Genomic DNA, 72089 nt, shown 5'->3' on the forward strand with positions numbered 1-72089 from the left:
AAGCTTGACTGGTCCTGCTTGTAAGGAGATGGAATGAATAATCATGGACCTGATAAATAGAAGAGATAGGAAACCTCTAAACACTGGACCGGCCCAATTTCAGCTTTGTCAAGGACAGGTCATGCCTACTAAATCTGGTAAACTTCTTTGAGAAAGTCACTAAGGCCATGGATGAGGGCAAAACAATGCATATTGTCTATCTTGATCTGGCCAAGGCATTTGACACAATTCCCTACTTAAGTATTATAAGTAAACTCACAAAGTTGGGTATAAATCTCTACATCACCAGATGGATAGCCAACTGGATCAAAGACAGGACACATGGTTAAAGTGGATGATTCAAGTTCCAGCAAGAGGCCGATTACTAGTGCTGTGCCACAGGGCTCAGTGTTGGAACCATTTGCATTCAGAATATACTTCTCAGATGCCAAGGCCAATGTAGAAGGCTGCTGGATGACAAAGTCTGCAGATGACTGCAAGCTATGGGCAATCATTGAATTCCCCCTGTGATGTATCTGTCTTTCTGGAGATTCTAAATCAGACAAATGATTGGTGTTAGAACCATGACCTGAAATTAAATGAGAAGAAATGCATTATTGTACCCTTTGGGAAATCAAATACCCCTGCCAACTACAACATTAGCAGCACACCCCTAAGAGTAGACTCAGAGGTAGGGGATCTAGATACACAGGTAGATGGTAGCCAGAACTTTGACCACTACCTGCCCACAGCAGTGAGGAAGTCATTCTATATGGTATAACTTATACATAAAGGTATAGCATTCAGATCAAGGGAGATTATAGTCCCACTGTACACAGCCCTCATTGCACCAGTAACTGAGTACACTGCACTATTTGGAATGTACTTGACTAGGCATTTACAACAGCTGTAATGAACTCAGTGTTTCCTCACTAAGAAAATGCAGGGTGTTAACAACATGTCCTGTGTAGATAGACTGAAAGCCCTTTCCCTTTACTTTGTGTCCTATAAACTATTAATGGTAATGCCCGACCTACAAGGCACTCAAAAATCCAACCTTGATGAAGCTGCTACACATCTGCAAGACCAACAGTATGAGGTCATATATTATATGGACTGAAACTTAGTCAGTAAATCAAACAGAACATGCTGGAGAGACAAATATGTTTCACAGAGATTGTCCCTTCTTTGGAATAGGCTTCCCATTCACATAAAGCAGAGTCCTTCTTTGTCCCTGTTCAAGACCAATCTAGATCAATGGATGGGGAATCATAGCTTCACAACTGGGGTTGTGCCTATGTCCCTTATGGATAGGGGCAATCTGTAAAGTACTCAAGGCATAGGCACAAACACATGCCATCCTCCTGCCCCTAGGGGCCATTTATTGGGTAATATAGGGTTATATTGGCTAAGTTTGTAAAGACTCTTGAGTCGTTAGCCTTTTAATCTCTTATGAACCTATAGTAAGGGTTATACTAATTATTAACAAAAACACACACACACACACAAACTACATCATGTTCTTGAGACAGACTTGGTTGAATTCACTTCATGCAAAACCGAACTTCAAATGCTGTCAGTGTTGAACCCAGTTAATGCGGAAGTACAGATCTCTTCCCCACGGTGACCTGTGTTAGCGCTGGTCCCATGATCGCATTTGATTTGTATTTTGGCAATATCAGGTTTTGGCATTGTAAGTTTTTGTGGACATGAGTCGATTTTATGACCATTCGACTGAGTCCTTCTCAGACACATGATAGTAAACCCTTATATATATATATATATATATATATATATATATATATATATATATATATGGGCAATTATTTATTCTTTTAGACTTCCATTCCTGTAATGGTAAGTGATTGAAATAATACAGTCTTGTACAGCATTTGTTAAACAAGTATTTTAATGCAGTATGAGCGTAGTAGAAACTTTAAAGCTGAGGATTCCTCATATCAATGCTTTAATTTTTAGGCCCTATAAAATTAAAAACTGTTAGCGTTATCATTTTTTGTACATATGCTGTAAATTAATTGTGACAGGAAGTCACTGGTGTAACAACAGCTGTAGGGAGGATGTGGATACAGTATAGTAATCATAGCTGCAAAAAAGGTGAAAGCATCTTCTAAAGTAAATTATTTTCTTCTTTTTGTCTTTTTTAGATGTTTCTTGTTCAATGACAGGTTTCTTTATGGCAGGCAGCAACTGTAGAGAAAAATAAATAGTAGGTCACATATACATAGTTAAGAAAGGTGAGCAAAAATAACAAACATGTTAATCATTTAATCACACCACATCTACATTTATATCTTATCTACCGAGTTACATTATATTACTTTTAGATTAAGTGTTTTTTTTAGCTCCATGGATCCAAAACAGTTCATATCGTATCTTAGGATATGTCTTTAATAAAAGATATAGGTTTCTGGGGTCTATATTATAAACCCAAAAGCTGAATTAAGCGAATACATTTACATCGACACATAAAGGTCGATGTACGAAATGAGCAAATGATGTAAATGGCAAAAGGGAGAACGCCAAACATATTTCCTCGGCCAGCAGGGTGATCGTGGGGATGAGAAAATAAATCTTTTCCCCACTGTAGTGCGGTCTCAGAGTTGGTGTATTTAAGTAGAGGGAGGTGTGGGGGGTGCAGGGGGAGGGTTGCCCCCCTGAAAAAACATTTAGAAAAGTGTTTTAGTTTAGGTTTTTGGAGTTGGGCTTACCTTGCCTATATGGCACTGTTGCTTCCGGTATAACGTTTGGTGTTCTCCCTTTCACCATTTACGTTGTTCGCTCATTTCACACATCGACCTTTATTTGTCGATGAAGTCGTATTCACTCAATTTGGCTTTCAGGTTTATAATATAGACCCAGGTTCTGTTACTATCCCAAATTTAGAATGGTTGCTCAGTTTTACCTAACTTTGTTAACTTGGTCTGCTCTGTACCCCAAAAAATGCCATATCTAATGTACTATATAAAGGAATACAATGAACATTAACAAAGAAATACATAAAATAAAATAACTAATAAAATAACATTCTTGGAAAAGGAATTATCTGCTTTAGTGAAAAGTTGTTTTGAAGTGTTTTCCATAATGAAGGTATCTAGTGTGCTAGTACAACCACTTTTTCTACTACTATTACTATTTACTGTTTGTGTTACTGTTACTACTGCTGTTAATATACAAATGAGTATTCAATGAACATTGTGCATTTCTGTCAATAGATAAAGTATGTTTATCTGCATGTATTTCAGCTAAAAGGTATTAACTCATATTTTATACATTTCAAGTTTTAGTTGGCCTGGAGGTACAGACTCTGCTTTTAAGGATTGTAGGCCATATAATATTATCTCTGGACTTGACCACGCTGCTTATTTATTTTTGTCTGTCTGTTTGTCTGCCTATGCATCTATCTATTCATTCATTAGGATCGCTATCTAAGGTAGCAGACTAATCCAACAGGACCCAATTAGCCACATCCTAAAGGCACAAATAATTGCATGCACATGACCAAAAACAGTAACAATATGCCCAGTGTGAAAATTAAAAAAGTACTTTTGACTACAGGTAAGTACACACATAGGTGAGACTGTAATGAAACATTCAATACTTTGCATTGTTACTAATACACCATTGCATTATCAACTATTTACAATATTTATATCCCTTAAAGAAGATGATTACATATAAGGCTTATGCTAAAAGTAATAATATTGGAGAATAAAATTACAGTGAATTATGTAATATGAGGTTGTTGTTTATAATAATTGCTATTATACCATGACCCCCCCAAAACGTGCACGCTGATTGGCCAGCGTGCACATTGTAAATCGAGTTATACTAATGGAAAAATGTCCGGTCGCCCGGACTTTTTTCCATTAGTATAACTCTACTTTTAAAACACTGTCTCGCTATGTTAAATGGGTTTAACATAGCGAGACAGCTTTAAAATAAGCAACGGAGATCTCCGTTGCTTATTTTAAAGCTGTCTCGCTATGCTAAACCCATTTAACATAGCGAGACAGGTTTTAAAAACAACGGGGAAAGCAAGATCTCCATTGCTTTTTACTGTTTCGCTATGTTAAATGGGGTTAACATAGCGAGACAGTTTTAAAATAAGCAACGGACATCTTCGTTGCTTATTTTAAAACTGTATCGCTATGTTAAACCCATTTAACATAGCAAAACAGTAAAAAAAAAGCAATGGAGATCTTGCTTTCTCCGTTGCTTTTGCCCACAGCTCTGATGTACTGCGCGACATCAGAACTGCCGCGGATGCCAGACATCTGCGGAAGGGCAGTAAACAGGCATTATACTATGCCATTATTTAAGAAAAGTAATAGTTTCTTTCCTTAAATAATGTCATGGTATAATAGCAATAACCCACTTCTGGGTGTGGGTAATGCTGTATTTACCCACGGTTGGCTTTGTTTGGTCCCTCGGGACCAAACCACGCCAACCGTGGGTAAATCCAGCATTACCCACACCCAGGCATGGGTTATTGCTATAATAACTTTGTGTATTGATTACCATAAAATCACATTAAAAATCATCTACATGATAAATGTAATAAATTATATAATGATAATCATTCATTTTGCAGGATTTATGATGATAAATGTAATAAATTATATAGTGACAATCATTCATTTCACAGTATTTCTGCATGATGTCATCATAAAATAAAATTGCCTGATAGTCAATGTTTGTTTTGGTTTGTAGTTGAATGCACTTTTATATTTTTCCTGCTGTGTAATATAAGTCTTTGAGCAGTGGAAATATATATCCAGGCCTATATGTTTTATATATGTTTTACTGCATGTTTGTCTTTTGATATCTCTACCAGACAGTTATTTATCAAATATATTGTAATACTTACACTTCATTTACTGAGCAGCCTGCATATGGGCCTATATTATACTCCCCTTTAGGACAGCATCTTAGCCGGCAGGTACCTTTATGTTGTCGACAAGTGTAAGTGGCTGCTTCAACACCTTCCTGTTCACCTTAAAAGAGAAAAAAAGGAAAGTTCATACTTAGTTCTAAAATGTGACATACATCATAATGATAGCCTGTTATAACTGTAGTTGTGAACTTTGTGGACCAGATTTAGTTAGCTTTCTGAATATATACCATGACCTGCTTTAGACATGCTTATGTCTCAGCAGACAGAATTCAAGCAGATGTGAACATGGAGTAACACATTGTGCTAAGCAGTTACCAAAAGAAAGGGCTCCATCAGTCCTCGTTCAGTGTGTACATACACCTGTCCATTTGACTGGTGCAACTCTTGTGCTAGATGGCCTCATGGCTGTACAACTCCATCTATATGTCAGACTTGGCATTGTTAGCAGTTCTACTAACTATAGAGCTAGGTATGAAAAAAGGTAGAGCTGTTGCACTGCAGTACTTTAACTGGACTTGGGAACACTGCTGAGTCATTAGGGAAGTTTAAGCTACATTCAGAATAGGTAACGAGATTCATTAACATAGCATGTTGTAGATTCGTATTACCTGATCCTTGAGTAGCTGGATTCTGGTCAATTCAATACCTCAGCAATGTAAGGTATTGAAATGGACAATCCACCTTTGATGTCACCGTGGGGTATAGGATGGTTTTCTGTGTTGAATAGTGAGAACCAGATGGCATGGGCCCTCCACTCTGCTATTCCATTTGTTTTGTAAAGTGGATCAGTATGTCACAAGAAAGAATGTGCATGAAACAGTTAAAAATATGTGATGTAACTGCAGCTGCAAAATTATGATTGAGATTAGTTGTAGAACATTATTAGTATTCCCTTTACATTCACATTAAAGCACTCAGAATTAAAGGAACATCTGTCATAAATGGAAGAAAATGTTCTATGCATGCACTTTCTCTGTTTAAAACATCAAATAAACACATTTTTTGTAGTTATTCATAATGTAGATTTTATTTCCTTTTAAATCATGAACTTGTATTGTGGAGCCATGCATACTCATATATTAGCTAGTAAATGACAACTGTACAGACAACATATTTGAATGCATACATTTTCAAAGAAACATATGAGAAAATGTAAAAGTTAAGTACTAGAGACCTGGGTTCCTTATGAAGCATTGTTTTACAATGGGAAGTAGTTGGAGAGTAGTTACCTGGAAAATGTGTCTTAGATTTCCGGAAGGATGGTTTCACAAAAGAAACAAATGTTTCTGTCATCAAGCCAGACGAGAAATGATTCATCTACAGGTTAGATAGTAAGCTATGATGACAGCATTTATAGCAATTTATACTTGTACCAGATAGACTAAAAGAAGCAAGAAAAGCTGTAGATATACCACTTCAAGAAATCAGTAAAAAATACGGTAAAGGGAGATGCTTCGTGAAAGACAAATGTACTCACAAATGGCAAATAGGAAAACAAAACAGCCTTCACTGAGTAGAGAATAACAGATAATTCTGTGTCTGCAAATAAAAGGAAAAATATAAAACTATAAAATGTGAAATAAGGATAGAAAGACTGAAGTAAATGATGAAGGATGCCTGACCTGCTAATTGTTTTACTTGAACCAACGGTGGTGGACTAGGACATAAATTTCACGACAACAGGAGGTAGGTTACTGCTCAGTGGTAACCTTACTCTTTAGAACCATGGATTAGATAAATAACTAGATTATTTCTCCTGTGAACTATAGAACTCACTCACTAAAGTCAGATGGAGAATCTAAAAAACTCAACAAACATTTAATTTTAAGTATTATGACAAGAAATACCACAAGAGACTCTGGTTTTAGCATTTTGATAAAGTTAAGCAATGAAACAAATTTCATCTGACTTTCAGAACAAATGCTGTTTTGATCTCACTCTCATAATAATCATATTTTCACATTTTGCTTAGAAAAGATACTAAACCATCAGTCCCCTTTGATGTACACCTTCATGAGCATTGTCATTTTGGCTCAGAGTATCTACACTATAACCATTAATATCTTTGAAATTGTATGGTAACTTTTCTGAAAAAAGAAAGCCTGGATCCAAAAAAATGACCTGTATGTTATTGTAAATGGAATGGGACAGAAATCAAAGTCCAGTGTTTAATGTTCCTCATATAATAGGAAATTATGAATGGATTTATCACTTTTAACTTCTAACAGTAAGAAGCACCAAGTTGGATGTTACGAGAGAAGGATTTCAAGCATTCTGTTAGCATAATCATCATTTCCTTATTTAAAGAATACTTTTATTACTAGAAATCAAGGGGTATTTGAAAAAGGTACAAAACAGAACTGAAATTTGTGAGTTTGAATACTTTCATAAGATGATAGGAACTACAAGGCAATTAAGTCTGAAGATTTAGTGCATCTAGGCACATACCACTTTTAAGATGCACTACCACTATGGGGGAGGGTGGGTGGGGGGAAAAAATCTGTCAGTCTAGGGATGAACTTACAGGTAAACATATAATCTTCAAGGTTAACCATGAGAAAAGAAGGGTGTCACTTGCTTAACATGCATAAACAATTTGTTCCAGAGGTGGGGAAACCACTGGATGAGGAATCTATTTTTCCTGCATGTTTTAATTGTATGTGGTGAAGATTCAGATCCTTGAATCAGGTTTTGTGTAGCTGCTCACCCTGTGAAGGTTTAAGAGACCCATTATGGTGTGGTCTTTGATGACTTAGAATTTCAGGCATGGATCTCCACAAAGTAGTCTAGAAAAGACAAAGTATATGAACAGGACTTGTAGTCTGTCCAGGTAGATAAGAGTTTTTAGGCCAATAATGACCAGCAAACTGTTTCACCAAGAACCCTTCTAACTGAATGATACCTCTATGTACACATTGAAAGGGGCTCTGCACTCACTGACTCATCTAATTTGGGGAAAGGAGAGAGAGAGAGAGAGAGAGAGAGGAGAGGGATATATATATATATATATATATATATATAGAGAGAGAGAGAGAGAGAGAGAGAATGACATCCATGACGAGGATGGGCTGCATTTGGAAATCTGGATGAAAACATTGTTTTCAGATTGAACTCATTTAGAGTGACACTGGATCATTTGTTTTAATGTTTTACCATCATAAACAAATGTCTGATGAAACAGAAAGATGAAATTTACCAATAAGTCAACATCATCATTGACTTAAAGTCAGTAAACCTAATCTTTAACAAACAAATGAATCATATTCAGTAAGTTTATACAAGAATATACATGAACCCATTTTTTGAGAACAATTGCAAGATTTGGCAAAACTTTTTTTAATTTATAGTGGGTCTTATGAAATACAACAGTGTATTCAAGCTGTAACATTTCCATTTAGAAAACATAAAAGAAAAAAGGGTGGTTAACATTCTTATGATCCAGCCTAGATCTATGATCTCTAGATTGTCAGACGGGGAATATATGCCAAAAATCCAGAATTTTACATATGTAAGAGGAGACAATTCCATATGGATTGCCACTTTTAACTTTGCGACATAACTTTTGTGCACGTGAGCTGTATCAGAAAAGATATAGATAGTCTGCCCACACACTGACAATGCCATCTACCAAACACATGCAAACTCATCTACAGTCCTGAACAATACACAGTCCTATGCCACATTTTTCATCTTTACTCCCCAAACAGACTACTCTACTTTGCTGACATACACCATTGGTCTATAACCCCATGTCATAACTTAGCTGCTGACTATATATATTCCTCCTCTGTATATAGACAATGGAACTTTTTACCCCCCACTACTTAGACAAAATAATAATAACAAACTTTTCAAACTTAAACTCAAACAGCACTTACTGGATAGGTCTTATTCCATACCAGGTTAATCCTACACTGTCTTCACATTTATGGTCAGCTTTTCTTCCATCTTCTCTCCTCACTTACATGATATTTTATATAACTAAAAATATTTAGCACGTTGCAGGCCTTCCTCCATTCTTTTTCTCCTTTTTCTCTGTTTTCAGCTCGTACAGATATTCGACACTCAGAATGGTTCCTGCATATGTTATTCTGCTCTTCCTTTTCATTCCTCTCCATCTCTATTATCTTGCTGACTGCTCTTGCCCTAAACGTTCCCACTCAATGTCACCTCAGTTTTCATTCCCAAATCCACTTGCTCTGACTCCTTCAGACCTAGATTCTTCTCTTCGTACCTACTCTCATCTTGAATTTATCTGGCTGTTACCTCAAAACTCCTCTTTGCTACTACCCTTATTGATACTGCCCCTATTTATCATCATCTTCAGCATTGCAACTACTATCCCTGTTGTGCTCTGATACGACTATCCTACTGTCTATGAATGTGTATGATTTTTAAAACTGATCTAATATGAATCTGCTTTGCATATGAAATTGTATCTAATTATCAATACAATTTATTGGAAATCTGTTAGTATAGATCCTAAATCGATAATGTCTTCTCATAAACTTTCTTTGTATTATTATGTTATCCTACTGGGAAAATTATTTTAGTTTTTTCTCTTTTGTGTACTCTGCCTATTTTCATGTTGATGGATTGAGGTTTTCTCCACAGAACTCTCCTGAAAAGGTGTTACTTTACTGCTGCAGTCAAAATATCACAGTAAACAAATGTTAATAAGTAGATAATAAATAATATACAGGATTATTGATTAGTGGTTAAAGGCTGAGATCATCAAGAAGTCCAGTCATGCCATTGGACTGGGGTCCAAGGTGATTAAGATTAAAGTCTCTAAAAATGATAATGTTGCTATATTTAGATTTACAGAAGTGATTTTGAGAATGAGGGATTAGGAACACAGGAACATAGGAACAATACCATGAAAGCAATCAAGGGGACCATATGATGCCGTGCCATAAACACATTTAAAAAGACAAACTGAAAATTTCTTATCACCCTTGTCAAGCACAAGGCCTTGCATAATAAGCCTGGTGTAAACTTGAAAAGAATGGAGAGTAGGTAGTCAAAAGCTAACAGGATTGGATTGGTTTTAATTGTGGGGAACTTTATAAATATCTAGATGGTGTCAGACTCTGTGATGGCATTAGTTAGTAATTACAAGACCCCCACTTCCTGCTCTTTTGCAAGGTCTAGCATCATGAAAGCAATTGTAGGAGAGCTGAAGTTGCTTGAAGTTAGGAGAGCTGTTTTTCAGCAAGGACTCAGTGACTGATACAATATTTGAGTAGTAGTAGGAGAAGAAAGCTTGTATTTGATCACATTTATTCTTACACTTTATGCTCCTTCTGCATTCTGCTTTAGTGTATCCAGTACCTCCCATCCATCATTGGGTCAGTCAGCCTCTCGTTTCACTCCCAGGCTACCACTGATCAAGTTGATTCCTGATCCTGTGAGCCTTATAGCAAAGTACAAGTGCAGTAAGAGGTAGAGGCATAGTCAAGTGGGTTGTGGTTAAGTTTAATTTCCTTTTATATAACCATGAATATTATAGCTGTGAACTTGAAGAGCGATTTGAGGATGTTTTTCAGCAGTAGGCTGGAATTATTTTTTTAAACAAAAACATCTTTATTAAATTATGTATGACATAGCCCGTGTAACATTTATATAAATAAAAATAAACCATAGCGACACAATTTCAGTTCCAAACATTATACATTCCAAACTGTGCTGATACGACAGTAGCAGCAGCAATCATTATACATCACTTTTAACATATCTAGTCATTGTTATTCAGCCATTACATATGCCATTCAAATCCTGCCTTCTTTTAAACCTCGTTCCTCCTCCTCTGCATGTATTGATTCCACATTTCCCAATTTTTTCCTATTTAATTTGCTCTTAGCCTTTTCTAAAGATTCCAGTTCCAGTTATTTTATCTGTAACTATCTTTGCTACTTCTAGTAAAGTTGGTTTAGACTCTGAGTTCCATTTCTTAATAATTGTTTTTTTGGCAACTGTCATAATTAGACTTGGCAAGGCCTTACTATGTCTAGTCAATTCCTATTCTGTATCATACTTCAAAAAATAATTTCCCTAGTTACTCTAATTAGCTCACCCAGCATCAATGATAGAGCAGTCTGCAGGGAATCTTTAAAGTCTGCAACTCATTACACTCCCAGAAAATATGTTTCCAGTTACCTCTTTCTTCTCCATCACACCTCCAATATTTGCTGTCTACCTGAGGAAAATTTGTTTGAATTCTGCTTGGTGTATAAAATACCTATATAAAAACACTTCCAGGCAAAGATTCTAAATATTTTAGATTTTGTTGCATATTTGGGAGAAATACACATATCCCTCCATTGTTTCTTTGTGAATTGCTTATCTAAGCTCTCTTTTCAATGGGTTAGAGTTATTGTTGATAGCTATAATGGACTGTTGTGAGTCTCCAATAGGCCTAGTGAAGGATTTGTGTCAGGAGATGAGGTTGAAGAAATGGGAAAGACCTTTGTTAAATTGCATGGCTTGAAATGAAAAATCTTTAAATACATTTTCAAAAGCAGCTAAAAAGCAATTAAATATCATGTGACTCCTAATTATACAATTCACAATTAAACAACTGAAATTTAAAGAAACATTCACCTAACTCTATTCCTAAGATATCCTAAAAATTGATTTCATGGTGAATGCTTCATTTATGTCTCAGTAGGCTTGTGCCCTAAACTTTGCTATCCATTTATTTTCTTCCTTTCTGTGTTGTTCTTTAGGTCTGCTACTCTGATTTTTCCTAAAACAACCTGCAAAATCACATACTTAAAATTATGAGTGTCATTTGTTTCATTAATATGGTTATATAATGCATTCATGTCTACTTTTCTACATATCTCTGACAGATGATCACATATGTGCGCTTTCAATTTTCTGTTCGACTTGCCTACATAGAAGGCATTGCATTGCTGACATAATGCAATGTAAGCTATGTTTCAAGTGTCGCAAGTACCAGTGAGGTAAAATAAAAATCATTGTTCTTAGTCAGATGTATAAAAGATTTGTAAGCCCATTTTCTGTTACGATTTGTATGATACCTATTTGTATGATACCTGGTTTAAAAACTGCAGTGGTGGTGCTGCGGTAGTGTTGTCACCTCACAGTTAGACGTTGCCCATTTGATTCTCAGTTAGAGCATCTTCTATGTGGCGACATGCGTGAATGGGCGTTCCTTCATTAAAGGTTGTGCGTTAGGCCCGGCAAGCCAGCACGTAAAAAAATCTACTGCCAATCATTAGCGGACCGGAGTTCCGCTGTGGTGACCCCAACATTTGTATGATACCTGGTTTGTGTCTGTTCTTTATAACACAATTTATTCTTTAAATTGCTAAACCTTTTATAGACAAAAGCAAGCTGTTCATATTGCATGTCTTTAAATTGAGATATCTGTTGTACCATAAACCAATATTTATTAATAAACTGCTTCACAATAGATGTAATTCTGTTATAAGTTAATGTACATTTAAGTTCAAAATCACATTTTTTGCTTGTATTAGTATTGACAAAATCTTGTGATGTTTCTATTTTATCTAAATAAATAGGCTTAACCATCTCACTTCTATTACTTTTAATTTCCTGCTCTATAGCTGTCACTCTGTGTGTAGTAAATCCCTTTTGAGCTAAATCTGTAGCCAAGTTGTTAATTTATATGTCAATGACTTTGTCATTTGTATTTAACTTGGCTGTACATATCTGATTTTTCACTATGTTGTAAAATGTGTGTGTATGGGGGGCATACTACTCGTGTGTAAATACATATTTTTCTTTACATGTTTTTATATAATATAGTATCAGTTTGTCCTGTTTGACTTCTAATAAGCTTTATATCCAGAAAAATCTATTTCAGTGAAATGTATATTGCTCTTAAATTTTGAAAATCCTTTAGTTACATTTATATGCATAAAAAATAAATAAATAAAATAAAGAGAGTGAACCTTGCCATATTAAGAATAACTGGTCCACAAACCACCTGTAAAATAAAATATTGCTGTAATATTGGTTGCTTTGTGTTAATATATAATCAATTTCCCATTTATTCATAACAATATTAGCATAACTATTCGCAACTGGGGTGCCCATGGCTACCTCTGCTTGCTGTTTATAATGTTGTTCAAAAAATAGAAAAAAACATTGTTATTTAGAGCTATTTCCAACAATGCACAAATAGCATTAATTTATATTGAGTTATATAAAGAATTCCTGGCAATAAACTCTTTCACATGTTCTATCCCTATATCATTCAGTATGGAGGTAAAAAGAGAGCCTACATCTAAGGTCACAAAATAGCAATCTGTTATATTGTTATTGAAAGACCAATTAAATAACAGTTGTAAGAAATCTGTGGAATCTCTAATAATGGACATATCATCTGATTTTTCACTATGCTTTATTATTTTTCATGTAATACATATTTTTGGCTTAGCCATCTTTATCCGTGTAGCATAGCTTTTTGCTAACTCCTGGAAAACCACACTACTTGATCAAACTAGTGGCATGGATAATGTAAAGAAAGAGGGCACACATCTTACTTTATCCTTTTTCAGGAGTAACAAACACTGCATGGTAGAATTTAGGTATACAGTTCATAGGTTCATAGTTTAGTACTAAGCTAACTGCTCTTGCGAGCCATTTTAAGCCTAGCCAATTATCCCTTGTGAGACTCAAATGCTGCACCTTGTGTTTGTAAGGCAAACACCTTAGCCAATAGGCCACCCTCCCAACCTCTTAAGAAAAATGTAGAGATTACATACTCTCTTTGAAAATTTTCCATTATTTTTGTCACTGTTTTTAAACAGGTTCCTGGGTAGCATCCAACATTTCTACTAGAAGCCAGAAGAGTTATATGCTATTTGTCATTTAACTTTTATGCTACTTAGATGGCGAGATTCTCTATAATATGATGCTACTTTGTTTTTGTCTTCAGAGTAAGACATGACCTTTGTTTTAAAAACAGGCTTGTTACAAAATCTACAATTCTGAATGTTATTGATATTGGCTAACCTGTAATTAATTGAGGAGACACTAAACAATTAGGAATTGGTGCAGCACTGTTGCAAGGGGACAAACCAGTTGCATACAGAACTAGAGCTTCAGGAGAAGCAGAAATAAGCCCCCAGATTTACTAGTCTAGTCCTGCATGGAAGCGGCCGCCTAGGAGCAGGATGGCAGCATGCCATGCATAGTAATGAATGCACGCCGCCCGATCCCCCAGGCTTACATGGAGCGTGTATGAGTGCAGGGGGCATGCCTGAGAGCAGAGCCCACAGATTAAACATGCCCCACAATGTTGAACAGGATAAAGTGGAAATAAATGAGCAATACCACTCATCGGTGTCAACATATCCCCACTAACAGTCCCCCATGCGTACAACAACAACAAGACATAAAGATGAAAAGAAAAAGCCCCTGTATTGTTGTCTAAAGCTCCGAGTACAGCTAACCGTAGGTGTGCCCATTGCTCAGCCATGGTGAAAGCAGCCTAAAAGGCTGAAGAGGATAACAAGGATGATATATGCAAATGAAGCATGTCAGCAATAGTGTAGTGAGCAGAGCATTCGCCTAATAAGCAGGCATTCCCAGTTCAAGCCCCAGCACAGTCTATTTTACACAGTAAAGCAGGGTATAAACAATATTTTTCATGCAAAACCTGCTAAATAACATAATTTTTATGAACAGGAGTACTTCAGGAAATGCACATAAGAAGAGCCAGCATTATAATGAATAAACCAGCAGTAAGCAGGCGTAAGCACAGATAAGCAATAGTAAGCATATGTAAGCACTAGTAAGTGTGTGCAAGTACGTTTGCATGGGGTTAAGCACTGCTGACACAGATTAAGCAAAGGAGAAGCTAACTGGGTATAAAACACTGTGACTGTAAATCAGCAGTGGTTATCTCTGTGCAAACCCGCTTACAACCGCTTGAAATTGCCTTAAACACACCGTATCCAATGACCAGTATTCTGCCCAGCAACAAAGCAAACAGCTTATGCAAGGCTGGAACCCAGGACCATGCACACCATACATAAAATGATTTACCATTAAGCCATGTCAGATATGCAGAAACTGTATGTTGTCAGAAACATAACCCCAGCCCAGTCATGCAACAGTACAGAGAATGTATACCTACAGCTAGATGAGCAAGTGTGTGAAAATATATTACTATCTAAATGGATACAACATACCTATAGATGTAGTCACATGTATATACATATCTATCTATATATATATATATATATATATATATATATATATATATATATATATATATATGACTGCGTTTAATAAGCAGGCAATGGTAGCGTTGAAAGAACTGAGAACGGATTTCAAACTATATGACCCTTTTAAACACAAACACATACAAGCAAAGGCAGAAAACTTTACTTTCTATTCTAGCTGCCATAAAATGTGGTCAAGAATTGATTTTTTTTAATTCCAGAAGTGTTCATTTCACTTGACCCTAGGGTTTCTAATCAAGCTAGACAGCTCTCAGACCATTCTAAAATAACCTTAACTTTAAAGACCGATATTTTGATTACTAAAAATCATGGTGGCTATAATTGGTCCTTAAACCCATACCTATTAACCAAAGAGGATATAGTACAGGAAGTTAAGGAGATACTTAAACAATTAGTATACAATATACCCCGTAATGAACATCCATTAGATATAGAATGGGCTACAACTAAAACTTTGTTAAGAGGATTATTTATTCAGAAAGCCACTTATTATAAAAAACTCCAAAATAAAGAACAACTGGATCTGGAAACTAAAGTACAATTATTGGACCAGGAGCTGATGAGTAACTACACTGAGCAAACAGAAACTGAGTTGTTAAGATGTCAGAAAGAGCTGTTTCTTATGCATAACAGAAAATTGACACTGTACGAACAAAGAAGTTTAGTTAAATATGCAAATCACATTCAAACTCCCTCGAAAGCATTAGCCCGTATTATTAATCAGACGAAATCGACACGATTAATTACCGAAATAAATCATAATAATACGTTATATACTGATAAGTCAGATGTCATGAAGATTTTTGAATCAATTTTTAATCAGATATATGGTGAGCAACAAACTCATGGGCATGATGAAGAGAGAAAAGTGTTCTTACAGAAAATTAATTTTCCCAAGATTGATGAGGATTCTCAGGGAGATTTGACTGCATTGATTACAGTTGATGAAGTTCTAGAGGCAATTAAGAAACTAAAGCCACATAAAGCCCCAGGACCAGATGGTATGACCTCCGAATTTTATAAATCTTTTAGTGGGATTCTGAGCACCGTACTTTCACAGATCTTTAATTATATCATTTCGAATGGCAGCAATGATCTTCATTTTAATGCCTCAAGAACAATTCTGTTATTGAAAGAGAATAGTGATCCCAAAAATCCAGACACTTATAGGCCCATATCATTGTTGAATATTGATATGAAAATCATGACATCTATTCTAGCTAGTAGATTAAAAAAAATAATAAACTTGATAATATCAGAAGAACAGGCGGAGTTTATAGATGGGAGACAGACTACAGACAATACATTAACTCTTCATACTTTAATATCTTATGCAAAGTATAAAAATATGAGCATATATGCTTTAATAATTGATGCTCAAAAAGCATTCGATAGAGTTAATTTGGCTTATTTATTTGAAACATTATCATATTTCAATATACCTCAGCTTTTTATTTCTATGTTAAGAAATTTATACAAGAATGCATACACTAGTTTATATATAAATCATGAATGTTCCAAAAGGATTCAAATTAAAAATGGAACTCGACAGGAGTGCCCATTGTCTCCCATACTGTTTAATCTGTATTTGGAACCTTTATTTCTTCATATGAAACAAAAGTTTTTTTATAATTCTCCTGTACTTCTTGGGATAAAGGTTAGGATGGCTGCTTTTGCAGATGATTTAAATATATACAGTACCACACGGTGTCAGATACAGAAAAATACTAACAGCAATACAAACCTTTGAGAAAATTGCTAATTACAGACTAAATTTAAAAAAACAAAATATTCCTCTAAAGACACCTACACCTTTTTCAATGCTACCATTGATAGGACGAATAAGGACAGAAGAAAGAATAAAATATTTGGGGATTGACTTTTCAACTGAAAATAGAGAATTTTTATCAACAATATTAAGGCAACTGGAGACCGAATGACAATGGATTTGAAAAGATGGAGTAAGTTGAAGCTACCGATGATGGCAAGAGCAGCGATAATAAAAATGCACGTTTCCCAGAATGCTATATATTTTAGAGCAGCACAACTTAAAATCACGAAATCCTTTTCAAGCAATTTCAGATAGGACTGGGGAAATTTCTGTGGGAACCCAGAAAACGAGAATATCCTATGAAAACTGATGGCTCCTAAAATGAGGGGGTTGGATTTACCAGATTTTGAGATGTATTATACAGTGATTCAGGCCAATAGGATTTTAAGGGTGTCTTACTTGGATAGTGAAAATAGAAAATGGATACCCAAATGGGTACTGCTAAATTATAAACATATAAAAGGGAAGAGAATTAATGTTAAAGCTGTACCATTTTGAATATAAAAACATTGAGTAAATATGAGTTAATGGAACACATCAAGGTATGGGCAGTGGCGACTCAAACTCTGTTTGCCTCCTTGAACCTTTTAAAATATATGATGATGTTTCAACCGTTTGATGGAAATCCTAATATAACTATTGGTAATCAACTGATAGACTTAAAGAAATATCCATTTATTAAGGAATTAACTGTAAGGGATTTATACCCCTTCCTAGGAGTAGCAGTACATGATATCTTAAAAGAGATGAATCTTCCCATCTCTTATTTAATTATAATGAGGCAGTTAAAAGATTTGGCCATAAATTATTTTACCAGTTCTGAAATAAAAAAAGAGGAACTAGTTATTTCAGGTCATCTGTGGGAAGCATTGCAACAAGATAGAAAATATAATAATCATATTCTGTTATCCAAATACTGGAGAGAGAAATTGCCATCCCTAGACGACAGTAAAATAGTAGAGGTGTTTAACTTAACATTAAAATCCGTATCACTTCAAAAACTGGTCTTTACTCAATTGATGATATTTAACAATGCATATTATACCCATCTTACACTTCATAAATTTGATTCAAAAGAGTCACCTAAATGTCCACAGTGTGTAGATCAGACAGCAGACCTGTTACACATGTTCTGGAGTTGCAAGTGCATTTATAAATTATGGAATTCTTTAAAGTTACAACTACAAAAAATGGGTTACCAAAACTCAACACTCTCCTGGGAATTTCTGATTTTACATATTCCACAGGAGAATTTGGACAAAACAAAAAAGATTGTAATTATGAATATTAGTTTACTAATGAAATTATATATAGCCACAAATTGGTTGAACACAGCACAGGTGTCATGGCAAAATTTCAGGCTGTTAGCGATTAAGCATATATTAGCGCACAAATTGTTAATTAGAAATAATAAGAAAAGTATAAACAGCATAAAAATTTGGGAACAAATCTTTAATATTATTTTGGCGTAGTGGTTCCTATCCACTTTCAGTCAGGACATTCTGTATGTGTACCAACACATTCTTGGATTAGATAGAAAATGTAGAAATAATACAAATTATTGGCTTGAGTTGGTTTATAATTGTCTATGGTAGATGCTTTTATGTTTAATTTTTTGTGATTTTAATTTCCTGTACTTGGTTAAAATAATATTTATTCTGAATGTATTATAGGGAAATTCAAAATGGAACTAAAACATTGGAAGCAATATTGTACATAATGTAAATAGTGTGTGAAATGTATAATGGTTTGGCAAAACAATAAAAATGATTATTGAAAAAAAAAAAAAAAAATATATATATATATATATATATATATATATATATATATATATATATATATATATATATATAGATATATATATATATATATATATATATATATATATATATATATATATATATATATATATATATATACAAATATATGAACAGATATACATGGAAATGCCAACAACTACACATATATGTATATGTCCACATATGCACATCAAGTTACATATATGTATGTAGATATATGTCTCCGTAGGTATATATGGACATAGTTAGAAATACATAAGCAAATATATATACCCACAGATGTATATATGGCCAAACATCTGTAGATACCAATGGTAGATGAACAGAAACATATATGTCCACATGTACCGTTAATGGGCCTGAGAGGCCCCAAACAGTATACATCAAGTACAAATTTGCCCAGCCAAACATGTCCGCCCTGCAATACACTACCAAGCTCAATGCATTGTATGTCTGTCATTGAACTAGGGAATTAAATTAGCCGTCTGTTATGTTTCACATGGTGACATCACATACCACTCTCCCCCACCAACTAGGCGGGCCGAGCAGTACAGGCCCATCCAACCCAGGCCATCCCCAACCCATACATGTATAACCCACAGTTTCACTTCCCCCCCACCTACAGCACACATGCAGCCACCATTCCTACCCTGGTTACCGGCCCTTAGCTACCACACCACCACACATTCCCCCCACCTCCCTTGGGACCCATCCCATATGATGTTCTGACCCAAGTATTCTAGGTGTGGCACATGCCATAGTCCATGCACATAATCATGGGTACCTAAGTAACCCTGGGTGTAGACGAAGGTTGAATAACCAATGTTCAGGTTGTCCCGCATGGGACAAATGTGTTCCTGGTAGTAACAATAGATTTCATGTGTGACTCGGTGTACACTAATGGATTTAGTTGTAGGTATCACAAAGCATACATGGCACACATGGTTGGCCGGTATGCACACGAAACACAGTATCCAGCAATACCAGTCAACATTACAGGATATGTCGCTAAATATGTACAGGTATGTGTGTTTGTATATATACCCATAACTAAATAGATATATAGCTCTTCCTCTCTGTAGTACAAATGTATACATACATAAAAAACTGAGGGTAATGCTACTCAATGCCAGAAATCTAAACTTCAAAATGCACACACTCAAGGCACTCCTCAGTATGGAAAAAAATCGATATATATGCAGTAGCAGAAACCTGGTTTAAGGCTCCAGAGAGCACCCCAGCATTTCCAGGCTACAACTCATACCATAAATTTCGGCCACAAAACCCGTACTGAAATACAAAAGGCGGGAGAGTATCCATATTCATCAAGGATGCCCACACCTCCAGGTTAGTGGCACAGCACAATGCTTTATAGATCATCAGTGTCAGACGGAATAACGCACTTGTAAGCTGGTTTAAGCACAAGTAAGTAGTAGTAAGCATATATAAGCACTAGAAAGCGTGTTTAACTGTGTTTGCATGGGGGTAAGCATTACCTACACAGAATAAGCAAAGTAGAAGCTAACTGAGTGTTAGAAACTGTAACCGGAGGTTAGCGGTGCTTAGCTCCACACAAACCCACACACAACTGCTTTAAAGTGCTTTAATCACTCAGTATCCAACCACCAGCGTTCTGCACCACCACCAAAATAAACAGCTCCTGCAGGGCTCAAACCAAGTTCCCTGCACACTATAGACAAAGGGATTTACCACTAAGCCATCACAGATACAGAGTAATTCAATGTTGTCAGAAACATATCATCCAGTCCAGTCATGCAACAGTACAGAGAATGTATACCAACATCTAGATGTATGTGTGTGTAGATATATTAATATCTAAACAGATACAACATATCTATATATATATATATATATATATATATATATATATATATATATATATATATGTGTATATATATATAGTTCCACAACTATATATATATATATATATATATATATATATGTATATATATATCAATATATATGCACAGATATACATGCAAATGCCTACTTTGACACATATATGTGTCTACACTTATATGTCTACATATTCACAGCACGTTACATATGTGTGCGTAGATATGCATCTTTGTAGGTATATACGGACATAGTGATATATATGTTAGCAGATATGTATATCTATATAGATATATATGGTCATACATCTATAGATAGCAATGGCAGATTAGCAAACACACATATGTCCATATCCACTATTAATGGGGTTGTGAGGCCCCACATGCTATATGTCTTGTTTGAATAGGCATCCCACCCCACAGCCAAACACATCCGCCCTGCAGTAGACTACCAAATGTTGCAGATCCCATAACCAGGACCTGAAATGACATGGCCACAAGATGTTAACACTAAGCCATCCCACCTGTATGATGTCAGGCTGGTATTGTTAACATATCACGCAGTACAGTCTGCTTCCCATAGGAAATGTAATATGTGTAAGCCATCAACATCCCCAGGATACAGATACACAGACACAGATATGCAGAAACAAATATATATACTACACATATGTAATCATATCTATATGGCTATCTGGATAAGTATATGTACATATATTTCCACCATATGTTCTGGACATGGAGTGTAGCCCTACCTCAGCCCCTATAGTCCCAAAGACGTAGTGCAAGAGGATGTCAGGTATGTATAGCAGGTATATTAGTAGACTATTGCTACTGTCACTGGGATTGTCTTCACAAACATGGTGTGTGTGGGAGTTCACATCTGCTGATAACATGTGTGCCATTGGCTACTGACAGACATCCTAAGGACATCATTGTGAAGTACCACTGCTAGCATGTAATGCCCCTGTGGACTGCAAAAGAAAAATTGGCCAATATATGTGGTAATTCTGACACACCCTGTACAGTCCAGAGGAATACACATAAGCCTTTAGTGCACAACATGTGTACCATGCCTGACAATATGGATGTAGACAGCCATGTAGATGAGTATAACACATAATGACTGGAGTACATTTGCCACCATAGGTTATGCATTCACACACTCATGTCTGGCCTGACACATAATGACAGCTGGTACATCCTCATATGTGCCACTCACAGACTGACCCTGACCCTGCATATACTGGGCTGCTACACAGTTTGGTCAGATGGCTGTCTGTGGTATGGGACATGTGTGTGTATGGCCCTACAAACATGTATGCCAGTATGGTACCATACAGTGGGGCAGCATGTAACATCAGATAAGAGGGGAACTAGAACAACAACATCTACCACAGTCTGTACACAGGCTACAGTACATATTAACAATACATACTATCGACATTCACCATAAGTACACAGATCTCAGTACTGTACATACATCCACAGATTGTCCAGGTTATGTCATGAAATATAACTCCTACTGTACATAACATGTGTAGCAGTCTGATATATCACTGGCTTGGTATCAGATATGATGACACTAATTATGGTGTACAGCACATATGCACCACTTCCTGCATGACATATGTACAAAGGTTGACAGAGGTGTGGCTGGGAGCACTTACACAGGGCCAATATTGACATGTTGCTGTGATAACCTCTTACATTTACTGTTGTAATGGGGTTTGTTGCAACATATGTCCTATGAGGATATGAAGTGAGTAACTGTCATGGCCTTCACCATCTACAGACTGCAATCCTCACACTACCTTCTGCTGTCCACAGATAGATGCGCCGTGAATAACATATGAAACCAAAGGCACAACACTGCCCATTCTGCAAATGACCCTGCAGATGGGGATTCCTCATAAACATGGAACTGACATGGCAGGTATTGAGACATGTACAACAGCCATATCCAGACAAACACTGTGAAACCAACATTACTCCTAATGCAGTATAGCAGCACATACAGTCTGTAGTCAGGTCTGGCACTTCCCCCTCCTGTTTGTTGCCCTATTTCCACAGTGTATGTTTATAGTGGTAAATCCCCAATCCATCTGAGATGCTGTTTGCCAAACAACAGATCTAGTTCCTGCTCACAGTGAATGAAAAGGGACAACACCACCATGATGTTCCTAGATATTGGATTATGTTTCCATCCAATTGGCTTTGGGAATGTTACCACAGCTGTTCTACATGCAATCAGCTAGGGGAGGGCTGCAATTTGTGCAGAGGCCATCGGCTGATCATGAGCATCACTTAAAATACACATGCTTCTGCCTAAGCAAAGCAGGTGTGGGTCTCTACAGCCACCAAAGAGGGAGTGGGAGAGGCAGACAGAGGCAAATACATGTCAAGGAGGGATGGGAGAGTAAAACTGAAGCATGTTTGTGTCACACACCTACCAGCACAGCGTATCAAACCCCCGACAACTATGCATTGCTATCACAGTTCGATGCAGTTATTGGATGCACCACATGGGTTACCTGTTGTGGAGCACTCAGAACATATATGTGATGGTGAGTGACATCTGCAACAGGGATACGGTAGCTATATGGTAAGTAGCGTACATGTGCCTGTCTGCATGAACAGGTGCCAGTGTCAACACAGCCACAGTCTCACAGGGACGCACACACATTTACACACTTGGCACTGTCAGGAGTACAACTCATCAGTAGTGGGATTGCCACAACATATCACTGTGCAAGTATCACATGCACCACACGGGTCATACAGAGGTTGTATGGGCAAAGATTATGAGGAGGTGTCAGACATCAGACAGCATGCTTCAGTATGCCCATGGGGGTTGTAGTGAGTGTGGATGTGGACATACGCACCATACAATGCACACACAAACACACAGGGTGCCAGTACTGACATGCATGGGTGCATGTCTGCATGGGTGTGTGATGGTCGACTGTGTGAGTAGGCTACAAGGGTAGACGATGGGTATATCTTGGCATCAGGCCACATGATAATGGTCTGCATTGTGGCACAGGGCTGTAGTTTCTGCATTTGCCCACACAGGTGGGTATTGTATCCCCCATCCAGTCACCTGGGTGACTAATGTGTGTGGCCAATGCTGTGCATCGCTTGCCATGTATGTGTTCCTTAGTCCATGACATGGATGATGTCTAGGATGTGCACACTTCCCACATGCATATACAGTGACATGTGGAACTATACCTGGGGTGTCTGGCCCATGTTGTGAACACAGATTATCATCAGATGTGCCAGTCTTGCCCACCTGTGGCAGGGACTGGAAATGGACAGCAGGTTTACCCTGCACCTACATTGATAGCATACTAACAGCATTCCCTGGTGTCAGTGGCATCTGTCCATACAGGGCGTGTTGTCAGGCATGGTATGTCTGTTGTGGGTCACATGTGAAGGCACCACAGGTGGCGCAGGTGTCCATTGGGAAACATGGGGGAGGTGCACTCTCTGCATGTACGTGCATATTGGACAGATGGGGAGGGTGACATGCCCTCTGTAGCCCACTGCTATCACTCCTTAGTTACTATCAGTGGCCAATATGTAGTGTACTACCCACATATTGGCTGTTGCGTAGGCATATGTGTGTTTGTGTGTGTGTGTGTGCGTGTGTGTGTATGAGACATGGGTGAGAGTGTGCTCAGGGTAATACTGGGGTTGCTAACTCTGATTGCCTGGCCTTGATGTCATATGTATGGGCATGGATATGCACCCCAGGCTCTCAGCTATTTCACAGCTGTTATCCCTGTACAGTGGACATTGTGATATGTACTAGGACCCAGGTGTCTTACACACACACACACACACACACACACACACACACACACACACACACGCACATACGTCATCTCTGGGAGTAGAACCCCTACCTAACTAGTTTATTGCACTACAGCACTACGCAGATATAATACACGCCACTGACATTACTGGAGTATTCCTTCCTCAAAGGTGTATTTCACACTGAATGACATCAGCAGTATTGCCAAGGTAGGCCATTTGAAATGTACTGCAAGTGACTAGCCTAAAATGCATTGCTCCCTACACAGACAGTGTGACAAAACATCCATGACTGACATGTGTGGGTATAAAACCCCTGACAGAGGTCTATATCACACTACAGCATGGAGCTGTTATAGGACGCCCCATGGAGATTTACTGGAGTACACTTTCCCCAAAGGTGCATTTCACAATAAATGACATCAGCAGGATTACCAAAGTAGAGCATTTGAAATGTACTGCAAGTGACTTGCCTATGATGCATTTCTCTGTACACAGACATTGAAACACACACAAAACATCCAGATCTGCCATGGGTGGAGATGGAACCCTACCACAGTTCTAATTCACACTCCAGCAGTACGCAGCTACCATATGCACTATAGAGATTACTGGGCTACAACCTTCCCAGAGGTGTAGTTCTAGGTGAGTGACATCAGCAGCTTGCCAATGTTGAATATATGTATTATAAGGTGTGTGAGTACCCTAAAAGCATTGCTCTCTACACAATCAGAGACAGACAGATATGCACACACACACACACACACACACACACACACACACACACACACACACACACACACACACACACACACTTGCCAAGTCTGGGTTTAGAACACCTACCTAACTACTTTACCACCCTACAGCAGTACGCAGTTACAGGATGCACTACAGAGATTGCTAAGCAACAACCTTCCCAGAAGTGTAGTTCTAGGTGGGTGACATCAGCAGCCTTGCCAAAGTTGAGTTTATGAACTGAGGAGTGTGAGTACCCTAAAAAGTATTGCTGTATACACAGTCAGAGACAGACAGACATGCACACAAACGCACACACACAGTTGCCAAGTCTGGGGTTAGAACACCTACCTAACTACTTTGTCACACTACAGCGGTTTGCAGTTACAGGACGTGCTAGAGAGATTACTAGGCAACAACCTTACAAGAGGTGTATTTCTAGGCGGGTGACATCAGCAGCCTTACCTAAGCTGAGTATATGAATTGTAAGGAGTGTGAGTACCCTAAAAAGCATTGCTCTGTACACAATCAGAGACAGACACACACACACACACAAATGCACACACACACAGTTGCCAAGTCTGGAGTTAGAACACCTACCCAACTACTTTATCACACTACAGCAGTTTGCAGTTACAGAATGTACTATGGAGATTACTAGGCAACAACCTTGCCAGATGTGTAGTTCTAGGTGGGTGACATCAGCAGCCTTGCCAAAGTTGAGTATACGAATTGTGAGGACTGTGAGTACCCTAAAAATCATTACTCTCTACACAGTCAGATGTAGACAGACACGCACACAAATGCACTTACACAGTTGCCAAGTCTGGGGTTAGAACTCCTACCTAACTAGTTTATCACACTACAGCAGAACACAGTTATGGGATGCGCCATGGAGATTACTTGGCTACAACTCTCCCAAAGGTGTATTTCACATTGGATTACCTCAGCAGGCTTGTCATAGTAGGGCTATGGGGAGGACGGTGTGTGCATGGGCCATAACCCATTCATGTACACGTTGACATGCCACATGTGGGCACACACGGTGTCATATATCACAGGTACATGTATACAGCTGCTAGATGACTACTTCCTTGTACAGTCATGTTGCACAGCTGACACGTGCACCACATAGTCTGTAATACTGACAGATACTGGTGGCTAGTATCTGCAGTGAGTGACATCTCCACATCATGTGTTTGGGGCCCTTTGGCTGTGTGTTGGGTGAGACAGGCCTGGATGGCTCCTTGTCTCAGTGACCCTCTTCCACACATCTATGTATGTCTACCTTTGGCTTATTATAGTGTGTTGTCCTGACATATATGTCTGTATTCCTATCCACTTGTGTGCAAGGCATGAGTGGTGCATACTGATGACTGTCTGCACTAACAACTGCAACTGCCAGATATGTCTGGTCCATTGGTGTTTGCAGTCATGGCCTTCCTGTGTTTCAGTGTGTGAACATGCCCAGTATGACCTTTCGGTATGTAGTAGACTGAAATTACCTTCATTTCTCTAAGTATGTGAGCATGCCCAGTATGGCCATCTGTATTGAATCTGTGGATCATATCCAGGTAGTTTGTGCTGCAGTGCTGACCTTTGCATTGTACACCAACAGGTAGCATGCTGTCTCTGCAGGGTATCCATCAATCATTTGGTTTTGACTGTTACTACATTTCTGCATAGTGGGGGGGGGGCACACCTGACTGTTTCTACATTTCTACACAGGAGTGGGGGGGCACACCTGACTGTTATTACATTACTATGTAGGATGGAGGGGCACAACTGACTATTTCTACATTTCTACACAGATGTGGGGGGGGGGGCACACCTGACAGTTATTACAAAACTATATAGGATGGAGGGGCACATCTTACTATTTCTACATTTCTACACAGGAGGGGGGGGCACACCTGACTATTATTACATTACTATGTAGGATGGGGGGCACACCTGACTATTTCTACATTTCTTCATAGGGTTGGGGGGGCTCACCTGACAGTTATTACATTACTATGTAGGATGGGGGCACACCTGACTATTTCTACATTTCTACACAGGAGTGGGGGGGCACACCTGACTGTTATTACATTACTATGTAGGATGTGAGGGGGCACATGTGAAACATGTTTACATTTGCCATGACCTTACTGGTATGAAAGGTACTCCATTTCATTCTGTATTGTTAACTATCATGTTGACTAGAGGCATACCAGTGTGCTACAGATCATGGCTTTGATTGCCCTACATATTATTGTCTGTCTTCCTATGCTTCAGAACTAACATCCCATTGCCTGCCATGCTGTGGTCTGTCTGTGTAGGCCTGGGGAGGGGGTTCACCATAGCCATCATTGTGGGCCATGCCACAGGCTCTGTTTGGGTTTGTCTACACCTGTCCTGCTGGCTGAGACTGTTGTTGGGTATGTGAACCATCCTGACTGGCATGTGTGGGTCATATGGACACACATGTTGCACAGCACATTTCCTGCAGTGGGTTTTGTCACCCTGTGTAGTACTGGCTACTATGGTGACTCCAGTATCTGTTGCAGATGTCATGGTGCCACTGTGGGTATCAACTGTCTGCTGCCATAACATTCAGCCACCCAGTTCCCTTGCATGCTCACATCCATACCATAGCTACAGGTAACAACACATTCTACTCCATTTGGCAATTGATAGGTTGATTGACTAACAGTGAGGGTGTGCCAGACGTCTGGATGGTGCTGAAGGGCTGCCTATGTCAGATGCACATAGTTCACTCCCTATACATGGTTGAGCACAGGTAGTGTCATATTTGGCATCCTTTTTACTGTATGTGCAAGTCAGAGAGAGGTGTCATTCCCTGGGTCCCTACTGTCTCAGTGCATGTGCTATGCGTTGCCTCTTTGCCAAGGCCAGGGCATACTGGGCAGGCCTCCTTCTGCCTACTGGGGCATGTTCAGTCTGTTCCTCCTCTTGGTCGCTCTGTACCTGTGCAGGCCTTGGCATTGGTGGGGGCCTGTGTGGCCCTGCCCCATTATGTTCCTGCTGCAGCTGTTTCCACAAGATCATATTTGGTAGCATAGCACATACCATAACAATTTGGGTACATGCAGCTGGTGAATACTGCAAGGCTCCATCGAATGTGTCCAGGCACTGGAGCCTTGACCTGAGCATCCCAGACACATGCTCTATTATATGTCTGGCCTGTGCGTGTGCCTGATTATGGGGTTGTTGTTCAGGTGTGTGTGCATTTCTGATGGGTGTCATCAGCCATGGCTCCAGTGCGTACCCAGCATCCCCCACTAGGTGATTGTAGGGGATGTCCACACTGGCAAATCTTTGGTACAGTTGCGTCAGATGTCATATGTGGGAATTATCATAGCTTCAAGGTCAGCTAACACGCATATTCATTATAATGCTCTGGGCATCACAAACAACCTGGCAGTTGATGGAGGGGATGCCCCTGCAGTTGATGTAGGCCCTACCCTGCTCACTGGGTGGTACTTTGATGCATATGTGCGTGCAGTCTATAGCACCCACTACCCCAGGGTATTCTGCTATTTGGTGGAAGAGACGCACATTGCTGGTCAACACCTCACAGGTGTTGAGGAAATATACATGCTCACTGGCATGTGCTGACATGGCATCCAGGAACTGGTGGAATACTCTAGATACTGATGCCTGTGAGATCCACATGATATCCCAAGTTGTGCTTTGGGAGGTACCTGTGGCTAGTATGGTGTCCACTGGGATGGGTTTCCCTCGGTCAGTTTGGTGTGTCAGGTGTGGCTGGCACAGATCAACAATTTGCTGAAGGAGGTCTCTGTCCACCCTAGAGCACTCCACTATCTCCAGCTCATGTAGTCCCTGGTAGGTTACCCTGGGTCTGTACTCTCTTTTCCATCTCCTAACTGTGGGTTGTTCGGCAGCATTCACATCCTCACCACCCTCAGCCTCTTGCACATGTTGTTCTATGTTGCCTGCTGCAGCCCTTCTCATTTTGTAAATTTGTTTGTTAAAATTTCCGCTTGTATACACCGGTGGTGTAGAATGTGGGAAAAAACAGAGGGGAAGGTGTTTGCTTGGTTTATAGTAGTGTTCTGGGCTGGGCTGGTCTGCTGCCTGTGTAATTAGCTGATTCTGATACATTTCACCTGCCAGCTAAGCTAGTTCTCCTTGAATACCTTTCTAGTGCTATTTTCCCTTCCCATTGCCTTCCTGTTTAAGCCCATGTGTGCACCACTCAGAGTGCTCATATGTGCACACTGCTGCTATTTCTTGGTTCAACTTCTTTTTTCTTCCTGTAAAACCCAGTACATGGCACGCACACTCGCTTAGGCTTTGTAAAGAGTGCTAGGCAGTTTTAGACACCCCCCCCAGCTTAGCTCTGCTAAGCTAGGAGCTACCCGAGCCACAGGGCTCCAGTCTGCTTACAGTATGTCTGACACGCCCACCCATGATGTCACCTACCTCCTAGTCTTGCACTCAGCTATTCATACTCTTACACAGTTGAGGCCTGCCTCACATGCTGGGGAAAACGGGGGTTCACTATCCTTCCCCTCATTTGCATAGGATTGCCTGCTAATGCATAGTTACATGTCTCACACTGAGCCTCAACCAATATTCACTGGCCAGGTTGTCTTCTGCCTGCGATTGATTTGCATGGCAGACTACTGATTTTGGTTAGAATGCTTATTTTAGGTTTATTTTATTATTTCCCCCCGATCCTGTTTGCACGCCGCTGCCCTATGCCTAAACAGCTGAGATTGGCTTAACATAAAATAAAGGTTGATATATTTTTTTTTGTATTGTTTGCAATGCCAATGGCCTTATACTTGGCCTTTGGCATGCTTCCTCAATGATATGCAGCCTTTATTTTGAGCTGTCATAGCTCCGTTTTGGATTTTGCAGTACCATACTCGGTTACTAACCGAATACATTTCTGCATATTACTCTAGTTCTGCACGCCCTGATTCCTGCTTCCTGGATGTCAGATTTGCCTCATTTGCATGGCTTTCACCTGCAAATGGGGAAATTTGCATATTGGGAACGTGCAGCACTACTGTTAGAGCGCTCACGCATGTCAAATAAGCACATACGTGGATCGCTCGGCCGCCATATTGGCCAAATTTCCTCATACACTAATCATGCACAGTGGTGTGCAAACTTTTGAGAATCTGGGGGAAGGTATGTAAAATAAAAAAGACATGTTGGTTATTGTGGATTGCTGTCAAAATATCTGTAATTAAATCTATTACAAAACTGTTAATGTGGAATCAAACCACAAACATAGGCTATAAAAAATGATGATAAACTTACAAAATCATGATTTTAATGTCCAGTATAACCCAGACAAATATATGTAATATAGCTGATGCCTTTACAAGAAAATATCTTAAGAAACAGAAGACTGATTTACTGGATAAAGGCTTAGAATTTCTTCTTATTATTCTGCAGCTCCCAATGTCTCTTAACACAGTAAATTAATTTAACATATGTATCATAGAAAACAGAGACAAATGACTGCTGAAAGAAGCTAGCCATCATAATTTAAACATTAGAAATGGCTGAGCCATCTGAAAAAGTCCTCTTCTAGTAACACAAAGATAAGCGTTTTTGTATTCAAGGTCTACTGTTTAATGTAGACCAACCCATTCTTCCAAGTCCTGTGAAAAAATAAATATCCATAAGGCTAGATTCCAAAATGAGTTAGGCATGCATTAATATGTTATGTTGAGCAATTATTCCATAAAGCAATTCTAAATTGTTAGATTAGAACAACAACAATCATTCATCTACTTGCTTAAGTGAATAAACTACCGGAAACTTCAACAAGGTTTCTTTATTCCTCCGACAGGGAGGGTATCAGAGAGAGAGAGAGAGAGAGAGTCTCCTAGATCTAAAAACACAGCAACACAAACAGCACCAAACTACAGATAGTAAACTGGCTTCAATAAGGGCTGCCCCTTTCAAAGTTCCTCTTGTCAGAGGAATAACTGGTAAAAACGCTTCCACAAAACGCACTTGTAAATATCAAAAAAAAAAAAATATATATATATATATATATATATATATATGTATATATCTATATATATATATATATATATATATATATATATATATATATATATATATATATATATATATATATATATATATATATATATATATATATATATATATATATATTAACACAAAATAAAACATGAAATTACATTTTTTATTTATTTATTTTTAATGAATTTATTTTATAGACTGTTTGTATATATATTTTTAGATTTTATATATTTATATATTTAATTGTACCATATCCATATCGAATTATATATACATATAGATATATTTTATGTAGAATTAAATTATTTTCATTTTTAGCTTTAGTCATCCTGCCTAATTGTATTATATGCTTGGTTAGAAAGTAAATGTTTGCCTGTTTTGCACATTTTTCCCACTTGGTGGCAGTATTGTCTATGGAATGTTACATATACTGTGTTGTATTTATATGGAGAGTTATTTATATACTTGTTTTCCTTATTCATGTTCATTTTCAATTTCTTTAAGATGATTGGATTATATATCAAATGATTTCATCTCTGTAAGTAGTGAAAAAGTCTGAGTTCTCAGAGAAAGGTATCGTCTGAGTGTTGGTTTTAGCAATTGCAAAGTTATGTTTACATATTAATGAGTTTTTCAACTTTTAGTTGTTCCTATTGGATATTTTAAAAGTTAATGGGAGTATATATAGGGATGTTTGTAATTTTAATGTTTGTCTGAAGTCTGATGAAGTGTGCATTAAAGAGATGAAAAAATGTGGCGATTCGTTAAGCGTTTTGCATTTGTATTTTATTGTACTTGATAAATACAGTTTTTCAACGGTTGGACGTCCTACTCTCCTTTACTAACACTATCCTTCAACATAAAAACAAGGGCTATCTCTCCTCTGCTACTTTCCTAGACCTATCTAAAGCATTTGACATGGTCCCACACAAACAACTTATCTCTGTCCTCAATAACCTATCCTTCTCACAATCAGTCACCAAATGGTTTCAGAGTTACCTGTCTGACCGCCACCAATCCATTGTATGGCAGAATGACATATCTCCCCAACTACCTGAGTCCATAGGGGTTCCCCAAGGATCCATCCTTGGACTCCCACTCTTCTCTGTTTTCACCAATAATCTAGCCTCTGCCACTAAACATTGCACACTCATACAATATGCAGATGACTCAACCATCATCTGCTCAGCCCAGTCCCTACCTAAACTGCAAAAAGTCACACAGGAAGCCTTTTCCTCTGTTGAAACCTGGTTATCCAATGCCCAATTAATACTCAACCCAAACAAAACTAAACTACTCATCTTTCAACCCACCAAACATACTCAAAACAACTATCACTTTAACATCACAGCAAAGGACAACACCACTATATACCCAACTGAACACACGAAATTGCTAGGAGTGGAAATAGATAATAAACTAAAATTTGACATTCACATATCCATGACCATAAAAAAAGTCCACAAAAAACTAGGAGCATTATACAGAAATAAGCAACTTCTCACCAAAGCAGCAAAGATTTCAATAGCAAATTCCTACCTTATCTCCACCCTACTTTATGCCTCTCCAATATATACCAACCTAAGGCAATGCGATCTAAACAAGCTAGAGACCTGCTACAACAAAATCGCCAAATTTGCCACAGGGGAATCTTACCGTAGTCACCACTGTCTCTCACTTTCTGAACTGGGCTGTCTTGAACTCCATCACCTCCTTCAGTGGTATCAACTCACTTGCCCACAAACTAGTAAACCATCCACTAAATGTCCCATCCCTCCAGAATCTACTCCAACCCTATCGCACCACTAGACCACTAAGATCCAGCAACAAAAATCACTTGCAGATCACTAAAGCCAATAACTCTGCTGGTGAAGCACTATTCTCTTGCACCATAGCCAAATTATGGAACTCCCTCCCACCCACCATTACTTCCATACCATCATGCACCCACTTCAAAACTTTACTAAAAGCGCACCTAAAAACATGCTGGCTATGCCCTTGCAACTCCCACTCTAATATCACCCACCCCATCCAACCACTACCTTTCTTTCCACTCCACTAATTACCTTGATTATAGCAAGCTCAGATGCTCATAAGCCTAGTACTTATTATACAGCAGGAACTTCTTATTGTAACATTTGTTAATGTCTGTTATGTACTTCACAGATGATTCTAGTTGTCTGCTGATATACTATGTTCTTCATCTGTAAATATGTTGTAAGTAATTGCTATGTAAATTGTTAATCGTTATGTAATCCAATGTAACTACTGTCTGTTCATTTTAACTTTGGAGCTTTTCTCCCCGGGCCTCCGCTGAAAATGGACCTACGTCCAGTCGGACACTCCCGGTCAACAAATATAAATAAATTAATTAATTAATTGGTTTACCTCCTTCAGTGTGTTTGGTGGAGTTTTAACTTTTACATTATGCTACACCTGCTGGCATTTGTTTGTACGTGTGAAAGACGTCACTCAAACAAGTAAAAGGTTAGCATCAAAGGCAGACTGACCCTGTCATAATACATTGCAGTGTGTCACACTTTGTGGCTTCAGACAAGACTAACAAATTTAAAAGAACAAGAATTATAGAATGTAGAACTGGATAGCAGTTTATGATTATTTGGAAAATTGGAAAGAAATGTAGAATATGAAATTGAATGGTAGTTTAGAATTTCCAGCTTTTTGAGATGAAGGCATAATATACAACTGCAACATTCATATCCCCTTTTCTGACTGATGGCAGCGTATGTATTTATTTCATAACTGATTACTCAATTATTATATTAAGAACTTAAGGAAGTCAAGAATTCATCAAAGGATAATGTAAATAAAATATAATCTACAATTACATGATAGAGTACTGATCCATTTTCCTGTCTTAATGTGCGCTCTGTCTATAAAGCAGAACTGAAACCAGAAATGCATTAAAAAGATAAAGCAAACTAAGTGGCATCTGAATGTTAGAGTACAGATACATGTTTATGTCTGCTTAGTAAGTTTGCTCTGTGTATCAATGGAAATTAAATGAGGAATACCTCAGAAAAATAACAGAAACTGAATGACACCTGCAGGTACATGTTAAAGGTCTTCATGCATGTTTGGATTCAACTACATATCTTCAAAACACAAATTCAGAAAACAAAGGTTTGGCAACTTTCCCTCCTATTACACAGATTCTTCTACTCAAAAATTCAGATCAAAGGTATTCAAGTTCCAATAGCAATGCAAGGGAAATAACATTTTCCAAAATGTTTTTTTTTTCCCTGATAGAAAGCCCCTTCATGCCTCTTTCATGTGAAAGAGCAAGCATTAAGCCCCCCCCCCCATAAGCCTGCTTCTTGGACAACAAGTGGTTACTGACAGTGTAAAACCTGTCTCACTCTTTTTCCATTAGTCTGCAGGATCAGGCCATATAGACAGAGAACAATCTTATTCATGTGTATCTGGAAAAAAAAAAAACATTAAGCTACTGTTATACAAGCTTGGGACATCTAACCAACTGCCTTTAAGCCCTTTAATCTAGGATACCTATGTTTTAATTCAGGTATTTATTCAACAGCTCATGTATTTCTGAAGTATTCTTGAAAGTTAATGATGCTGATAACTAAGGTAATAGGTAAAATGCAATGAAGGTGGAGGTTTGGCAGAAACTTTGAAATCACTCTATGGTATTTTAATACACACTTCCAAAATTAAAACAGAATCACATATTTCCAAAGTGTTTTATGTTACTTTTATTTCCCTGCTTTACCTGTGTTGGCTGTGATAAGACAAGCAGGCTGTTTTGCAGGTACTAATATAAAGATTATTGGTTAAATGCTATGTTTGGCCCAAGATTGTTTTGTGTAATTTTTTAGTGAGTAACGTTTAGACAGAGTTGTTAGAAGACCTCATTTCACATTTATAAATAAATGTTATATAAAGTAAACTTGTTACCTGTAGATGAAAATTTACAATACAATACCTAGAGAGCTGTTCCTGTTGTAAACATTAATATTTGTTAATATACTCACTGATAATGCCCGCCAGTGCAATCAGCACAAGTAAAGCCAAGCCAAGACGATTCATGGTGAAACTTTCTTTCTTTCTCTCTTTTTGGATTCCTCCTGTAATACAGACCCTGTTTTTATCTGCTTGCACTTTCACAACAGTGGGTGTATCACAGGATATTAAACGTGCAAAGGTTAAGCAATTTCCATTTCTAGGATCTTTCAGTATAGCTGCACAACTAGAAATGAGCAAGCCAGCATTACTCAAAATGAAGTCCTATAACAACAACAGCAATAAATAATATTAACTAAATAGAATAAAAAAATCCTGATGCCTACAAATAGATCATAGCAATTTAATACTAATTAAACTTCACCTCTTCTAAATTAGTGATATTAGTGCTGCTTTAAAGTTGCACATTTTATGATAGCTGAATCTATATGAGGCTGTAAAATTAAGCATGTACTGTATGTGTCTAATTAAATTCCTTATTTTCACAATACATCTAGATAAACAAAAATGATTTATACATTCATGTACCGTGTGCAAAGCTGTCCCCCTCAGCCTTTCCAGTTAATGGAAAGGGGTTGCTATATGTGTATGGTTCTAAAGATGGCTTACTCTGAAATGAATGAAAATTCAGCATCACAGCCTAGTATGCTGTAATAACTTGGTTAAATAGCTTGGCTAAATAGCATGGTTAGCTTGAAACCTGTGCTTGTTAAATTGCAGCATACTAGTCTGTGATGCTGAATTTTTTATACAATATTTTTGATACATTATGTATCTCTTTATCTATGAATTATTTTTTCAAATTGTGTTTTTTTAAATTGTGTTGTTGTCACATGACTTGGGGACTGCTAGTCATGTGAATTCTGACCTGTATTTAAATCATTTTAGATTACTTTGTAGGTATTAGTATTGAGGAAGGGTTTTATCCGAATGCTTTGCTGTTTTTATAAAGTGGTTTTCTCTACTGAGGGATCAAGGAAGGACAGGAGAGTATACAGAGGTAGACATTGGTGAAGAAGTGAGATTGTCAGAGATGTAGAAAGCAGTATAAGCAGATGAGGCGAATGGTGGAGAGAGAGGTGGCGAAGGCCATGGATAAGGTGTATGGCAAATTGTATGAAAGGCTGGACACTAAGGAGGGAGAAAAGGACCTGTACCGACTGGGTAGACAGAGGGACCAAGCTAGGAAAGGTGTGCAGCAGGTTAGGGTGATAAAGGATAATGAGGGATTCATACTCACAAGCCAGAAGACTGTGTTGACCAGATGGAAAGACTACTTTGACGGGCTAATGAATGAAGAGAATGAGAGAGAGAAGGGTGGATGATGTGGAGATAGTGAATCAGGAAGTGCAATGGATTAGCAAGGAGGTGCAATGGATTAGCAAGGAGGAAGTAAGGTCAGCTATGAAGAGGATGAAGAATGGAAAGGCTGTTTGTCCAGATGACATAGCTTTGGAAGCATGGAGGTGTTTAGGAGAGATGGCAGTGGAGTTTTTAACCAGATTGTTTAATGAAATCTTAGAATGTGAGAGGCTGCCTGAAGAGTGGAGAAGTGTGTTGGTATCAATTTTTAAGAATAAGGGTGATGTGCAGAGCTGTAGTAACTATAGAAGAATAAAACTGATTAGCCACAGCATGAAGTTACAGGAAAGAGTAGTGGAAGCTAGGTAAAGAAGGGAGGAGATGATTAGTGAACAACAGTATGGTTTCATGTCAGGAAAGAGCACTAATGATATGTTTGCTCTGAGCCTGTTGATGGAAAAGTATAGAGAAGGTCAGAAGGAGTTGCATTGTGACTTTGTGGACTTAGAGAAAGCATATCACAGGGTGCCTAGAGAGTAGTTGCGGTATTGTACGAGGAAGTCAGGTGTGGCAGAGAAGTATGTAAGAGTGGTACAGAATATGTACAAGGACAGTGTTGCAGTGATATGGTCTGCGGTAGGAGTGATGAATGTGTTCAAGGTGGAGGTGGGATTGTATCAAGGATCAGCTCTGATCTCTTTCTTATTTGCAATGGTGATGGACAGGTTGACAGACAAGATCAGACAGGAGTCTCCATGCACTGTGATGTTTGCAGATGATATTGTGAAATGTAGTGAGAGTAGGCAGCAGGTTGAGGAGACCCTGGAGAGGTGGAGATATGCTTTAGAGAGGAGAGAAATGAAGGTCAACAGGACTAAGACAGAATACATGTGCATGAATGAGAGGAAGGACAGAGGAATGGTGTGGATGCAGGCAGTAGAGTTGGCAAAGGTGTAGATGTTTAAATACTTGGGATCAACAGTTCAGAGTAATGGTGAGTGGAGAAGAGAGGTGAAGCAGAGAGTGCAAGCAGGGTGGAGTTGGTGGAGAAGTGTCAGTAGTGATTTGTGATAGACAGGTACCAGCAAGAGTGAAAGGGAATGCATATAAGATGGTAGTGAGACCATCCATGTTATACAGGCTGGAGATGGTGGCATTGATGAAAAGACGGGAGTCAGATCTAGAGGTGGCAGAGGTAAAAACATTAAGATTTGCATTGGGTGTGACAAGGATGGATAGGATTATGAATGAGTATATTAGATGGTTAGCTCAGGTTGGACAGTTTGGAGACAAAGCCAGGAGGTGAGATTTTGTTGCTTTGGACATGTGCCGAGTAGGGATGATGAGTATATTGGGAGAAGGATGCTAAGGACAGAGTTGCCAGGTAAGAGGAAAAGAGGAAGGCCTAAGATAAGGCTTAAGGATGTGGTGAGAGAGGACATGCAGGTGGTTGGTGTGACACAGCAAGATGCAGAAGTCAGGGAAAAAATGGAAACAGATGATCTGCTGTGGCAACCTCTAGTTGGAGCAGCCAAAAGAAGAAGAAAATAGAGCATATATTAGAATACATGTTGTATATCCATTTCCAATATAATTCACATCAATCAAGTTACATTTACCCTGCACACAGAAAACTGTGCCTTTATTCCAAGTCCCACCTTCCATGACAGCTATTTCCTACCAAAATTGTAAAATGAAGTGTATTCTTCTCACCTCAGCCAGCCTGGGCCCAATTAATAGATAGCTGTCAGATTTCAGGAGACACCAAATACTCAGTGAATATCCCTTTAACTTGCACCCTTTCCTTCTTTGTTTTCCTACAGTGACAACTCCCCTTGTGTCATTCTTTCCTTGCATTCCAGCTTCTTTCCTACCTCCTCATATGCCCAACTCTGCTTAAAATGCCTAATCAATCCACCCATCCTTAATCGCTTTCTCTCTCTCTCTCTCTGTTGTCCTTATCTATCTCTGACACCTTTGATGTTCTTCGTGTTTCACTGTTGCAGTCATTATATTTGGGTAATCTGCTGGCAGGTTGCCCTCAGTTGACCTATTAACAAAGTCTTGGGTACTGCATCAGTTGCTGTCCCTTCTTCCATGACATCAGGTCATCAGGGGTATAAAACATTTAGCCAGTGCCATTACATCAGTCTTTCTTGCCATGCGGTGCCCAAAGCAGAAGCAGTTCGCAAGTGCCAGTTGGCCGACTCCTGAAATTTTCGTTTATGAGTTTAAGAACCAAAGTCTTCAACTTAAAGCTAAGTACCCCGTTGAGGAAACTTTTTCTTGCTCCTTACCGATGTCAGTAAAGGTTAATAATTGCATTACTTGTGGAAAGCAAATACCTCATAAAGATTTTCATTCATACTGTATTTCTTGCTTAGGCCCTGACCACGATGTACTTTGCTGTCGGTTTTGTGCATTATTTAATCAGCGCACTATCCATCATCGGTACATTTTTGCCTCTAAATTTTTCGGTTCTCTGTTTAATTATCCAGAAATGTCATCAGTTAACCATTTGACTACTAGGATTCTGAAAAAACGTAAAGATAGACAGAAACGGGCCACCGAGGTCCAAAACTGCTGACAATGCTTCTAAGCCAGTCGCCAGTTCGCCGGTACTCAGTGAGGTGCTTTCGCAGCTCCTGATACCCAGTACTTCTGATTCGCAGGCCTCTACTGAGACCCATTTGGAGTCTGATATGCCGCAAGATGCTTCACCTATGGAACCCATGGATGTCTCTTCCTTGGATGGGTCCAGAGCTACTGTGCAGGCATTGGCTTCTGAGGGTGCATTCAGGCCTACAGACTTGCATATTAAATCAACACTGCCTTCATTACTAAGGCCTAAATCTCGATCCATGTCTAAAAAACTGATGCCCAGGCCACATATTCAGGCCCCTATGCCTAAAAAACAAATTATAAAAATGGCTGAAGATCTAATTACTCTAATCAGGGGTAGTCAACCCCCCCTCCACCTAGAGGCCTAGGGCTGAGCTTGATTATGAATCTTCTGATCAGGATTCTGTTTCTTCTGACTCTTCTAATGACCTGGATTTGTCCATACCTACTTATGAGGATTCTGATGCAGAGGATTCCATTCCCTCTGCTTCCCCTCCTTAGAATTTTTCTTTTGGGGAAACTTTGCATACTTTAAAGGAGCATTTCCACTGGGAAAGCCAGGAATTTTCTGATTCAAAAAAGAAGCTTAGGAATTTCCTTCTTCTACCTCAGCATAGGCCTTTGGCTATACCTCCTGTACTAGACATTGTTGATTATGTTTTCTTAGAATCCACTTTGGCCTCTGATTCTCTGCCTCCAGCTCCTAGTAAACCTGACAGATACTACAGGGTTCCTGAGTCCACAAGTTCCTTTTCAAAAATCCTGTTGCAGATCCAGAAACCATTTCTCAGGGGCCCAAGGGCATTAAGGCTTCTACTGCCAAAGATCCTACACCTTCTGATAGAGACATAAGGGCACTGGATAGATGGGGTAAAAAGGTTTATACTTCTGCAACCTTGGCAATCAGAGCTTTAAACTGCCAGTTTCATATGTTAAAATATCAACATCATATTACTGGATTGCTTAAACAGAAAATAATGTTGATTCCTGACTGTTCGGAAAATAAAGATTTACAGGATTTAATGCATTCTGCTGAACAAGTTGGAAAACATACTTTGCAATGTGGTTTTGATTCTTTACAGGCCTCCTGCAGGGCTGCTTTTACTGGGTCTGTGCTTAGAAGGCATGCTTGGCTTAAGGAGCAATCTTTGCCTGATCATGTTAAAGCTAAACTGTTGGATGTTCCTTTAAATCAGGACCACCTGTTTGGTAATAAGGCTGAAGAAGGTCTAAAAAAGATGGAAGATAAAGCTAAATCTATTGCACACTGTTAAAGATTTTACAGTTGCAGCCTCCAAGATTTAGTAGGCCTTGGCCTACTAAGAATTGGTCCTTTCCAGCCCCTTTCAGATCCTCTCAAGCCAAACCCATACACAACAAAAAACCCAGGTTTTAGTCGCAGGGGTCTCTCAGAACTAAGTAGTGGGGGGCATCCTATTCCAAATCTGGAAATAAAAAGACACCCTCCTATGGTAAACAGTCTCAATGACTTCCTTTTAAAATTACCAAGCATTTATCTTCTAACCGTCCCTTTGCGGGGAAAGATTGCTCTTCATGTAAAGAACTGGGAACTCATAACCCAGGACAAATGGGTTTTAAATATAGTGTGCCAGGGATACAGATTTCATTTCCACACATTGCCAACACCAAATGGGTGGCCAGACCTGCCCCCAAATCAGTGGGCAGAGGCTCAAAAACAAGTACTTTCCCTCTTAAGCATGGGGGCTATTCAACTGGCACCAGAAGAGGAAAAGGGACAAGATTTCTATTCCAGGCTTTTTCTGGTAACCAGAAAAGACAAATCATGGCGTCCAATCCTGGACCTGTCTACTCTAATAAACACCTTTCTGGAGATTCCAAAATTCAAGATGCTGACTCTTCACCAGTTAAAGATGCCTGGCTGGCAACTCTAGATTTAAAAGAAGCTGACCTGCACATCCTAATCAGGGAATCTTGTAGAAGATACCTACACTTCAAAGCAGGCTACTTGCATTATCAGTTCTCTGCACTGCCCTTTGGCTTGTCTACTGTGCCCAGGGTATTCACAAAGTGCCTGACTCCAGTTATTGCATTTTGCAGGCAAAGAAATATTCAAATATAGCCATACATGGATGATTGTCTAATTCAGGCAGAAAACCAGGGCATACTTCTAAATCATCTGGCATTTGTAACTCGTCTGGGGTACACCATAAACGAAAAGAAATCACAAATGGTAATCTGTCAACAGATTACATTCCTGGGTACAAACTTGAATACAACTGCCCAGATGGCTTTCCTCATGCCAGAGAAGCAAATTCATTTGATAACTTACTTCAAACAAGTGACCACAAAAACCCTGCTATCTGCAAGACAAATACAGCAAGCCTTGGGGTTCATGGCCTCCAGCATTCTTCAATTTCCATATACAAGACTGCATATGAGGAAACTACAGTGGTATCTAAAATGTTTATGGAGTCAATGTTGTTACAGCCTGGAAACAATGATTCCTATCACTCCTTGCTATGCATGGAGTTCCTATGGTGGGCAGAGGCCTGCCACCAAAACAAGGGACTACCATTCACATGACCCCCTGCCCCCAAACCCTAACTACAGATGCATCAGACTATGCATGGGGGGCTCATCTGGCAGAGAAGTGCATTCAGGACAAATGGAACCCAAATCAAATGCACCTACAGATCAATCAAAAAGAAATGTTAGCTGTACAGAATGCTCTGACAGTCTTCAAGGACTACATTCTTCCAGGACAACTAATGGTAAAGATGGACAACACTACGGTTATGTGGTACATAAACAAGCAGGGGGTACACATTCCTACCCCCTCTGCAGGCTAGCTATGGCATTGTGGAACACAGCCTTGAGCTACCAAGTGCACCTACAAGCTCAATTCCTGCCATGAAAATTGAATACACTGGCAGACAGACTAAGCAGAAACCTCATGGACCCACATGAGTGGAAACTGGAACTGCAGATTTTCAACATGTTGACAAGTGAATGGGGGAGCCCAGACATAGATCTATTTGCCTCCACTCAGAACTACCAGTTGGACAAGTTTTGCATAAGGACTCCTCAGAAACAAGCCTGGAAAGTGGATGCTCTGTCCTTCAGCTGGAAAAACCTATCAGTCTACACCTTTCCCCCTCTGCCTCTGCTCTCCAAAGTTCTACTAAAAGTCAAACAGGACAAACCAAGGATGATTTTGACTGCTCCAGACTGGCCGTGCCAACACTGGTGCCCCCTCCTGCGCAGTGTGTCACAAAGATATCCATGGCACCTGCCCCAGACCCCTTCCCTGCTGTCTCAGCAGGAGAACCAAAATTCTGCACCCTCTGCTTCCAACATTGAACCTTGCAGCCTGGCTATCACTTAAATTCACCCTTATCATCCCTCAACAAACCTGTGATGGATGTCATCTTGGAGGCAAGAAGACCTAGTACTAGAAAATCTTATGCTGACATATGGAAAAGATTCTGTGCCTGGAACCAATCTTTAGGGATGAGCACAACAGCGCCCAATTTACCTCAGATTTTGCAATACTTAACTGAGATGCTTCACAAGGGCCTGTCTTTTTCCCTCCAATAAAATCCACACTTCAGCTATTTCAGCTTATTATGATACAGAACCACCCCTCTTCTCTCATCCTCTGCCCAAGTGGTATCTCAGAGGGGCAAAAATCTTGAGACCAACCAGGAGAGCTCCTACCCCTGCCTGGGACCTTAACTTTGTTTTGGAGAAACTTACTCTATTTCCTTTCGAGCGCATGCTACTGCAGACTTAAAATTTCTTTCTTGGAAAACAGCCTTCGTTTTAGCAAACACTTCAGCTCGAAGGATATCTGAATTACAGGCCCTTATGGCAGTGGAGCCTTTCATCATCTTTCATGTGGACAGGGTATCTCTTAAGACCAATCCATCCTTCATGCCCAAGGTGGTTTCCAGTGTGACTCTTAATCAGTCCATTCATTTGCCAACCTTCTTTCCCAATCCACAGAACAAAGGGGAACGGATTCTGCATTCCTTGGATGTGCACAGACAACTTAGATTCTACTTGGACAGGACTAAATCTCAAAGAAAATCTGAACAATTGCTGGTAGCATTTGCTGCAGGGGCAGAGGGGAAGGCTATTTCAAAACAAACCATTTCTAAATGGATAAGCCATTGCATTCATTTCTGCTATAAGTACCATGGAAAACCTATCCCCCAGGGGATCAGATCTCACTCCACCAGGGCTGCATCTACTTCTGCAGCCTTTCTTAGAGGTGTTCCTACCAGGATATCCTAGAAGCTGCTACCTGGAGTTGTGTACATACTTTCACCAAGCATTATCATTTACCTTTTTTCTCTAAATCCAGAGCTGGCTTTGCCACTGCTGTATTGCAGGGCCTTATAGCTGGCCCTAATAATATAAACTCCTCCTCCCAACCATAGCTTTGGGAATCTGCCCAAATGGAAGTACTGCAACAGTGAAACACGAAGAACATAGTACAGTTGTGTACACTTACCATAAATGTAGATGTCTGAGCGTATTCACTGTTGCAGTCCTGCTTACCCTCTCTCCAGTCCCCTAGTTTTTTTCTGGCTATACCCCTACTTTCCTTCACTATGCTTAAAAGCCATTTTGGTGTATTTGCTTTTGGTTGGAGGTATACTTTTGTGTTTTTGTGTTTATTTGCTCCCCATTAGGTGGGCAGCTGACATCTGGGGCAAGAAAAACTGATGTAATGGCGTCGGCTGCATGTTTTATACCCCTGACGACCTGATGTCATGGAAGAAGGGACAGCAACTGACGCAGGACCCAAGACTTTGTTAATCAGGCCGACTGAGGGCAACCTGCCAGCAGATTACCCAAATGTAATGACTGCAACAGTGAATACGCTCTAACATCTACATTTATGGTAAGTGTACACAACTGTACTTTCTGTAAAGCCCCTCAGTCTACAACTTTTCCAGTGCTCTGCTATAATTTTTTTAACCCTTCCATTATCAACTGCATTTCAACCCTTTGCTCCCTACTCCATTTATCACCTCCATTTTCAGCTAAAATAGGCAGAAAACCAAGCCATTTGCCATTTTGCTACAGAACCTTCTCATATATATCGCTGGCAGTTTTCTACATTCATAACTATGAGACAAAACCACCACGTGTAGCTGGTCCAGCTTGCATGTTTTACACCTGCAGCATATCACCTTTTCCTATCATTCTGCTTGCTTCAGTCTCAGAGCTGACATTCACCAGTGATGTAGATGTCTCCAGTATATTCACCTCAGTGTCCCTGATTTAGTCACACTTCTTCCTGTCTTCCAAATGTCTACCCACGTTATTTTGTTGTATATCACTTTTCTTCTATAGCCCCTTGTCTCAGTGATTTATAAAGATGCCCAATACATTTATTTACCCGGCTCTTTCCCTTCTCATATTCTAATATCCATCTTCATCTTTTCTGTCTTTTCCTCCTCCTTTCCTCTAGAATCTTCTCGATCCTTGCAATAATCCTTATTTGCACTACTCAGCCCCCCACCTACATGATGTTTTCCTCAGTCTCTTCAATTTCCAAAATCTCTTCTGTCTGCATCTCTGAGTAGGTTCCAAACCCCCATAAACATGTCCGTTCCCATCTTTCTAAGGCCCCAATAATTTTATGATTGATGACACCACCCCACAGATTTACATTTTTGAATAGACTCCAATTAACCAAAATCTGCATCTGACACATGCACACACACTTGCTTCAATGCTGCATATATATATATATATATATATATATATATATATATATATATATATATATATATACATATATATACTTTATGCCTATGTATTAACGAAACCTCTAAGCAGCCTTTGCCTTCTATATCCACCCTATAAAATTCTATAGTGTTCTCTAGTGGTTCACTGATTAACTCCTTTTCACAAATCCAACCTTTTTCTTCCCCCGTAATCCCTTTTAATACCTTTTCTTACCTAGCAGTAAATTTCCTTGTAAATAGCTTAGCTTCCCTATTGCAAACTGTGCTATTGCCTGTAATTCTTTTGATATTCTACATTTTTCTTAGACTTAATTGCAGCCTCATACATATACTCTACTATTCCCTTTATTTCCATTGCCCCATTAAACAATCTGGATAAGCAGTAACTCATTCTGTTAATAAAAAATCTTTGGATAATCACCCAGACATCTGCCAACCTTCTCTTCTTTCAGATGTCTGATTATTTCCACAGCTTTCCCTGCCCCATTCTCCCAAGTCAATTCTTCCATGTCCTTCAGTCCTAATATTGAGCCTCTCGGCTTTCTGTAAGTCCCCTCTAAATCTTTCCTCTGTACTGCTCATGGAATCCTTTAAAAACTCCCTTTATTTCTGTATTACCACTCTTTCTTTACCATTCCTTCATTTTATCCCTGAGATTCAAGACTTTTTTCTGTTCTTTAATTTTTCATGCCAACAACTTGATGACTATTTCTTGCAATACTTACCAGTTTTTCTTTCAAGGCCTGTATCTCTTCCCTTATCAAGCTACGTACACTCTCTATCTGAGCCGGTGATTTATTTCAACTTCTATTCTACCTCATTAGTCTTATTTTTTTTTCCTTTTGTAACACCCCCTTCCCTTTCCATAAATCTCTTACACTGTGCTGTTAGCCTCTCTCACCATATTGTTTCAACTGCATCTCACTGTTGAGGTAGTCATTAGCATCTTCGCATTTGAATTTCCTGTCCACACATGAGTCACCATTCTTTGCATTCATCTAATTTACCTTGGTTCTTTGTAATGTCCCAGATTCCATCTCTACCCTTTTGAAACGTCTCCCCCCTTGCCCAGCCCATGAAAATGATTGCATGGTCGAATAATGCCTTTTCTATGACTTTCCCCACTTCTAACACCACACCACCCATCTCTCTTCCTCATCTGTCACACATCTTTTTTTTTCCTTCACCTTTGTATTTCCCTTAACTTATATCATCACTCCCCTCCACATTTTGTATAACCTCAAGCCATTTACAGTTTTTTGTTTCTGAGTTCACAACTTCTTTTTTTCCTCATCTCTATCTCCTACAACTTTATATCTACTGGCTCACTAGCTTAACCAATACCCCCCCCCCTGTTAACTGGATTATTTATACCCTCTCAGTCTGTGACACCACCAAATCTATGCCACTTTGGGTCCTTTTTTGAGCTGTCATACCCACCTATGCCTCCCCCACCAATGTAAAGTGATAGCCTCCACAGTCCATGCTTCTTGTAATGGTGAAACTGAGCATAAATCTCATTGGTCTCCCTTATGTTACCTTCCCTTCCTCCATCTAGAAAAGTTATCTCCTCTCTCTTTCTTTGCCTTTATCTCCCCTCAACTGAACAGTCCTCAAGCCATTCTGCCTTGTCTAGGATATACATATTTACTTCCAGTTTACCTTCTGACATCCAGCTGTCAACTAAGAAAGTTCCATATGTCAAGAGTACCCCTTTGTTGTAATTCTTGCTCACTGCCTGTAATGAAATATGAAATTATTGTCTGAGCTCATAAATCATGACTGCTCCCATCGACAAACTTCATACATGCTCAGTGTCTAAATAAAATATAATATCATGCTAACCTGGATTTTGTCTCACCATGATCTAATATTTCAGTTGATTCAACAAGAGTTGCTAGATATTTGAAACCTGTTTGGTCCACATGTTCGTCTGCATAAATCCAACTATCTGCTTATATAACAGAATCAATGTAATGTCTAGGCAGAACAACAGCTGTTGGATACAGAGTGATTAAGGCAATTTTAAGCAGTTGTAAGTGGGTTTGTGTGGGTTTGCATTATGGTAAGCGATGCTAACTGCCTGTTAAATATGCTTAAAGACTGTTAGCCGGTAAATTGCTTATTCTGTGTAGGTATTGCTTACCACTATGCAAACAGGCTTAATCCCGCTTACTACTACTTAAAAGTGCTTACTCCCACATACCCCTATGCTAATTTCTTTAAAAGAAAAGAAAAAAGGAGTGATTGGAAAGTAGTGAAAAAAGGAGGCACAGAGTGAAAGACAATAGGGAACATAGCTAGTGATGTGCAGGATGCAGGAGGGTGTAGGGAAGGTCCATAGCTGTCCATTTTTTCTACAGCAACAGCTGTGCATATGTACTGAATTTGGAGGTAGATTTGGACACTCAAAGCCCTGACAGAGGGGTGAGGACAACAATAATGTGTTGTGAAGCCAAGTAGACCAGATTACATTTATCCAGTGGACACATGTGTGAAATGAAGTTATGTATGGGGCAAAATTTTTTTTGGGAACAGATTGCCCTTTTTTTAAGGTGAGAGTGGGTTGCTGAGGAAGAATAGTAGGTATATTTGGGGAGGCAGGTTAGGATGGAAGACAGACAAGACAGCATACAGGGGCGGTATATGACACATGTGGGGGGTAAACAGCTTGGACGGGAATGTGTGTTTGGAAATCGGAAGCCCATGAGTCCCTAAATGGAAACAGTGGGATTGATGTCCCCACCCTTGGGCATTCACCACTGCACCTTCATGGCCCCAATGGTGGCTGTGCTGGGAGCTGAGCAGGAGGGGCAAGCTGACCCTCTAATTGTGTAACGTAGCCCTCAAGCTGGCATAGCAGATCACACTCCCTTCAGAGCTTGCTATGCACCAATCCCCGGACCTGATTTTGGGTGACAGGATCCTGTCAGAACCTGCTCCCATTGGTAGGACCAGCCCCATCCCCTGTGGTGGTTCCACCCAAAGGTGGTGCAGGACCAGCAGATGAGGAAGTCCTGGAGTGGTTCCCAGACATGCTGTGGCTCAGTGCCATGGCCCGATGAGATGGGAGAGGTGGGTCCACTGGAACCGGCCTTCCCAAACCTGCTATGGTGTTGCAGTTTTAGAGCATATGTGGGTTAGTAGTAGTCAACACAATCCAGGATTAGTTATAACAGCATGCATAGATATTCCCTTTAACCCAAAACACCAGATTTGGAACAGTTGCACAGCAAACAGAACACAAGCAGATATGGAACCACAGTGGCCATTACAAAAGCAGGCATGTTACATTGATAGCAGCAGGCCATCAATGATAGCATTTCAACATGGAACATTAATAGAAACACATTTCAATATTTGTTGAACAATAGGATATATGTCCCAACAGTAGGCTTGGTGTAAACATACCCATTGATTTGTGTGTTTAGATTATTGTTGCAGATATGGTGTTGGGTGGGAGAGCAATGTCAATTAACTTGTATATCCTTGCAGTATGAGGTCCTCTGACCTTTTTTCCTGGTTATGTCTTCCAGGTACTATGTCACAGGAACTCCTGCCTGCTTTCACAGCAGAAAAAAACAATATAATAATCCATTTTGAGGTATTCCATCATGCCATTATATTTGGGAACAGGGCTCATGATCTGCAGGAGAGGACTGCCCTGTGGAACGAGCTTGTCCACAGGGTGAATGATGTTGGCCTGCATAACCGCAGTTAAGAGCAGGTGTGGCATTGGAGCACTGACATGATCTGCCACGTCCGTCAGCATGCTGCTGCTGTTAGGAGTACCAGCTAGCCACAGGTGTGGCTCATGACATCCAGCCCCCACTGACACATGCTGAGGAGTACCTTGCCAGCCTTGGGGTATCCACCTGCCAGCCAAGCCAGCAACTTGCAGATAGCATTGTGGAGGTAGGTGCCACCCTCACAATGGACGAGGAGCATCCAGGTAAGGTCCCAGGGCACATTAGTAGACCACTGTTGCTTATCCATCTTCATCTGTAAAGTATCTTCATGCATATGTCAGATAACATAGTCTGTTGCTGCAGTGTAGTAATGAGCAAATGTACATAATCTCTAGTATTGTGGGTTTGTAATGTTAATGTGCTGAAATGCTGTTCCCACCCTGTACCAATGCCACAGGTGTAGCTACTGACATTATGTCTCTCACGCAACTATGTAGGTCCCTCTTGTACACAACTAGGGCAGCAGCCTATAGCTGGTGAGTATGGAGTTTTGTTCAGGTTTGCCAATACACCAGCCATGTTATGGCCATGGTAATTGCCATGCATGCATTTAACATACCTACCCATAATGCACGCTGTACATGTTCACTCATTGTTGCTGTTAACTGCACTGCAACACAGGGGTCACCATGGTGGCATATCTGAAGGGTATCTAAGAGTCCTGCAGTATACCTAAGAACCTGTCAGTGCAAGATGTGTGGACAGAGATGAACATAATGGTGGGGCAAATGGCCTACAGTAGGGACATGTCTGAAACATTACCCTTATACAGTGGCTACAACACTGTCGACACCACTATTACAATGGCAACTGTTCCTGATGTAAACAACCGCAAATCAAAATACCACATTCCACACCTTTTACAACCTGAATGTGATCCTAACATGAGTAATGAATGTGTAATAAGGAATCCTATGCTGGGATAACAAATATGGGGAATTCATAACTTACTAAACACTGGAAACATGCGTGCACACATTCCAAATAACATATTGTGGAAGCAGCTTGTAAGGTGCTGACAGCATTCACTCTTCTTGAATACACACCTTCCAAGTACAGAGCCTCAGTGTCCTCAGTGTCACACCAAGTGATGGTCTGCTGTCCAAGAAGTATGTCCATGAAATTTTCCCACTCACCTGCATCAGAGGCAGCTGTGGCTTGCACACATCTTACAAACCATGGAATGGATTCCCATATCCGAAAGGTAGCACTCAGAAGTGGGAAAAGTAGCCTTATCTCACCATTGCATATACCATGGCAAACAGTGCAGACAGTCATGTATGTGTGCATGAAGCATGGGACAACATCAATGTAGAGAATAGATGCCCACCCAAGACAGATGACAACACATGTTGCAAACTGGTCATGGAGGCTGCCCAGACACATGCAGCAACACTGAGGGACTTGCAGGAATGTCTAGCAAGTACTCTCTGTGGAGTGCCTGTGTCGGCAATTGCCTGGAATCTGCATACATGTGGCCTATGGGTTAGGGTAATCAGATGGAAGAGTTACTCCACAGGAAATATCATCCAAGGCTGATACCTAAAGACAATATTAATAAAGATACCTGTGGTGCAGAAACAACACCTCACTCCACCTCAAGCCCACCATCCCCATTTTTACCTTGCTGGTGCCAGTGTACACCTTTAGGTTTGCTGTTCATTAGCAAGAACTAGGCCTCTGGACATGGCATTCTGAATTTGGAACACTGCAAAATAGCATTCATGTGTGGCCCATAGTTGTCAAGCACCTGCAATAAGGCTGAGGATGGGGAGGTGTGTCATCCTGAAACACAACAGTGAACTGAAGCATACATCCAAAGCTCCGTAGGAATGGCCGTATCTGAATGCAGTCAAGGTCATGAATTGTGCCAGACATAACCCTGACTCCACAGCAATAATGAAGGCACTGTGTGACCTCCAAAGGCTGTGCACATGAGCTGACCTTCAGTCTGGCAGAGTTTGGGGACATTTGTAGGGCAGAGTGACCAAATCATGGCAAGTGAGGATGGGCCATGCTAGTATACCACTTCCTGGAATAGTGACTGCTGTAGTTCACTAACAGGTGCTGCAACAAACCATTGTGTTCAGGGTGTACACACTTATCCAACCCACATATTGTATGCATCTCATGCAGCATCTGCATGACTGACACATTTGTTTGATACTGAATTTGATTGCACAGGTCATATGTCACATATCAGGTTTGTGTAATGTTAACATATGCAGTATTGTAGCCCCATTGCATATCATGGAAGAGGCTGGCATGTCAGCAAGGGTGTGTACACTCCTCATATCCACATTAAGCTTTGAAGATTGCCAGTGTAATTGGATTTTATTGCTCGTATATGCACTGCTGATGATGAGATCTGCAAATCAGAGGTCAGGCATTAACTATTGAAATCAGTTCTCATATCATTCCAGGTATGTATCAGACAAACACATAGGGGCTTTGAGCAACAGAGCAAACATAACTGCCACACATATACACATTCAGCAATGGTATGTACACTTGTGAGCTATGGTGCACAGCACATGCCAGGGTGCTGTACAGGTGCACAGCAATACTGCGTACATGGGTGGAGTGTGTTCCAGGGGCATCACCTACTAACACAACTCATGCATCACAGAGATGTATAATGTTGGTAACAAGGATTGAGTATAGCTGCAGTGCATGCTGTTGAGTGCCATATGTCATGCATGTTGACTGTTGGGTAATGAGAGGTCTGTGTAATATCTTTGTGCCAACTCACCTGTAAGTGTGTTTTATTTGTATATATATATATATATATATATATATATATATATATATATATATATTTCTCTGTCTCTATCTCTCTCTGTCTCTCTCTCTCTGTCTCTCTCTCTCTCTCTGTCTCTCTCTGGATATTCTTTGGTATTGGACTACACTGTGAATTGGGCTAGTATATGTAGGGTTAGTGTGTGAGTGGCAAATATGATGATGACTTTTGTGCACATGGGCCATCAGCTGCACTATTACTTAGGCTTACCATTATGTCACTGTGACTGTGTTGAGATTGGTTGCGGGTATGCACTTTCACACTGGTGTCTTTTTCCCCATGCTGTTACACACCTGTAGTGCCTGCTATATTTGCAATTACATGTGTATTCCCCCATTGGTAAATTGGGTTAGTTTTGTGGCAGTCTGCCTGTAGTGTAGGCAGTGCTTGGTGACATGCCCAACAATGCTGTTACACGCCTGTAGTGCCTGCTATATTTGCAATTACATGTGTATTCCCCCATTGGTAAATTGAGTTAGTGCTGTGGCAGTCTGCCTGTAGTGTAGACAGTGCTTGGTGACATGCCCAACAATGCAGTGTATTTACCCTAGTGTGATGTTATGTCCAGATATTTGTCTGATGTACTCTTGACTGGCCACCATACATGTTGTGTGTTTCTGAAAAAGCAGTGGGCTGGTGTGAAGATGTATGTCACTAACTAGTGTGAAGTATGTAGCTTGGGCTCTCTGCTCTTCCAGTTAATGTGTTAGGACAGACAAGAGGGTGTGAATGCATCAACTGTATGAGCTTATCTAGTCCAGCATTGTGAGATACCCCCATTTTCATGGCTCTTGCACTAAGGCATTCTGTGTATACCTCCTGACTGACCAGATTGTTTCAGACTATCCATGTTCATTGCTCATATTGCTTCTGTATTCCATAGAATCATTACTGTGATTTGTGTGGTACTTCACTATGATGATTTTATGATGTCTCTCAGTAACTGATGGCATACATGTCAGTCTCAGAAGAGCCTTCCCTCACAACATGTATGGTGACACAACCCCTGTCACTATTGCAACATTCTACATTTATAACTGCAATACTTACATTAAGTTGGCTTGCACTAAGAGGTTGCGAGCTATGGTGCTGAGGTATGACTCCACTACATGTTATGGGCATATGATTTATATATATATAAAATATATGTGTGTGTGAATGTACATATACATATCTATCTATCTATCTATCTATCTATCTATCTATCTATCTATCTATATATATATAGAGAGAGATTTTAACATTGACTGGCTCACCTGTAATTCTCTGACCCCAACTAACCACTTAAATCTTTTTGGCTTCTATCAATTAATAACTACTCCTACTAGAATTCACAAACCTAATAGTAAAGAATCTACCCTTGATTGGATCCTTATCAATAGCCATCCTAACAACTATACTCCAGGAACCCTTCCTGATAATATCAGTGACCATATGCTTACTTACATTATCAGACAAAAGGTTCACATTCCAAATACTCCTAATCTTATAACCTTACGCTCAAAAAAACACTTCAATCCTGACAGTTTTATAAACAAACTAAAAGCATGTAATTGGTCACCACTAACATATCTGGAACTTAATGAGGCTGTAACCTACTTTAATACTAACTTTATTCAAATACTAAATCACCATTCTCCACACCGCTCCATTAGAATAAGAACCAAATCTGCCCCTTGGCTAACTAAACAAACTAGGCAGAAAATGCTACTTAGAAACAAAATTTGGGCTAAATGGAGAACTACCAAATGCCCATCTGATCACCTTCTCTTCAAACAATTAAGAAATGCTACCAAGAGAGATACCCTTAGGGATAAAAAAGACTTCTACTTAAACCTCCAACAAACTTCACAACATACACCAAAAAAATTCTGGTCAGGAATTAATAAACTTCTTCAGCCAGGAAACACTACTACTCCCACCCCTGTAGGTTTCAACCAAAATAATTCCAACCTAATCCCTGATGCCTTTAATAAATACTTTACAGAAGCCATTCAATCTCTAGCAAACTCTCTACCACCTTTACCTGCTTCACAATTGAATACCTCTAATACTTCTTCCCCAACCTTTCATTTACACCCTGTTCCAACATCTCTTATTTACAAACTTCTTACCAAACTAAAACCTTGTACCCCATCCGCTGACCATCTCCCATCTGAATACCTACAGATTCCTGCACAAGCCATTGACTACCCCATATCTATCCTGATTAACAGAACCATCACCGAAGGCAAAATCCCTACCTTATGGAAAATATCACATATTATCCCTCTACACAAAGGTGGAAATTCAATTGACCTCTCTAACTACCGACCTATTGCCTTACTCTCCCCATTAGCCAAAATAATGGAAAAATGTATTCACAAACAAATTCTTAACCACCTTCTACAAAACAACCTACTAGCCAACTGCCAACATGGCTTTAGACCATTTCATAGTACTACTACTGCTCTTCTCTCCTTCACTGACACTATAAACAAAAACCGCAATAATAACTCCTTTTCCTCTGCACTATTCTTAGACCTGTCAAAAGCCTTTGATATGGTTAATCATACCCTACTTCTTGAAAAACTAAAGCACCTTTCTCTCGACCTACAAGCATTACAATGGTTCAGATGTTATCTTCAAAATAGACAGCAAGCTGTACTCTGGGATAACAATTTGTCTTCCTTACTTCCGTTAATATTGGAGTCCCTCAAGGCTCAATCTTAGGTCCACTTCTTTTTCCATATTTATTAACGATCTCCACTTGAACATACCCCACGCCACTTGCATTCAATATGCAGATGACTCTACCTTAATCTGTACTACCAATAATATACCCTCACTCCAATCTCTAACCCAAACTGTATTCCAAGAAGTAGAAAACTGGTTCATGCAACATCGTCTTCTCCTGAATCCAAAGAAAACAAAACTACTACTTTTTACACCAACTCATAAGTCACCCACTCCATTCTTCTCTATAACCTCCAATAATGCTACTAATATAGCACCAGATACTACCACCCGTTTACTAGGTGTCACAATCGACAATCATCTTAACTTTGATGACCATATTAACTCCACCATAAAGACTGTTAACAGAAAACTTGGTACCCTCTACAGAATCAAACCCTTCCTTACACCCTCAGCCAGGCAAACTATCACACAAACTCACCTCATTTCTACCCTTTTCTATGCCTCTGCTATATATAAAAACCTTTCAAAAAACAACATCTCCAAACTATCTACCTGCTATAATAGTATTGCTAGATTCATCACATGTTCTCCCTTTAAAACACACCACTGCCTTAACCTTAAACAACTAGGATGGTTAGAATTACAGAACCATATACTCTGTCAACAGTTACTTATGACACAAAAGATCTTATACCACCCAAACAATACCCCCATCCTCTCTAATCTGATCTCTCCATATAAAAACCTGGCTACACTACGTTCTGCAAATAAACTACTTGTCTCCTTAACTAAATCAAACAACAAGGCTGGTGACTCTCTTTTCTCAAACACTATAGGAAAAAAATGGAATCAGCTCCCTCCTGAACTATCTACACTAGCATCTGCTTCTCTATTCAAAAACCAAACAAAAGAACATCTAAAAACTAAGTGGCTCTGTCCTTGTGCTAATCAACCCTAGCCCTCCCTCTTGCCTCCAAAACTTATTTCTCTCCTCTTGTTTTATTCTTAGTAATTTGATAGGATTTGGGAACTTTGTTCTTTTTGCAATTGCCCTGGTGCTGTCTAGTGCATTTGCTTGTTTATGTCTGGTCTAGCTTTTGCCTAAATGTTTTTTAGTCACTGTTTGTTAGTCCATGTGCTTTTCTCATTTTACCTATGTTACTATGGTACTGTTGCTTTATTACTCTATTTTACGTATTTGCTTTTGTTATATTGTTATTGTTATGCTTGGAGCTTTTCTCCCCGGGCCTCTACTGAAAATGGACATGTATCCAGTTAGACTAGCCCGGTCAACAAATGTAAAATAAAAATAAATAAAAATAAATAAAAAAAAAAAATATATATATATATGTATGTGTGTGTGTGTGTGTGTGTGTGTGTGTGTGTGTGTGTATATATATATATATATATATATATATATATATATATATATATATATATATATATATATATATATATATATATATATATATATACATATGTAAATATATATCCATATCCTTGTAATGTGTAAACATGAGTGTTGTATATACCTTCTCAGCTATATCCCACCATATTTATCTGATATGTGTTTATTTAGATATAAAAACATGACTAATTCAACACTATTTTCACTAACAAGTAGTAAACAATTGTAGTAGTCAAAGCAGTTTACTACTATTCAGTATGTGTACTGAATGATATATTTGAAAAAGCAATAGACATTTTTGCAGCTCAGATGTCTTAGTGGTTAAGTGCAGTCACTGTAGTCTAGAGGGTCAAGAGTTCAAGACCTGCAAGTTTCATTTATTTTGTTGCTAGGCAGAACAAGGACTGTTGGATACAGAGTGGTTAAGGTAGTTTTGAGCAGCTTTAAGTGTGTTTGTGCGGGTTTGCCCGATGGTAAGCAGTGCTAGCGTATGGCTAAATGAATAGGCGCTTACACCATGTAGACTTCACTTACCAGTGCACAAACCTGCTTAGCATTTACAGTTAAGGAATGGTTACACCTGCTAAGCATAGCCTAGCCTTGGTAACCAATGATCACATTCCAGACTGATAAAATTTAATTAATTTTAATTTTGATTAAATTTAATTCCCTGTACATAAAATGCTTCTATGTGCTGTCATTACAGTAACAAGGGGTGTGAGTATACTGTATGGAATACCTGGCTATAGATGGGTAGTACCACAATCTGTTCTCTTTGGATTTGTTTCATACATGTGTGGTATCTCAAGTTATATGCAGTCATACTTGCTTGTTATACCAGCTACAGTGCACTGGTTGACAGAAATAGTTTAACACATATGGTATCATTATGTTAGCACTTTTTACAGTGCTTTTTCAATTAAGAGTATATTACAGATTGTAGTACTGGAACCATACACCCCTGCATGCAAAGATAGACTCTGAGTACTGAGTATCTTGTTCTACATGTTTTAGCTGTATGTTTATATGTATCTCTTATTGGATATTAATCTGATATATTGATATTAACTGTATACTGCTATGTTCTTTGGACATGTCATTGGTGACTGCTGTCATATAGTAATGGCATACCTTTCAGTTTCAGGTGTGTAACTTTCAGAACATTCATCCTAATGCATAACTTGTTGACTATCTACCTTCTGTTTGTCCTCTGTACAGATGTGCAGATGTCAGGTATTTCTATGTCCATACCACTATGTAGGTGCCCACATTGTAGTGTGCTCTAGAGCTGGACACTACTGCTAGTTTTGACATATGTGACATTCCTTAATGTGGGCCTTGCCTGTGTGTGGGACATTACAGAGGTGGTGGCCTACAATTTTACATACAGCGAGTGCCAATACATGACAGGACATGTGGAGACAGCCAACCAACATGGGGGACATATCCCCATATTTGTGAACAGATTCTATGTCATCAGTGCTCTTATACACATGGTGGATTGATAGCTTGGCAGGGTTTGTGTGGACATGCATTTACTGTGTGTGATGTCATGACTCAGCCAGATGTCTCTGATATACCTCTCCACTGGCACACTGTCCACAGACTGACCATGTCTGCATGTCATGTTTTGTGTTCACCACACATTTTGTGGCCTTGGTATATCAGTTGTGGACTTTGGGGAATGCAGTCAATAATTACTCACATCTATTGGTATTACCAACATCATATTCCTCATCAAGGATGTTGCAACAAACCCAGTGACATCTGCAACTGTCTCAATGTATGACAGCAGTATTTCCAATCTACCCCTGTGTTTGTGAATTTGTTCCCTCCTAGTGATATAGGGGTTGATGCTGAGCTTAAAGAGTGGGGAATGTTATGGAAGGCTTTGGCAAGATCAATGTAGGCTGTAGGTGTCACTTTGCCTTCATCCACAGCTCAGGTGACTGACTGCAAGAGGTTGACCAGGTTGAATGAGCAGGTATGAACTACCCTTCACAAATGTAAACTGTGTGGGATCCTGAGTCTGCAGATTCCCATATCCATGTTTATTAGGTGCATGATGATGCATTCCATTGATACACATGACAGATTTGTCAGGCAGTTGGGACCATATTTCCCAGGGTCTCTAGTTACACCTTATTTGTGGGGAGGGATGACTGTAGCAGTGCACAATTCAGTAGGAACAAAGCCTGGGATGAGGTTGTGCTTTAACTGTGTGTGATGTAATGACTCAGTCAGACTTAGCACAGGTAAGGTGCCAGGTCACTCTGTAGTTCATGTAGAACACAGCCAGGGATATTCTCAGGTCCCATAGATGCTGTATTCTTGGCCTTGGACAGTGGTGGTGTAACCTGTGCTGTATTAATACTGGGTGCCTGGTGGTGTACTGGTATTGTGATTAGTCCTTGGGGGGAGGGGGGGGATAATATTTGCATTCTAGATGCCAGCCAGTATATTGGCATTATTTGTTTGCTCATTCTGGGAGATACCATTGTCTAGTTACTCAGTTGCTCAGAACAATTCTTGGTATTGCCATGGAGATTCTTTACATAACTCTATGAGGCCTTGTGGTTGTCTTTACTATGTGCTCCAAGTCTGTTCTCACAGCTAACTTTGAAGTATTTGATGAGGGGATCTTAACTATTCATTGAGACTGATAAGAGTTTATTTCCTGTCTTGGGACTTCACCTTAATCCACATCAGTTCCCTCCTTCTGTTGTACAGTTTCTTTATGGCAGGGCACCATCAGATCAGCTTCCTTTTATCAGAGGTGAGGGTCCTGGTTGTATTGGGTAAGGTGGTGTCCATGCATTTGTGTATAGTGTATTGTTTGATTCAGCTGTAATGCAACTAGTCTCCATTTACATGGCTGCTATGAGATTAGCCACCTCTGCTTTTATGAGACCATAGTTAGCTTTGGAAAGGCTTTTCATGGTGGTTACTTGCTGTGCAGCGGGGGTAGGATGGCTGTGGATTTCCAAAGGTGATTACTTTGTGTTCAACTATGACAAGTGAGGTGTTGACTATTGGTGTAGAGCAACAGTCACCCATGTTAGGAAGGACCAGGTAGATGTGATGGCCATGTGCATCGGTACATGAGCAGCTTTCCCACTTAATAATGGGGGTAGTTGAAGTCAACCAGTGTGAAAGTGTTAGGTTGGACACTAATATTCTCCAGGGTGTTTATGGACATGGAGTGTGAGTCTTGGGAAATGTATGGGGTTCTATCTCAGGTGTGTGCATCCTTTATGAATATGAAAATACCACCAGCTTTGGAGCTTTGGTCTATGTTCTGTAGCCAAATGTTGTGGAATTATGTATAGGCTGGTACAGCAGGGGTGATTCCTGCTGCCTTTGTCCAGGTCTCTGTTACAGCACAGATGTCATTGTTCCCCATTTTAAGGAATACTTCCAGTGAGAGTTTCCAGATGTAGAATTTCAGTGTGTAGCAGCATGACTCTTTGATTGCCATGTCTTTGTAGCTGTCATATTTCTGTATATTTCTGTATATATATATATATATATGCATATATGTGGATATGAATGTGGATGTATATCTCTCTATGTATATATGTATCATGTATATGCTTGTCTACATATATGTATCTCCATAGATATATACATGTATTTATAGACTACCTGACTGATTCTACAGACTCATTTCCCTGTGTTGGGTGACTGTACTAATGGATATGTTTGGGATGTCATCACTATTTTGTAGGTCTCAGATGTGTAATGGTACATTGCTTTGATCATAGTTTACAAGGCCCAGGGTCCAGGACTTGGCAGGCCTTATGTTGTAGCAAGGCAAAACATTTCAGCTGTGGAGGATGGGATAAGGGCTATAATTACAAGAGGTCCCTAGTTTGGGCCCCTTCACCTCCATTTACACTACCTTTGGTCAGATGTTTTGCAGTGATGTTCAGAGTGTGGATCTGATATATATATATATATATATATATATATATATATATATATATATATATATATATATATATATATATATACGCACGTGTGTGTGTGTGTGTGTGTGTGTGTGTGTGTATATATATATATATATATATATATATATATATATATATATATATATATATATATATATATATATATAATATACACACACACATATATATGTACATATACATATATAAATACAATTTCCCTACTGTTGAATGACTGCGCTGCATGATGTGTGAGAAAACATCAGACATACCATTAGCTCAGAAGGCTTAGTTGTAAATTGCTCTGGCTATGGTATGCTGGGTCCTGGGTTTAAGACTTGCAAGGGCTGATTATTTTGCTGCTGGGCAAAACAAGGGCTGTTGGATACAGAGTGATTAAGGCACTTTTAAGCAGTTGTAAGTGGATTTGCACAGCAGTAAACAATGCTAACTTCCGGTGAAATATGCTTACAGACAGCCGTAAAAGTGCTTAATTTGTGTAGGCATTGCTTAGCTCTGCACAAACAGGCTTAATCCCACTTACTACTGCTTAAAAGAACTTCTTCCTGCTTAACGCCATGCTAATTTCTTTAAAAGAAAAGAAAAAAGCTGTGATAAGAAAGTGGTGAAAAAGGGGGCATGCAGAGAGAAAGATGATAGGGAAAGTTGCTAGGAATGTGCAGGATGGGTGTAGGAAAGCTCCATAGCTGTCCATTTCTTCTACAGCAACAGCTGTGCATATATACTGTATTTGGTGTTATATTTGGACACTCAACCCCCTGAGAGAGGGACGAGGACAACAATAATCTGTCCAGTCGACATGTGTGCGAAATGGACAGCTATGTATGGGGCATTTTTTTGGGGGGGGGCAGATTGCCCTTTTTTTTTAAGGTGAGAGTGGGATGTTGGGGAAGGATAGTAGGTATATTTGGGGAGGTAGGTTGGGTAGGAAGACAGACAAGACAGCATACAGGGGTGGTATATGATATGGGGGTGTAAACACATTGGATGGGGAAGGGTGTTTGGACATTGGAAGCCCATGAGCCCCTAAATGGAAACAGTGGGACTGATGTCCCTAGCCTTGGGAAGTCACCACTGCACCTTCATGGCCCCGAAGGTGGCTGTGCTGGGGGCTGAACAGGAGTTGCAGGCTGACCCTTTAATTGCACCACGTGGCCCTCAAGCTGGCATAGCAGATCTCCAAACTCCTTTCGGAGCTTGCTAAGCACCAATCCCTGGACCTGGGTTTGGGTGACTGTATCCTGTCCGGACCTGCTCCCAAGGGGGGGGCGAGCCCCATACCCTGAGGTGGTTCCACCTAAAGGTGGTGCAGGACCAGCTGACCAGGAGTTTCCCTGGTGGGTCCCAGACATGCTGGGGCCCGGTGCCTGGCCAGATGAGGTGAGTCCGTTGGGACCGGCCTTCCCAAACGTGCTATGGTGTTGCAGTTTTAGAACATATGTGGGTTAGTAACAGTCAACACAATCCAGGATTAGTTATAACAGCATTCATAGATATTCCCATTAACCCAAAACAACAGATTTGGAACAGTTGCATAGCAAACAGAACACATGCATATATGGAGCCATAGTGGCTATTACAACGGCATGCAGGTTAAATTGATAGCAACAGGCCACCAATGATAGTATTTCAACATGGAACATTAATAGAAACACATTTCAGTATTTGTTGAACAATAGCACATATGTCCCAACAGTAGGTTTGGTGTAAAACTTACCCATTAATTTGTGTGCTTAGATTATTGTTGCAGATATGGTGGGGAGGGGGGGGGAGAGATGTGAATTAACAACTTGTATATCCTTGCATGACTCACAACTTTAATGATCATTGCTTTAATCATTACTCTACAGGTATTGTTACAATACCCTATGGCCTTGGTTTGTGCAGTGGTATGTTTGTACACAGTGTATACTTCAACCATCTTATCACTATATTCTACTTCTCTTACCTGGTAGACTTGTGGGTAGAATGTTTGTTAACACTACCTGACTGTTTCTACACATATTCCCAGCTTCCTAGTTAAAATTATACTTGCATACAGCTTATTACCACTCCCGGGATTCAAGCCATAGCTGTGTCTGCTCAAAATACAACAATTTGTGTTTCATCATAGTGAGCTATTTAGAAACTGCTGCCTTTGTCTTCAGTGTTTTCTGTCTAAGTGTCTCTTGGTTGTACAATCTGAGTGTAATTACAACATTCTTATACAGACATTTCTAGACATATTTTTTATGTAGCCCCATGTGAGAAGCAATGGTTGACACAACAGTACTCTTTGGATAGCAGATCTTGGTGAATGCCATATGTGAGGCCATACAATACCAGAGTAAACACAGCCAGTCCAGGATTTCGAACTTTATTGTTAGGCAGTTACACTTTTATTTAAATATGACCTATATGGGGCTATTACTGTCATATTGTCTGGTTTATTCAGTACAAACCAAACACATTTTTTATAGTGCCAGTTGACATTTTACTCCTTTATATTTATTTGCTATGACTGCTACAAGCAAGATTGTTACTCAACAGCTTGGCGATGCAGCATTTGCAACCTGCTGGCATGGGCTTCCTGGTTCACAGCCTTCTCAGCTGCAGCTGTAATGAAAACAGAGAAACATTTATGCATACCTATCCATCACATACACAGGCTGGACTTTGGTAAACAGTTATTGCTATGAATACTTACACACTGCTGGGGCATCTCCCCTCTGATTTGCTTCTTGGACCCAGTGTTCCAAGAGCTCCCTCTTCCTCCATTTCAAGTTGGCATAATGGTGATGGACCTGCTCACCAGTCTGAGGGATACCAGTGTCACTGGTAAGATCACAGGCGAGACTTTCCCAGGGTTCTGTTTTATATTGGGAGCCCTGGTACTGGTCCTGCAGCAGTCTCATGTCGTGTTTTTTTAACAAGAGTCCTACCATGACCTTGGACTCCTGTATGCCCTAGTGCTGCACCCGAAAGTGCATGCCCTCTCCAACACCTGCCATACTGCCTACAGTGGAGAGCTACAACCAGCTATGAGCTGTATTCCCGCCTGCTGGGTTTAAATACAGACGATTTCTCACCCTTTGCCATGATTGCACGGTTTTGAAAATGCTGAGCTAAGCTATGGGCAAACAGTCTTAGCTAAGGTAGGCAGTGCTTAAAGGTGCAGGTTCAGCATTGCTTACCAATGGTCAAATCCACTTAGCTGGACTATTAATTCCTTAATATTCATATGTACACAAAGCTTACACCTGGTCAGCATAGCTGTGCAATGCTTAGCATTGCTTATGTTTTATTATATTCGTCTACCACCTGTATGGGATTGCTTCATCATTCATTACATAATATAGATTTATTTACCTTCCCTGACATCTCCCAGTCTGTTGTAATTAATTTAGTCTTGTGTGACTATATTGTATGGGGCACTTTTATATGGGGGTTTCACTACTTTATTACACTGACACCTCACATCTGGGCCTAAGAGACTACTCTGGTTGAGAAAAATAAGCTACTTCTTACATAAATGTACAAAAAATTTTAATTGTAAGGTTTACACATACAAAATGGAAATGGTTTTGGTGAGGCTCAAGCCATGAATGATTACATGCAAGGCATACAGTCTAACCACTACACTATTGCACTCATGCTGGATGTTTATTGCTTTTTAACTTATCCTGCCATTTCAGCTGGGCTAAGCATAGCTAAGCAACAGGCACAGCCATGCAGTTATGCTTAAACTTTATTGTATATCTAAAAAAATGTATTTGTTGTATTTTTTAATTTGTACCCTTCAGAATATCCATGCTAATGCAGAACATGTTATTCTAGCAACTTTCTGACTTTGTAGGGATGATTGTCCCTTATGGCTTTGCCTAGATTCCTTATTCTGATGGGTTGGGAGGTGTGGGCTATGTGCTTATGCTAAACCTGTTATTCTGTCAACTTTCTGGCTTTGTAGAGACAATTTTTCCTGATGGCTTTGTCCAGATTTCTTACCCTGATGGGTTGGGAGTGTTACGAGCATTCTTGCTCATTTTAAATTGCCGTACAGCAATTCTAGTGTGCAGGGGGCATGTGTATTGTGAGAGCACTAATCTCAGACATACCTTCTGCACTTGTACACAGACCTGTGTCCATTTTACAGAACGGCAGTGCGCCTTCATACATATGCATGTTGCACTGCCGTGCTGAACAGCCACTGTCGCTTCTGTCCAGGAATAAGATATTCCTGCACGGACATTTGCTGAATCTGAGGGAATGTTTTTTTTAACCTAATCCCCCATTCCTCTCAAACTCCAAGTGCACAAAATCTGGACAAAGGTAGATATAATGGAGGGGGCAAAAGCCCAAAATGAGAGACAATTTTTAAATATTACTCTTTAAATTTTAACAGTTGAGGTTTTGCTTTATTGTGTATTTCTGAATGACATGTAGTCTGAAACTGAAATGTATGTAATTATTTAGTGATGATTTTCCAGAAAACTATAAATTGTATGAGGAACAGACCATAAATATGAGGCAAAATCTGATCTGGACATTTTTGTGAAAATCTGGACAGTTGAGATATATGAACTTCCCCAAATTCTTATTTAAATAAATCATCCATAACTTCACATGATTTAATCTACAATCCACCCCAAAAATCTGTAGAATATGCATATCTTTATTCACTGGAATTAAATATACTTCATCAAAATAAGTATTGTTCCTAGAGTGTAAAATTTATTAAGTCATTTTCTTTTTAATTGATAACCTAAAAGATTTACTAAACAAACTAATATATTTAATGGAATGAACCCATTTGTTACAAGCACCTGGAATTGGGAACCACAATGTGCTTGACCACGTTTTTATGGATGGTGGAAACTCTCTTTTTGCAAATGGCAGCAGTGATGAAAAGACCTCAGTAAGTCATTCTATTAACAACAGTAACTAATGACTATAACAGTTGTAAAAGCAACATTTTCAAACTTGAGCAGTATTCCATGAACTTTATTTCTTTACAGTTTGAAGTTTTTTACCTGGAAGAATGCATTTGGTGAGAATCCATCCCACAGTGGGTAAGAATATTTAAACTTCCCAACTATATTGAGTATGGAGATTCTTTGTACAACTATCTGGTCAAACTTTTTAAAACTGGTTTATCAGTCATGAAGGCTTTGGTTGACCATTATAAGAGCAATTTGATTGGTTTAAGGTCTCAAATGCACAAACTGGACACAATAATCAAAGCGCCTAGTAGTTTGAGATCTTTGTTTATCTTATATTCTGGCAATGGGGCTCAGAGCCTCAGTTGTTTCTCGAAAACAAGAAAGCTTTGCAGAGGCCTTGCTACATATGCTGTCAACTCTGCATATCCTATAAAGTCATCTCACGGATATGTTGGTGATTATGACATGCAAAGCAATCAGACCCACATTTCTGTTTCTATAGGTGGAACTGAGGTCCCATTTGAGTCTATGGATAATGCTTCCATTTTCAATGTACCTAGTACCAGTGACAACTGGGCAGTTAATTCTTCTTTTCCCCTCCCCACTACTGCCACGTCTACTTCTTCTTGTATAATTCTACTTTCTGCTCCTTTTTAGTGGACTAATCAAGCAACAAGTGGACACCAAACTGGTGCTACAATGCTCAAAACAAAGGGAAAGGCAGAGGGAAGAACTGGGGAAAGAACTACGTTTTTAAACTGAAGTTTTAAACCTTGGTGACGGTATTCTATCAAACAACACTATTTTTGTGTTAAAACAAGGTTGTTCCTTCATTCCTTCTAACTCTGTTAATATGACAGATTTAATTATTGATTTTAAACTTTACTTGAGAAAGCTTAATTTAAAGTATCTTATACATGAAGTTGCCAAGTTGTCAGTTTTGGATGAAGGTCTGGGAGAACATAATACTGTTAATCCACCATTGAAAGCCATATTGCAAGCATTCAATCACTTATGTGAAAATAATTTTAGGAATTGATTAAGGCACAAACAAAAGGTAATTAACCTTTCTAATGGGGAAAGAACTGCTTTGAGGAATTTGACCAGTGATAAGAGCTTGCAGATAATGAAGGCCAACAAGGTGGTATGCTGTTTGTCATGAAAACATCTGACGATAACCAAGCTATGTTAGACTTATTAATGGATGAACACTGCTACATGTCAGTCACTGTGGAGTATATCCACAGATGTTTTTCCAACATTGATTTGACATTATCTGATTTTTGTTTAGCCAAGGGGGGGGGGGTTGGACTATTTAACCTATAGTTTTATACAAGTTGCGTGCCCTAAGTTGACACTGCTTTTCAGAATACCAAAGGTGCACAAAGACTGAGCCAAGCCCAATTTTAAGCTTATTGTGTCAGCTGCGTTCTCTAAAACTGAGCCCATCTCTATAGGGTTGGATTACATTTTCAACCCTGTTGTTCAGGCTTCTAAGTTTTATTTACTGGATTCATGGCATCTTTTGGAATTATTGCATAACTTTACCATTCTTGAGGTACCTTTCTTTTTTGCATTACTTTATGTGACATCACTTTATACTAGCATAATCAAGGAGTATGGTTTAGAGTACTGAAGAGAATATTTCAGCAGTTGCATAACATTTGATAGTAACAAGATCAACGCTGTCTACACTGATGGAACTGGCTCTTGATAACATTTTTTTTTAAGTTTGACCAAACAGACATTGGGGTTGCTTTGGGGGCAAGAGTGTCCCCTGTATTTGACAATTTAGTTATGGTGATGTGGGAACTGAAATTTATTACCCAACACCCTTTGGCAGTCAACATCTTGTTTTATCATTGTTACACTGATTTTTTTTTCTTTTTTTTGTGGAAAGGGGATTTTGACCAGTTTTCCTCTTTTGTCAATGATGTAAACAGTAGTACCTACCCAATTTTTAAAATTCACAGTAGTTTTGATGACAGTATTGATTTCTTGGACATTCATTTGACTATTGATCCCTCCCTGGGTGTGTTTACCAGTGAGATTTTTAGGAAATCCACCTTTGTGAACCGGTACCTTCATAGGGATAGTTTGTACCTGGGGCATATGAAGAGAGGTGTCATTAAAGGTTAGCTGATATGTTTGAGCCAGCTCCCTAGCGATCATGACACCTTCTTGAGAGAAATGTCAAGCTTAGGACTTTTTTGTCCATAGAGGTTACGAAACAGCATGGCTTGGTAAAATTAAAGAAGATGTGGCTTTAAGGAATAGCAGTGCATGCCCCATTTTAAGTCAACATAGGCATAACGGCAAAATAAGTGGTGCTTTACTGTCATTTGATACCAACAGCCTGACAGTTATTATTTGGCATTTCCTTTACCAATCTCCAAAGAAATGTGGTTAATTAAGCACATTATCATTGACAATTGAAAGGGCGGCCACGGTGGTGCAGTGGTTAGCATTGCCGCCTCACAGCAAGAAGTTCTCCAGTTCAATCCTCAGCTGGGGTGCCTTCTGTGCGGAGTCTGCATGTCCTCCCTGTGGTTGCGTGGGTTTCCTCTGGGTGCTCCGGTTTCCTCCCACATCCCAAAGACATGCTGCAGGTGGATTGGACACTCTAAATTGGCCATAGGTGTGCGTGTGAGTGTGCCTTCTGTGGAAGGTTGGGCGCCAGGCTGGCAACTCGACACCGTAAAACTCCACTGCCATTCAATGTGCGGACAAGGTGATCCGCTGTGGCGACCCCTAACCGGGAAAAGCCGAAAGAAGAAGATCATTGACAATTGAAAAGTTCTGTTGGGTAATCCTGATTTGGTAAAAGAGATAGTCATAAACCACTTTTCACTTTTAAGAAATTGGTTAATATAAAGTATCTTCTTGAGAGAAATGCCTATCAATGATTTAAAGATACTTCCATTGTGTTTAGTACTTTTTCTTGTGGACATTGTAAGCAGTATAGATACAGCAACAATTCAACTTCTGTTGAATTTAAACACTGCAACAGAGTGGTATGGGCCAAGGGTAGATTTACTTGCAGCACTAAAAATGTTGTTTATGCTGCTTATTGTAATACCAGTGATGGGTTTTACATCAGAAAAACTATATATGAGCACCTTTTGGCCATTAAGAAGAATGACCATTCCCACATTTTGGCTAAGTAAGCTCTGGCTAAGCATTTATTTCAAGAAATTTTATTTTTTTTGTGTTGGATATGGTGGCATCTCATAGTTTTTGTGGTGATTTTAAATCTGCTAGAATGTCAGTAGAATTCATGGCAAATTGTCTTGGCAGCTGATTGGGCACAAAGTCTCAATGAGACCATCAACATTAAATGTTTTTTTTTACAATTGCAAAGATTATGATATTTATTAATGTATTTTTCCCTTTTGTACTTTTATTGTGGTTTGAGTTGTGTTTCTATTTTTAAGCTGTTTGACATTTCTTTCACGTCATTGATAACACCCACTTTTTTCACTAAATTAATTGGTTATTCTATTCGCATGATTATTTACTTTCCTATTTAAGACTGTAGTGTTGGTTTTGTCTGGACCCTTTCCTAGTTTTGGTTGACCATATTTTAGTTACTTAGTTTTTTGCAGTTTTTGTTTTTATCTTTGTTGTATTACACTGAGGGACTTGTACCTGTTTCACAGTATGTGCTGCCAATGACAATCGCAGTTATAAAACAATGGATTGTCAAGCAAGCATTCATGACAGTTCATCCTAGGATGATTGCATGTGAATAGTAGCCATTTATTGTCACTGTCGGTTGTCCTGGCTCATGCGTGCACAATGTGCATTGACAATATAAACAGATACTTTGTAAATATGATAGTGCACATCTGAATAACATTGATGGATTATGTGTGAAAGGTTATACATCACTGTAACAAAGTTACAAGTGTAACCATTGAAGTACAGTCATACATTAACAGACTGAATTAATTAAGTCACCATCACTCTGAAATCTAGATATCTTGTTTTCAATATTCCAGTAATACACACAAGTTCGAAAATACACAACTGACAGGACGGCTCCAAACTGGATGAAAGCTTTATTCAAAAGCAGGTAGCAAAGTTAATATCAGGCAAAATACATAAGACTTTTAAGCGCTTTTCGTTTGTTCTTCAACAAACTTCATCAGAAAGTAATATAGCAACACAGAAACCAAACATTTAAACAAAAAAGTGCGGGAAAATGTGTCCACATTTAAAGATTTAAAGATGTACTAACTCAATTAGTGTAAATGTGTACACATCCTCAGTATGATTTTAACAAATAAAACAACATGTGTTCAAAGATTCTAAAATCATGAAGACTAATATAGTTAAGAAACTTGCACGTAATAAAAGCATACAACAGCCAAGACTAAGCTTAAAAAGTTATACACAAATTATAACCCAACACTGCATACACTTATTCAAAATTGCACTAATGTTAATGACATATGTTTAAGCTTACAGTAGAAATTAAAAAAATATATATGTGTTAAAGTCTTTCAACTAGGAATAAGATGTAAAAGATCAATTTAAATGTATAACTATTAAATAAATAATAATAATAATAGTTAATATAGTGTAACTATCTCTGTAAACTCCTTAATTTTAAAATACAGGAAATGGAACAAGCCTCATTCAAACCTGGAAAATTGAAGGCATTCAATCTGATCTGCCACAACAGCTCCAATTCTTCCAGTTTGAACGAGGCTGGTCCACCCCTGATATCCTGAATAAATTGGTCAATAACCAAAAATTTGAACTTATGTGAAGGATTCACATAGACATGTTTAGCCAATGCATTGTTGTCTTTATTGTGTGAGATGGCATACTGATGTTCGTAGACCCTATCCCTCAAGCGACGTTCAGTTTTGCCCATGTAGAACGTGGGACAAACAGAACATAAAGCCAGGTACACAACAAATTTACTGTTACAATTGTATCTGGCCTTCAATTTGTAGTTTCTATTGTTAACAGTGAACTGGTTAGTACATTCCATATATTTACAAAAAATGCAGCATTCACATTTAGACATACCAGTTATTCTAACACATGGCCTACTATATCTCTCAAGTAGATTTTTAACTTTCCTCCCCTTCTTAAAAACAAACTGTGGTTTTGGTCCAAAAAATGTGAATATAGAGGGGTTACATCTAAATAGTTCCCAATTTTTATCAATAACATTAATAATAGACTTAGTTTGTGCATTAAATGATGTAATGAAAGTATAATGAAAAAGTTGGTCACTAGCCATGCCAGAAACATCGTTTAAAGAGGTATCTTGTATATTCAAAGTAGCCACCTCAATAAGTGACTTGTCCACACCCAAAATAGGTTTAAATTGCTTGATACTTCTTTTATGTTCAACTTCTTTGATTAATTCATTAATCAAAGGCTCTGGATAACCCCGATGCATGAACATTTGTTTTAACAGATTGCATTCATTGATGAAATCTAATTGTAGACTGCAGATACATGAGGCCCTCACCAATTGCCCCTTAACTACCGATCTTTTTTGTTGGAACGGGTGGCAACTTGAAAAATGTAAAAATGAATTGGAGTAGGTTGCCTTACGGTGGACCTGAGAAGTAAAACAGCCTAAACCAATATTCTTTGTCAACAAGATATCCAGATAAGCAATTGTGTTGACATTAAATTAAAAAGTAAATTGTAAAAAGTTAGTGGAAGAGTTAAACCCACTAACCAACTCGGATGCCAAAACGTCGTCACCTTTTAATAATATAAAGACGTCGTCGAGGAAACGAGTATAATAAACTATGGCATTCAAATTCTTATTGGCATCAGGTGAAAAAACTAATTTGGACTCCCATTGGGCCATTACCAAGTTGGCAACACTGGCTCCACAAGGGGAGCCCATTGCCAAACCAATTTTCTGAAGGTAAAACTTGTTGTCAAACATAAAATAATTATTTGTCAAAATTAAGCTCAACAATTCCATAATTAAAGAAATTTCTGTAGAAGGAGCTCCATGTTTCCTCATTATGTCTGCCACCCATTCTATTGCAATGTCGTGAGGAATACAAGTGTAAAGGTCCTTCACGTCTACAGCTAAAAAATTGTAGTCGTTGTTGAAACTCAAATCATTAATCTTGGACAAAAAAGACCAAGAATCTTTGCATATCTGGGGTTCAAGAACCACATATTTCTGTAAATATACATCAACTACTTTGGAACAAGCATAAGTTGGGGATCCACGGCCATCAATGAGAGGTCTCATAGGCGGGTTAGATACATCTTTGTGGATTTTAGGTATCCCAAATAAAGTGGGATATCTAGGAAAAGCAGTAAACATGTAATTAAACACATTTTGGTCAACTCGACCCTCTATAAACAAATTATATATACATGATTTCAAGAGACTGTAAGCTGTATTGACGTCAGACCTAGAACAAACTTGATAGGTTTCATTTTCAAGTAGTACTAACATTCGTGCGATATAATCAAAATTGTCAAAAACCACAAAGCCGCCCCCCTTATCGGGTTTGCATATTCTAATATCTTGAGACTGAAAATAACTCAAAATATCCCTCTCATTTTTAACCAAATGGCCCATACTCAGGTGTTTGTTGTTAATATCAGCACCTAACCTTCTCAAGTCCAACTCACTCATTTGTTCAAAAATTCTTATCTTGGATTTCTTATCCAAAGGGTATACTTATGTCCCTTGGTACAATATGGATATTAGTAAATTGATTTTAGAGCTTAACGTCTTCACTAGGAAACTTAACTTAGGTTTGTTTTTTATGAATTCTGGCCATGCTCTTTCAGATAGCCATTTTCATATACCTAGTACATTCAATCCTCCACTCCACCCTCTCTTACAAATTTTTGAACAAATGAGTGAGTTGGACTTGAGAAGGTTAGGTGCTGATATTAACAACAAACACCTGAGTATGGGCCATTTGGTTAAAAATGAGAGGGATATTTTGAGTTATTTTCAGTCTCAAGATATTAGAATATGCAAACCCGCTAAGGGGGGCGGCTTTGTGGTTTTTGACAATTTTGATTATATCACACGAATGTTAGTACTACTTGAAAATGAAACCTATCAAGTTAGTTCTAGGTCTGACATCAATACAGCTTACAGTCTCTTGAAATCATGTATATATGATTTGTTTATAGAGGGTCGAGTTGACCAAAATGTGTTTAATTACATGTTTACTGCTTTTCCTAGATATCCCACTTTATTTGGGATACCTAAAATCCACAAAGATGTATCTAACCCACCTATGAGACCTCTCATTGATGGCCGTGGATCCCCAACTTATGCTTGTTCCAAAGCAGTTGATGTATATTTACAGAAATATGTGGTTCTTGAACCCCAGATATGCAAAGATTCTTGGTCTTTTTTGTCCAAGATTAATGATTTGAGTTTCAACAATGACTACAATTTTTTAGCTGTAGACGTGAAGGACCTTTACACTTGTATTCCTCACGACATTGCAATAGAATGGGTGGCAGACATAATGAGGAAACATGGAGCTCCTTCTACAGAAATTTCTTTAATTATGGAATTGTTGGACTTAATTTTGACAAATAATTTTTTTATGTTTGACAACAAGTTTTACCTTCAGAAAATTGGTTTTGCAATGGGCTCCCCTTGTGGAGCCAGTGTTGCCAACTTGGTAATGGCCCAATGGGAGTCCAAATTTGTT

General features: G+C 39.1%; 1 long non-coding RNA gene across 1 annotated transcript; it reads right to left on the bottom strand.

Annotated features, from left to right (window-relative positions):
* Nucleotides 1-1870: 1870 nt before the first annotated feature.
* Nucleotides 1871-35321, bottom strand: LOC122802080. Its single transcript, XR_006364879.1, has 3 exons — nucleotides 35231-35321; nucleotides 4868-4994; nucleotides 1871-2187 (listed from the first exon to the last, which is right to left on the bottom strand). It is a non-coding gene; the product is annotated as an uncharacterized LOC122802080 (long non-coding RNA).
* Nucleotides 35322-72089: the final 36768 nt, after the last annotated feature.

This window comes from Protopterus annectens, chromosome 5.part0 (assembly GCF_019279795.1).
Source record: "Protopterus annectens isolate FY-2018-M chromosome 5.part0, PAN1.0, whole genome shotgun sequence".
Classification (NCBI taxonomy): Eukaryota; Metazoa; Chordata; order Ceratodontiformes; family Protopteridae; genus Protopterus; species Protopterus annectens.